General features: G+C 36.0%; 2 protein-coding genes across 2 annotated transcripts; both read right to left on the reverse strand.

Annotated features, from left to right (window-relative positions):
* Positions 1–4189: 4189 nt before the first annotated feature.
* On the reverse strand, positions 4190–16320 carry LOC129266953 (uncharacterized). Its single transcript, XM_064103202.1, has 5 exons — positions 16081–16320; positions 14841–14969; positions 10173–10368; positions 8722–8770; positions 4190–6770 (listed from the first exon to the last, which is right to left on the reverse strand). The coding sequence occupies exons 1-5, from the start codon at positions 16177–16179 to the stop codon at positions 6506–6508; spliced, it is 738 nt and encodes a 245-aa protein (XP_063959272.1). The 5' UTR covers positions 16180–16320; the 3' UTR covers positions 4190–6505.
* Positions 16321–32199: 15879 nt separating this feature from the next.
* LOC135155319 (uncharacterized) lies at positions 32200–57112 on the reverse strand. The gene is made up of 16 exons (XM_064104275.1): positions 56988–57112; positions 56246–56303; positions 52319–52384; positions 50530–50586; positions 49759–49824; positions 47974–48030; positions 47209–47274; positions 45421–45477; positions 44650–44715; positions 42865–42921; positions 42099–42164; positions 38065–38121; positions 36058–36184; positions 34172–35341; positions 32533–32880; positions 32200–32234 (listed from the first exon to the last, which is right to left on the reverse strand). The coding sequence occupies exons 1-16, from the start codon at positions 57110–57112 to the stop codon at positions 32200–32202; spliced, it is 2478 nt and encodes an 825-aa protein (XP_063960345.1).
* Between the last annotated feature and the right edge of the window lie 7957 nt (positions 57113–65069).

Below are 65069 nucleotides of genomic sequence, written 5' to 3' on the forward strand. Positions count from 1 at the left end.
AGAAAATGAAGTGCGCAGGCGCATGGACTTGGCGATAGTTCTATAGCTTCATCAATTTGTACATGAACGAATGGACGAGCACACTCTTGTACATTATGCGAGTCCATTCAGTCATGTTTCATAAAGAAACAGAGGGGGAGAGAGGGATTTCATGCAGGGGGGGGGGGGGGGGGAGCAAAAGGGAACATGGCTAGATAAAAAGGAACAAAAATTTAGATGGAGGGGGTGAAAGTTTTTTTTTACCTCAGGTACCAATTTACCGTGTTATAAATATGTTAAAAGTCAGCGCAATATAGTGAATGCCGTCAGCTTACCCAAGTTAATTGGCAGCAAAACTATTTAATACAGTCTTCACTCGGAAATGTAACCATAACAGAACAGTGGCAAGGTCAAGAAATGTCACTATAAAAGCGTCTTACCAGACTTAAATCTCATCGATTCAATTTAATGTTTCACTTCGCCATCAAAATGGCGCTCGGTAAAGTAGCGGCCGGTAACTTTTGGTGCATTTCTGGGTAATAGCCAGAACATAATTAGTGCAATCCGCAGCCACCGCCCCAATACGGGAATGATAATTTAGTATTGCACTCAGTGAGAAGGAAATATGAAAAGAAATGACAAGCACTGTTGCACTTATTGAAGAAGGGGAAAACTGAAAATATCATACAACATCGCACTGACACAGGGACCCTGGTCAGGTATTATCCAAGAAACTCAGCTCCAAGGTAAATATACATCTGTACAGTGAGTGAGAAACATTTTACAACAAAGACCGTACTGCAGTGAGTTGTGTTGGACACCAGTCAAAATATACACTGTAAAAACTGATGGGGTGTTAAAACTGACACCAGTTTGATGTACTATACAGCACGTCCCAGAAAAAAACGAAACCGAGATTTAGCGATGATTTATCATAACTTAATCATAAATAAAATAGACAAATTACCTACCAATGTAAAGCTTAGAATCTCCTCTTTCATCTGGTATTACTTAGATTATTCCTCATTCACGCATGAGTGAGCAAAAACAATTCGAAGAAAGGATGCCAAAAACTCATTTGGCGGGGGTTTCTGAATTTCAAATAGAAAATCACATGACTAAAAAGTATAATATCTGCTCATTTATTTGATACCTTAATCACAGAAAATGGTCAAGAAGTAAAAAAGTTATGATCCCTCGAAACAATGCTTGTTTTTCAATAATTTCATTAAATAAACGTGTTTTCACCGGTTTCCCACAGAAGCTATCGCACGGTAACAAAAGACTTTATAATGCATGGTTGATCGTCCAACAAAACGGAGTGTCGAGTGAATTTGGACGCTTGCCTTTAAAACCTCTTCATTTTATGAAATTATTGAAATTCAAGCCTTATTTCAAATAACCAGAACTTTGTTATTTCTTGACCATTTTCTGTAATTGAGGTATCAAATTAAAGAGCAGATATTGAACATTTTTTTAAATGTGGTTTTCTTTTGAAAACCCAGATACGGCCCGCCAAGTGACTTTTTGGTATCATCTTTTCAAATTGTTTTTGCTTACTCATGCGTGAATGGGAAATAAACTAAGTAATTTCAGATGAAAGAGGAGATTCTAAGCTTTAAAATGATAGGTCATTTGTCTATTGTATTTGTGATTAAGTTATGATAAATCATCGATAAATCTCGGTTTCGTTTTTTTCTGGGACGCACTGTATAGAGGTCATACCCTCTCTATCTCTCATCCTCCTTCTCTCACTCCCTCAAACCCTTGTTCTCTTGCCAGGAAAAAAGAAAAAATATATATATTTGTTTTTAAAAGAACTAAGCTTGTGAGGGATCAAATTCGCAGAAAAATGCTTATTTTCAAAATCTCTCACTCTTTTCTTTGTTTAAATCCCTCACTTTTTTGTCTTTTCCCCTGCCTGTCTCACCCTTATCTCTGTTGTTTTTTTCCCACACCTATCATCGCTATGAGCTCTTTCCCCCTCTCTCTGTCATATTTCTTCTTCCCTCTCCCTCCGTCCCACACTTATTTCTCTTTTGTCAAAAAACGAAAGAGAAAATATTTATTTAGACAAATGATGTTGTGAGGAAGTGACGTCGAAGAATTTTATTTTTATTTTTAATCCCTCTCTCTATTCTGTTTTTAGATCTCGTACTGTTTTCTTTGAAACCCCTCACTTCTTTCCTCCTCCCTGCCTGTCTCCACCTTGCATATATCTCCAGTTGTTTGTTTCAATAGGCCCACTACCCTTGGGAGCTCTCTTTCACTCGTCTTCTCCCGTTATATTCAGTTGGACTTTATTCATATTCATCATATCATTTATTCTTTTTTTTTTACATTCACAAAGCTTCAAGCACAACATATTTCAAGCAGCATTCATTCACCCTGTTTATTTCCATATTTGAAAGAAGGTTCAAAATACATTAGTAATAAACTTGAACATTCCTCAGTATAACAGTTGTAGAAATACGTTATACATCCTGATAGTATAAACATGATAAATCACAATTTAAACTCATATTAATATGAGTGTGTATAACCCAATCAACCCCACAACCAAGCTTTTGGCATTAATACCACATCAAAGATGCAATAAAAGTAGACGTATATGTAATTAATGAACATGTAGACAAATGTATGATACCAACATGGAACACATACAAATAAACCGTGCACATTATCAGTATAGGTACAAATAAACTGTGTACAATATCAATATAAGAGAGAAAAAAAATAGGCTACCATATATTTATCATTAACCATTCCCAATCCTTGTTTACCACTCACAAACACACCCTGACACACACACAAAAATAATCAAGTGTATTGCCTTGATGTGCCTTTCTTAAGCCATCGCCAGTAATTATCCTAAAGTAATGACTTCGTGATTTTCCTTGTCGTTTCACAGGTTATATTGCGGGCAAGGCAATACAAATGTCATAACGTGTGCGATCTCAACCAATCAAACTTTCAAAAGGGGTTTATTTCATTAACTTCTTAAGTGACCCTATTTATGTTCAATGATTACAAAAGGAAGACTTTAAAGCCTGGTGAAATGACATTGTGACCCTTCAGCTCAACTGCGATGAAACAAATAACCTGTGCACTCATTCAATTGAAATCTATTTGTTAATTCATTTACATTGTATTAGACAATTATTTGCGCAAACAGCTATAATCTTGATTAATACTAATCAATAAATTGAAAACGAAATAGATAAAATGATTTTGAAAATCAATGTGAAAATATATCCATATTAAATCATTGTATGAACTGCTCGTAAATTCACAGAAAGTATAAATATTTACAGGAAGTATAATATACAAAAAGTGATTGTAACAAAGGGAATTATGATGATGTAGTACCATCATGTAAATCATTGAGTCTAATTAGGATTAAAGTCTCTCTAAACCTCTAACGCAAAAATTAAATACAATTACTTACATCGTAGTATCATCTGATATTCCCATCTTGAAAAGGTGCCATGGAGATTAAAATCAACATTAACCCGTTTTAATTTATTTATTCTTGAATAAAATTGAATATATAGCGCATCCACTTTATTTCTGTTTTAAAATCCGCTCTAAACCGTTATGTTACAAAATTAGTGATTTCATAATCATGTAAAGAAATAAACAAAGAGTACCCCCTCAAAGGACAAGTCCATCCCAACAAAAGGTTAATTTGAATAAAAAGAGAAAATCCGAAAAGCACAATACTGAAAATTTCATCAAATTCGAATGTAAAATGAGAAAGTTATAACATTTTTAAAGTTTCGCTGAATTAAAAATTAGTTAAATGCACATCCCAGTCGGTATGCAAATGAGGGAAGTGATGACATCTCTCACTCACTATTTCTTTTGTATTTTATCATATGAAATATGAAATATTCTAATTTTCTCCTCATTGTCCTGTGAAACAAAGTTTATTTTGCCCTGAACGTTTGGAACTACTATTGTTTAACATTTTATGGTTCAGTCAAGTTGGTCCTTATTGTCAAATCTGTAAAAATTAAAATATTGTATAATTCCAACAATAAAAAACAAAGGAAATAGTGAGTGAGGGACATCATCGATTCTCTCATTTGCATGTGACTAAATTGAGCATATAACTTTTTTTGTGAAAAATTAGCAAAACTTTAAAATGTCATAACTTTTTTATTTTTCATCTGATTTTGTTGAAATTTTCAACATTATGCTTCTCCGATTTTCCCTTATTTGTTCAAATCAATATTTTTCTGAGGTTGACTTGACCTTTAAATTATCAGTCAATTGCATGCTTTAAAATGGATTTTCCCTCAAAGGAAATAAAAATGTTTCGAAATATAAGCATCATAAATTTCCTTTCATATCACCGTTTCCATAACGGGGACGTTCACATTCATACATTGTAGTAATATACATGAAAATTAACCACCGTTCGCGGCGGGTACAACCACAAACTAACATGATTAAGAAATACCAGTACCAGTATTCGTTATATCTAAAACAAATGGTCGCGAATTATTATACTTCACATGTGATTACCATAATAGCCAATACAAATTATCATAAATGAATATCGGTATGATATCATACTTTGACTACAAGGTAGCAAGTTAAATATTGATCTTCACTGATTTCTAGATGTGTATACTTTCACAAATTTAATTTTTTAAGTCCAAATTTCTTTATATACATGTAGACCGTAGCCTACTGAGGTATTTATGGTTGACTATCATGATTGTTGGTGTCTATATAAATGACAAATACATCTTCTTATTTTAAATGGAATTATCGTGTTCTTTACTTGATGCCTTTTGTCAAAGTAGGGAAGTATAATTGTCATAAATTTCTACATATGATATGTACATCCTATTATGCCAATAAAATATTAGATGAAATTAATACATACATGTCCAGTGACATCAACACCAATTTCAATCGATATTGTTATATTAAGATGATATGAATTGCTATTATGATACAGCTACTGCTCATGTTAAATTATCTCTTTAAGCATATTAAATATCTTAGTTTCATACACTACCTATTATACATACAACTACTGTTCATGTTAAATTATCTCTTTAAGCATATTAAATATCTTCGTTTCATGCATTACCTATTACACATGGTGGGCGAAAGGGCCTCTGCAACCCAGAATTCTTACTTTCAAATAGATTTTTTTTGCCGGGTACAACTCATTAACCTAATCCAATGAGTGATAGAGATAACGTTTTAAAAATATTGTTTTTAACTTGCTGAACCCAACCCTCTACAAAATCAGCTCGAGAATTTCCTTCTTGGAGTGATATAATAGTCAATTGTTACCATGGTTACTAAGCTAAAACAAGGTAAAGTGAAGCTATGCCAGAGCTGACAGCCAGTTAATATTATTCAACATTAATGATGCAATGTCAATCATACTGGAGTATCACCAGTAAAGAATGGACATGATCAATAGGGTCATGTAACAATTATGATACATATATAGGTGTACAGGAAAGGAATATTGCAACTTATTCCACAAATCTCTCTTCTAGTCTGTAAAATCGAGTTCATGTTTGATGTAATCAGAAAACAAGAGAAATAATATCATCGTCGATTTAAAGGAATAAAAAAGATTATGAATTCTTTGAAGTTTTCATTATTCAAAACCATATGCAAGCAGTCATAATTCATATAGTGCAAATCTATAAGTTGCCATTTATTTGATAGTGAGTTAACATTGAAATTGATATGTTTATAATGTTTTGATGGATATCCGTCTGAAAAAATCATCTCACTTTCCGAGTTGACGTCATGATAACGCCAGGATTGAAAACTCGCATGTAAAGTCGGATGCTTGATTTCCCTCTAGATGCAATTATATTCGTATTCAGTTGACACTATCTATGATATTTGCATGCCCTTAAAGGACAAGTCCTTCCCACCAAAAAGTTGATTTGAATAAAAGGAGAACATCGAGAAGGCAAAACACTGACAATTTTGTCTAAATCGGATGTAAAACAAGAATGTCATGATATTTAAAAGTTTCGCTTAACTTGAAAAAAACAGTTATATACACATCCTCCTTGTCGGTATGGAAATTGGCAGACTGATGACGTCACCCACTCACTATTTCTTTTGTATTTCATCATATGAAATATGAAAAAAAAAATCAAATTTTCTCCTCATTGTCATGTGAAACAAAATGTTATTACTCCCTGAACATGTGGGAATTACCATTATTTTAACAGTTTATGGTTAAGTGAAGTCGGTCCTTTTTGTCAAATCTTTAAAAAAAATATGAAATATTGTATAATTCAAAAAAAAAAAAAGAAATAGTGATTGAAGGATATCATCGACTCTGTCATTTGCATATCGCTGAGTTGGGTATTTAACTGTTTTGTAAAAAAAAAAATTAGCGAAATTAAAAAATGCCATAACCTTCTTATTTTAAATCAGATTTCGATGAAATTTGCAGCGTTAATTTTGTGTGATTTTTGTTTCTATTCATTCAAATCAACAATTTTCTGGGGTGGACTTGACCTATAAAATTTCATTTCTTATATTCACATATGAGTCCTCCAAGGTCTGAGTTCTTTAGAGCTGTATCAAGATTCACCATTAATCCACCTCTATTTTTCCATTCCTGCAATACTTCTTTGAAAGCAGCAGTCGAGTCCTGCAAATGTTTGGTCTTTATCTTTTGTGTGTAGTTATAATCAAAGCCCAACTCTTCGCAAAACTCGCTGGATTCTCCATCAGGTAGAAGCCTAGATAACTTTGTGATCTCTCCATTCGTAACTACTCTTCCGGTTGTTCTACAAATGTAAGATATAATATCAAATGTTATGTTCAGGTTTGATTTAAAAAAAACGATCAAAAAACATAAATTTGTGATTTCGTTTTGTCCTTAGATGAAAGGGAGAGAGATCAGTGTATTTCATTTAATCATTATTATGATATTTGTTCAACTTGTCTACCTCACTTTAAAATGTTTAACGCATCGAGTAATTATGGACTTTCAATAAAACATAAGCTACGAGCTCTGCATTGTACAGAGCATTCTTGCCCGCAAGTGATGTCATGACTAATGAGAAAGGATAGCAATACGTTAATTTGCTTTAAGGCAAAACCAAAACAAGAGGGGCCATACAAATAATTGCTTAACGATAAAGAAATAAACGTAACTTGGTTTATTGTTTGCATAATTTTATTTATTTATTTATTTATTTTTTTTTTTTTGGGGGGGAGTGAAATAGTTATGAAGTTTTTTGGGGGAGGGGGCAGAAAAGCGTCTGTGGGATGTTATCATGTGTATGTGTGGAGGGAATGACAAAGGAACAGATATGAGCAGTGGTGATAATTGACCGTGAGTGGGATAAGACGGTGTATGGGGTAACATGATTGAGAGTGATTGAGTGTGATGAAGTATGTATGGTGCGTGGGAGTGATGCTTATTGAGTGAGTCTGGGGTGTAATGCTGATTGAGCATGTGTGAGCGTGATGGTGGAATGATGAATTGAGCGCGTTTGCGGGTACGATGATGATTGAGTGTGTATGAGTGTGATGCTGATATAGCCTGTGTAGAGCCGAGTGCGGGGTGTGATGATGCTCGCCAATATGTGTGTGTGATGATGATTCAGCATGTGCGGTGTGATGATGATGATGATGATTGGGCGCGTGTGGGTGTGATGACGATTGAGAGTGTGTGGGGTGTGATGATTATTGAGCATGTGAGGGTGCGATGATGATTGAGCATGTGTGGGTGTGATGATGATTGAGCGTGTGTGGATGTGATGATGATCGAGCATGTGTGGGTGTGATGATGATTGGCCATGTGTGGGTGTGATGATGATTGAGCATGTGTGGGTGTGATGATGATTGAGCATGTTAGGGTGTGATGATAATTGAGCGTGTGAGGGTGTGATGATGATTGAGCGTGTGAGGGTGTGATGATGATTGAGCGTGTGAGGGTGTGGTGATGATTGAGCGTGTGAGGGTGTGATGATGATTGAGCGTGTGTGGGTGTGATGATGATTGAGCATGTGAGGGTGTGATGATGATTGAGCATGTGTGGGTGTGATGATGATTGAGCATGTGTGGGTGTGGTGATGATTGAGCATGTCAGGGTGTGATGATGATTGAGCGTGTGAGGGTGTGATGATGATTGAGCATGTGTGGGTTTGATGATTGGGCGTGTGAGGGTGTGATGATGATTGGCCATGTGTGGGTGTGATGATGATTGAGCGTGTGTGGGTGTGATGATGATTGAGCGTGTGATGGTGTGATGGTGATTGAGCGTGTGTGGGTGTGATGGTGATTGAGTGTGTGAGGGTGTGATGATGATTGATCATGTGTGGGTGTGATGATGATTTAGCATGTGTGGGTGTGATGGTGATTGAGCGTGTGTGGGTGTGATGATGATTGAGCATGTGAGGGTGTGATGATGATTGAGCGTGTGAGGGTGTGATGATGATTGATCATGTGTGGGTGTGATGATGATTGAGCATGTGAGGGTGTGATGATGATTGAGCATGTGTGGGTGTAATGGTGATTGAGCATGTATGGAGTGTGATGACCTGTTCTGTTAAATTGAAGAAAAAATCCTGTTTTATGAATTTAGAGAATGATTCTGTAATTGCTTTCTGCAAAATCTTTCCTTTTCCCCTGTAAAATCAGGGTGTTTTTTTTTTACAATGTAGCGTGTCTTTGTCTTATAAAGGTGGTACGATGGCATAATAATAGCAAAAATGAAAGATCAAAACTTACTCTGGAATTTCTTGATGTGTTGTTTGATCAACAGCACCTTCTAGCTGTTCTACAAAAACAAGTCGAGAGAGAAGCAGCCATGAAGGAGTATTGTTTAACTGTATTTAAATGGAATTCTACAGGGCTTATGAAAACAAAAAGGTTTACACTTTGAAAAAGCCATGGGAATTAAAAAAATATACATGTGGGTAATTTTTGTCACATATATTCTTGTGTCTGGGTCTCATCTATCCAATGAAAGCAAAGGTTATGATAGAATGCTACACTTGAGTGAGCACTGTCCATTTTTTGTAAAGCTCGTAGAAATCTGTTTGTGCTGAAATGGTCGTTTTCACGCAGTGTCAAGGGGAAAGGGCGAAATCAAACTTACACTGCGAAACATATCTCATACATTTCCCTTGCACTTTTAGTCAATTGAAATAAAATCGGATACATTCAAGCATTTTGTAACAATTTTGCCACACAAAATGAAATTTCAACACTTAGTAAGCACAATCTTTACCCTTTTTGTGCCAGCTGGATCTGAGGACATAACTCAATCTGAACAAATGTTTATTTCAGACATCGGCATTTTTTTGCTAAGTTTTTATCATTTAACGTGGGTTTACATTTTTTCATTTAATATTTGTTTCTCCACACTTTTCCCAAGCTTGACAATGATTAACAAAATAAAAATCAAGCCTAACCCATTTCATGTAAATCACAGCTCAGTGTAAAACAAATATAGTCACGATGGCCTCGGTGTGTGGGGGAGTGGGGTGGGGCGCAATGCACTCTTCGAAGTGTTTTGGGCAAGAAAACAAGTTAAAAAGGTAACAGGTATCTTCAAATCAATTTCACTAGCTAAATTACACATGTTCTTCATGATTAAGGCCTACTTTTATTCGCATAACTATTTCAAAGTTCTGCGCAAATCAATTTTCACTAACTTTTCAAAAGTAAGTGGTGCTCACTCAAGCGGACATATTTTTTTCGACAGTTATATCGTCATTTGCTTAAATGGATCTGTACCAATGTTAAAATGTTGAAAATCGTCAGGATATTACAAATGTATTAATTTTAAAGGATTTTTTTCTAAGTGTAAACTTTTTTTGATACGCACTGTAGTTATAATTTCCTGTAAATATTGAAAGATACCAAAGCCGGGCCAACGAAGCTCGTTCTATATACAAGTCATCCCTTCCCAACCCTCCCCTTTACCCCTCCCCCCTCTCTCACACACTCTCTTTCCGTGTATCTATTAAAAAATTGACACTTTTTACAATATACATCTTTGTACCTGCTACAGTGAGTTGATAACCATGGTAATTCACCCGTTAGTTGTGGAGCTCTGCGATGAGAATACCTTCCACACTGATACTAAGTTAAACGTACTGTCATTGGTGGCCATTTATCAAGTCTAGAACATAGATGGAACATAAATATTAGCTATCTTTCAAAGCAATTGATACCTAGGTCATGAGGTATTATAGGGCGAGGCAATCTGCATTGATATGTAAACTTTAATAAACAAAGTAGTTCTTCCAGATGTTGTCCTTCCTGGCCGACTTGTAGGTTCAGTACCACTCTATCAGGTTGATTGGTTAGGTCCAAATTAAAGGACCTCATCCTGTCTTTGCCTCTCCATAAATCATCATACTTGACAATCTATAAGAGACAGAAACACAATTCATTTTTTACCTATCTTTCATTCGCCAATGATAAGGCCATTCTATACCAGCTAACGCAAAAACATAAACAAAATATAATAAAAAAAATGTTTGGTCAAACATCATGAAAATGATGTTGGAAAATGTTAAAATCATATAAAAATGTATGGTTTTCTCATTGCTATAAATCAGTTTCCTAACGTTTTCCTGCAACATCAAAACATTTTAAACATTTACCTAATGTATTTTAATAATATTAATAAATTATTACAATGATATCTTTCTGATGTTTCAAGTAAATGTTCTGAATCTTTTTTAATCATTTCTGAAACCATACATTTTGATATGTTTAAGCGGTTTTTTTAACATTCTAGTGCCGTTTACGTTTAAAGTTCTAAAATAATGTTATTTTAATAATGTTAAGGAAATGTCGCAAATATGGTTTCTTATTGATTTTTCAAGTGAATGTTTTCAAAATATTATTTGATTTCAAGGTTAAGTTCATCTTTACAACTCTATCCCACAACCCATATTATCTTATCCTATCCTATTCTTATCGTACTCTTAAACCTGCCATTCTATATCCTACACCTATCCACTAGAATCTTGCCATTGATTCCTATTTATGTGAAGACTTTTCAATACTTGGCATAATACGGTTGATATTAATTTTCTATATTCAACCTTAAAATTTCACCTATGAATTATTTATTTTTATGAAAATGATATGGTCATCATGCTATATACTTTTGTGAAACTTTTGATGGTGAAAAAAAGTATGTAAACAAAATCACTTTAATTGTTATATCTACAGTGCGTCCAAGAAAAAAACGAAACTGAGATTTATCATCGATCATTTATCATAACTTAATCACAAATACAATAGACACGTGACCTACCATTGTAAGGCTTAGAATCTCCTCTTCCATCTGAAATTACTTAAATTATTTTTCATCCACTCATGAGCGAGCAAAAACAATTTGAAGAAAGGAAATCAAAAACTCATTTGGCGGGGGTATCTGAATTTCAAAAAGAAAATCACATGCCCAAAAGGCCCAATATCTGCTTTTTAATTTGATACCTTACTCACAGAAAATGGTCGAAAAGTAAAAGAGTTTTGTTCCCTTGAAACAATGCTTGTATTTCCATAATTTCATTAAATAAACGTGTTTTCACCGGTTTACCACAGGAGCTATCGCACGGTTAACAAAAGACTTAATGCATGGCTGATCGTCAACAAAACGGAATGTCGAGTGAGTTTGAACGCTAGCCTGTAAAACCTCTTCATTTATTAAATCATTGAAATTCAAACCTTATTTCAAGTAACCAGAACTTTGTTATTTCTTTACAATTTTCTGTAATTGAGGTATCAAATAAAAGAGCAGATATTGAACTTTTTAAAAAATGTGGTTTTCTTTTCGAAACCCAGATACAGCCCGCCAAGTGACTTTTTGGTATCCCCTTTTGAATTTTTTTTTTTGCTCATTCATACGTGAATGAAAAAAAATTTAAATAGTTTCAAATGAAAAAGTAGATTATAAGCCTTATAATGGTAGGTCACTTTTCTATTGTATTTGTGATTAAGTTATGATAAATCATCGATAAATCTCGGTTTCGTTTTTTTTCTGGGACGCACTGTATATAAGTTGAGGTTTTGGTTATTCACTGTTTTCATGAATATTTATGACTTCTAAATCATGTCCAGATGACCAAACGTTTTCCCAATTTTGGCATAATGTTTTCCCAACATTGGCGTAATGTTTTCCCCAAGTTGGCATAATGTTTTCCCAACGTTGGCATAACGTATTTTTTTTCTTCAAACAACCCAGGAACAAACTAGATTCCAAAGCTGTATCATCGTCACAATTACTAGTTTTATTATTCGCGTGAAACTATATTTCTGCAGGTTGGGTCATGTACAAATAAAAAGGATGACAATTATTAAGGACGTTATCATAAGAACGTTATCATGATGTCATAAAAACATTAAAGATGGTTTTCCTCGACATAATAATTTACAACATTTTCTTTCCATCAAAAGCAATTAAACCTCACAATAAATTCTATTAACATTTTTGAAAAAGCTAAACAAATTTCAAAATAAAAAGCTTAATTGAAATTTTCTAAAATTATTGTGTGATGAATTTTCTAGAACGTTTGTTGTTAACGCCATTACATTTTGATAACATTGAAAGCAATTTTTTAAACATTGAAAATGTGTTGTTAAGATGTTTCTTTGATTTCTGTAAAACAAATCATAGAAATGTGAAAATAGTTTTGTTTAACATGAACTCTTGTCTACATTAAATAGGGGTTTGAAAAACATTTAAAAAATAAAATGGTGTTGAATATAATATCTTTAGAATAAACAAGTGTTTGGTACTGCAAAATCGTAAAACAGCCCTAAAAACGGACATACTGAAGCTTTTCGACATGCACTCATCGGAGTAAAATCGCATGAATGACTAAAACGCTAAAGCAAAAAATATATAATAGAACCGTAACCGTGCCGCCAGAAGGAGTTTGTAAGAACCTTTGCGTCATTTTAGTTGCTTCGGTTCAATAAACAGCTGGTACCAAGCCTAACTTGTTTGCTTGACAGCCAATCACGGCTCGCCATTTAGCGTCCATTGTCTGGTTACGGTTCTATTATATATTGTTTTGCTCTCGCGTTTTAGTCATTCATGCGATTTTACTCCGATGAGTGCATGTCGAAAAGCTTCAGTATGTCCGTTTTGAGGCTATTCTACGATTTTAAATACTTTCTCGTGACCTCTTAATGTTATTCATGTAATATTCTGATAGCATTTTAAAAATGTTTTGTTTCTTAAAAATCGTTATTATCAAAACGTTTTGAAGAATGTGTTTAGAAATATTTGTCATTAACCTGTTTGGAAAACAAAAATAAATAAATACTATTTAGCATAAATATTTTGATAACACATTTTCGTAACTTCTACAACCTTTAATGCTATTATTATCATTAGGTTTTACTGTTTTTATATGGTATTTTTTTATATCTAATGTTATCTATCGTAATAATAACAACATAATTTGTTTCTGATGTATGATATCATAAAAAAACTTCAAATAAGGATGTTTGTTGTACATTTCATTAGCACCTTTGGAAAATATTACAAAACTATTTTTTCAATTTTTTTGTTATTTTCATTTTAAAATCCAGTTTTTGCATCCAAGATATAACGTTATAATGATGACAGTAAAATGCTATTGTGTTTCTCTTAAAATGTTAAAATGACATCACAAAAACGTAAAAATTATTATGTTTCTAATACATTCTCGAAACATTTTTTGGGAACATCAGAAAAACGTTTTACAACAATGTTTTGTTGAAATATTTCGACAACATAATTTTCATGACTTTTTATAACATTAGATTTTATTGTCATAACATCTTAAGAATGTTTTTAAAATGTTATTTTGCATTAATTATGTAACATTATAAAAATATAATGTTTTCCTAAGAATGTTTCTTTCATGTCATTTTAACATCAAGATTGGACATTTTGATAAGATGTTTTAATAACATTTTTGAAAAATGTCTTTTAAATGTTTTCATGTCAGGTCATCAAAACATTATATGCTTCATATCATAATAACGTTTATTTAATGTTTAACATAGGGGAATAATGTTTCATTGATATTTTGCAAATGTTCTTAAGTTCGCTTGATCTTCGAGGGATTCGAATTAATAATGGAGAAACAAGTGATGAATGTGTCAAATTTACTCTGTAAATGCAAAGGAGCCAATCTGGTCCCTAATTACGCTCCTCTAAGATTGAGACGAGGGACCAGTCGTGATGGAGTGAGATTTCGGTCTTTTAAGAGTAAATGTTCACCTTTTAGGAGTGAAAGTTTCCATCTGTTTTTCACTTTCACTCCAAAAGAGGTAAAAATTCACTCTTGAAAGACGGACATCTCACTAAATCAGGACTGGTTCCTTATCTCACTCTGAGAGGAGCGTGATTAGGGAGCAGATTAGATCCTTTGCATTTACAGAGCGTGATAAGGAACCAGATTAGCTCCTTTGCCTTTACAGAGCGTGATAAGGGAGCAGATTAGCTCCTTTGCATTTACAGAGCGTGATAAGGGACCAGATTAGCTCCTTTGCATTTACAGAGCGTGATAAGGGACCAGATTAGCTCCTTTGCATTTAAAGAGCGTGATAAGGAACAAGATTAGCTCCTTTGCATTTACAGAGAGTGATTAGGGACCAGATTAGCTCATTTGCACTTACAGAGCGTGATTAGGGACCAGATTAGCTCCTTTGCATTTACAGAGTAGGGATGTGATTAGAATATCAAAATTATTATGCGGAAAATATTATACTCTTCGTGTTCATCCATATATTAATTTTGTTAATATGACAAATGAAGAATGGATTAAATTAATCAATTTGGATATTGGATTCGAATGAAATATTCATCCAAAACCAATTTTCAAACTTACTGCCTCTCCAACACGATCATCGTCGATGACACAAGTCATTGTGACGTCCTCTTCTGTCACATTGATTGGAACTTCTGTAGAAGGGTGAATATGGGCAAATCCTAATGCATGCTCTTCATGAATTACCATCTTTCAAAAGAAATAAATATGAATAGATTAGGGAACCATGACTGTAACTTATGAATGTTCCCATGGCGAAGAAAAAAAGAGTGTTTCAGGGTACATCATGTTTTCTTTTTGTGGGCATGTGTTGGTCCTCAAAATGACCCCCCCCCCCCCCCCCCACTCGACGTTTTGACAAGTGTGTTCTTGTCGTATTCAGGAGAATGAGTAAATTTTGTAAAAGCAGAATATTCATATGTAATAATGATAGAATAATAATATACGTATATTTGCCCAGTCTAGCCACTTCAGTTTCGAAAACGGTTCTACCTGCGGGCCCTGCTATTATAATTACACCGGCTTTAGCTGAGCTGCCTAGGCGCTCAAGCATTCAAGGAATTTCTTCCTATCGGGTACCCATCACCTCACCTGGATTGAGTGGGCATATAAAGCTTGGCAGAGCATGATAAAGCCTTTTACACCTTTTGCTCATTCTCCTTAAGACGACTTGAACACACTTGTCCAAATGTCGACTTACGGTGGTCCTTTGGAAGACCAATACATGCCAACAAAATAATGCACGGCGTAACGTGAAACCCTTACACGATTATGTCGGTTAATAATAATTCACTCTGAAATCTCTTAATCTATGACATAAACAAATGGACCAACATATGGAAAATTCAAAGAAGTTAATTCAGTGACATTTAGAGAACACTGATTATAACATGCACTGGCTATTATCTGAAAGCGATCTACTTACAGTTCATTAGGTTATTCTTGTAACACATTTATTACATTTTCTCTTCAAACAGTTGTAGTAGGCGCTGGTCAATTTTATCAAGAACTTGTAGGATCTATCATACAGTTATAAGCGTCTCTGGGTGGCTCTTAACCTTCTACAGTGTTATTCATAGAACATAATCAAATACCCCATATTGCTATGGAAGTACTATTATTACACGTATATTTTTTATATCTTAAATCGGAATGTGATTGCACTCAATTTATACTGGAAAATAAAAATATGAGACGCATTCCAGTTGTCAAAATTGTTTTTTTTTCAATATGATTATCAAACATGCAACAAAATCATTATTGAGCTATTGGAAATGTTGACGTTCTTGAAAATTGATACCTCTTTTCGCCCAGTAATGTCGTCAAAGAGATGTACACGCACAATGATAGGCATTCTCTCTTCTGGTAGTGGCTTTTCTGCAAATGGCAAGCAGCACATTTGTTTCCCTCTGAAGAACAAATTCTTGATGAATTTGATGTAAATCCAGGAGAAGTGATCTATCTGCAATCTTATAACACCCCTCTTGATGATACAGTTTGGAAGTCCTGTATTTCTTAATAGGATTCTCTCCTTGACTTCTGCATCTGCAATGTTAAAGTGACAAAGGGATACGTTACACAGGCGCGGATCCATGGGGGGGCCGAGGGGGCCTTGCCCCCCCCCCCCCCACCCTTCGGCAAAAAAAAAAGAGGAAAGAAAGAGGAAAAAGAGGGGAAGAGGGGAGAGAAAAGAAGAAAAAGAAGAAAGGAAGAGGGGGAAGAAGGGAAGAAAAAAGAGAGAGGAAAAGGGGGAGAGAAAAGAGGAAAGGAGAGAGGGGAGAGGAGGAAAGAAAAAGGAGGGAAAAAAGAGGAAGGAGGAAAGAAGAGAAGAGAGAGAAAGGGGAAAAGAAGAGGGGAAAAGAGAGGCAAAGGAAGAAGGAAGAAGAGGAGAAAAAAGAGAGAGGAAAAGGGGAAAGAAAAGAAGAAAAAGGGAAGAGGGGAAGGAAGGGAAGGAAAAGGGAGAAGAAAGGGGGAAAGAAAGAGAAGGGAAAAGAGAGGGAAAGGAGAAAAAAAAAGAGAGAGAGGAAAAAGAGGAAAGAAAAGGAGAAAATAGAGGAAGAGAAGAAAAGGGAGGGGAGGGAGAGGGGGAAGAAAAAGATGAAGAGGGGAAAAGAAAAGGAGGGAGGAAAGAAGAGAAGAAAAAAGAGAGGGGAAAGAAAAGAAGAAAAAAGAAGAGGGGAAAGAACAAAGGAGAAGAAGAGGGGAAAGAAAGAGAAAAAAGAGGAAGAGGGGGAAGGAAGAGAAGATAAAGGGAGGGGGAGGGGGGAAAGAAGAGGGGGGAGGAAGAAGGGAAAAGGAAAAGGAGAGAGAGGAAGAGGGAAGAAAGAAGAGGAAAAAAAGAGAGAAGGGGGAGAAAAGAAAAGGGGAAAGGAAGAGAAGAAAAGGGAGGGGAGAAAAAAGAGGAAGAGGGGAAAGAAAAGGAGAGAGAGGAAGGGGAGGAAAGAAGAGAAAAAAAAGAGAGGGGAAAGAAAAGAAAAAAAAAGAGGGGAAAGAAAAGAAGAAAAAAGGAGAAGAAGAGGGGAAAAAAGAGAAAAAAGAGGAAGAGGGGGAAGGAAGAGAAGAAAAGGGCAGGGGGAGGGGGAGAAAAAAGAGGAAGAGGGGAAAGAAGAGGGGGGAAGAGAGAGAAAGAGGGAAGAAAGAAGAGAAGAAAAAAGAGAGAGAAAGGGGAAAGAAAAGAAGAAAAGGGGAGAGGAAGAGGGGGAAGGACGAGAAGAAAAAAAAGAGGAAGAGGAGGAAAGAAAATGATGTTCGAACCAAAAGGGCGCCGAAATGATGTTCGAAGGAATGTCAAAATGATGTTCGAACTGGGGGCCGAATTGATGTTTGAACGGGGGGGGGGGATTGATGTTCGACGTAGGGGCGCCAAATTGATGTTCGAACTAGGGGGCGCCAATTGATACTCGAGCTAGGAGGGGGGGGGGCGAAATGATATTCGAACTAGGGGCGCCAAATTGATGTTGGACCTACATGTAGGGGCGCCGAATTGATATTCGAACTAGGAGGGCGCCGAAATGATGTTTGAAGAGATGTTAAAATGATGTTCGAACTGGGGGCGCCAGATTGATACTCGAACTAGGGGGGGGGGGTCAGGATTGATGTTTGAACTAGGGGGCGCCAAATTGATACTCGAACTATGGGGCGCCAAATTGATGTTGGACCTACATGTAGGGGCGCCAATTGATACTCGAGCTAGGAGGGGGGGGGGGCGAAATGATATTCGAACTAGGGGCGCCAAATTGATGTTGGACCTACATGTAGGGGCGCCGAATTGATATTCGAACTAGGAGGGCGCCGAAATGATGTTCGAAGAGATGTTAAAATGATGTTCGAACTGGGGCGCCAAATTTATACTCGAACTGGGGGGGGGGGTGGGGGGGGGACCGAATCGATGTTAGAGCTAGGGGGGGCGCCAAATCGATACTCAAACTAGGGGGCGCCGAATTGATGTTCGAACTAGGGGGCGCCAATTTGATACTCGAGCTAGGGGGGGGGCAAATGATATTCGAACTAGGGAAGGCACATTGAGTTCGAAGGGATGCCAAAATGATGTTCGAACTAGGGGCCGAATTGATGAACGACCTACATGTAGGGGCGCCGAATTGATATTCGAACTAGGGGCGCCAAATTGATGTTGGACCTACATGCATGGGCGCCGAATTGATATTCGAACTAGGAGGGCGCCGAAATGATGTTCGAAGGGATGTTAAAATGATGTTCGAACTGTTGGGCGCCAAATTGATACTCGAACTGAAGGGGGGCGAATCGATGTTCTAGCTAGGGGGCGCCAAATTGATACTCAAACTAGGGGGGCGCCGACTTGATGTTCGAACTAGGGGGGGGGGCGCTAAATTGATACTCGAGCTAGGGGGGGGGCGAAATGATATTCAAACAAGGGAAGGCAAATTGAGTTCGAAGGGATGCCAAAATGATGTTCGAACTGGGGGCCGAATTGATGTTCGAATGGGGGGGGGCGAATTGATGATCGACCTACATGTAGGGGCGCCTAATTGATATTCGAACTATGGGCGCCAAATTGATGTTGGACCTACATGTAGGGGCGCCGAATTGATACTCGAACTGGGGGGGGGGGGCGCCGAATTGATGTTCGAACTAGGGGCGCCAAATTGATGTTGGACCTACATGTAAGGGCGCCGAATTGATACTCGAACTAGGGGGGGGGGCGCCGAATTGATGTTCGAACTAGGGGCACCACATTGATGTTTGAACTAGGGGGCGCCATGGGCGGAAATCACAGGGGGACAGGGGGGACGTGTCCCCCCTACCAAAAATAGTAGGGGAGACACAATATCAAATCTCCCCCCTACTATTTTGGTCTTTTATGATGGAGAAAAATACATCATTCACATTCGAAATAATACATGTATTTAGAACTATTAAAATGACCTTACATTTTAAATGGGTGAAAACCTTCTTTTTTTTTTACTTGTCAAATTTTCAAGCCCCTGGTCCCATAGGCCGATCCAGGAGGGCCCGAGGGGCCCTCCTGGATGGGCATTACACATTATCACATTTCACCATTTCACATTACACATTTCACCTCGTAAATCGAACTTTCGTTATTTTGTTTGATTTAAAAACTGATTTTTAAAGAGTGCTTTCTAAAAATGACAGCTTTATGGCCTGAATATTAACATTTTCTGCTCGCGCTACGCGCTCGCAAATTTCGATTTATCAAGTACCTATTATTTTCGTGTATTCCATTTTGTTTTGAAAATATCCCATTTCAAGTCTTGATTGTCAAAACGTATCAGATTTGATTGGCGAGTTATGTATGTCTCAACATTGATTTTCAGCTTATCAAGATTTTGGCTCGCGATTTCCGCTCGCATTAATGGTTAAAAAATATTTTAACTGATGCATCCTATTCATAATTACAATAGTGCTTGAAATGTCCAGTTTTCAGGCCAAAATATCATCAGATTTTCTCGCCCTCATTAGGCATTAATAAATAAGATATTAATTTAATGATTAAATTGTCCCTTTTGTTTAATCTCGCACTTAGCAAGAAGAATATGAAGATAGTCATAATTTTCATATGATGACATGTCCTAAGGATGTCCCGCTCCTATGTAAAAACTCAAATAATAGTGAAAAATATCAGCTCCTTATGAAGTGCGATCCATATCCACCTCACTATTTTCCTACAAAGTGCTTGAAATATAGAGCTGAAATTGACTTTTTTTTCAGATCGGAATATCAAATAGTTTAAGCTCGCACTTCGCGCTCGCTTTGATTTTTCATGATAAAAGATGTGTAGAATGCCTAGATTCTAGGTCTAAATCTGAAACACGTGCGCGCATGTTTGTTCAGATATTCAACTTGTTCTCTATTTAAATCATCCAGTTTTAGATCACAATATCAAAAAATTCTGCTCGCGCTTTGTGCTCGCTTCATTAATGTAGAAAGACCCCATATTACTCATCCTTTTCATGATTTACAAAACATGAATAGAATGTCTCGTTCTTATGTTTAAATCTCAACATTTTTCATTTTCCATCAATTGTTTAGTTATATACCTATTCTGTTTAAGTTGCAAAAAGTGCTTAGAATTTCCATTCTTGAGGTAAGAATTTCCAAAAATTTCAGCTCGCGCTTTGCGCTCGTATTATTTGATTGTTGAAATATGTAACGTCTTCATGGCTAACTGCAAGCAGTCTTTAACATGTACCTTTTCCATCAGTTCATTTCTGCTCGCACTTCGCGTTCAAAGTAATTATTTAGTTGCATACACATCTTTTTCAGGATAACAAACATTGCCCAGATTGTTCAGATTTTAGGAAAAAATACATAAAATTTCCCCAAAATTTTTTAGCTCGCGCTTCGCGCTCGCATTATATAAATAAGGATTATGATATTATATATTTATGTTGATTTATAAGAATAAAGCTTAGAAGTGACCATGAGGACTACCCCTTCAATGAAACAAACAAAAATCATCTTCTAGCGGCCGATCGGGATTAATTTTTTTTTGCCCCACCCCCCCCCCCCCCCCCCCATTGGCGAAGGCTGGATCCGCCCCTGTGGTCCCCCCTACCTTTGGGGACAGATTTCCGCGTATGGGTGAGACTGAATGGACTGGCAATGATGTTGCTACATAGAGACCTTGAAGTCGACAATGACAAAGTTGTCAAGGATTTCGCCACTTCCCATCCTCGAAAGATGAGGCTTTCCTGTGTCATTGATGATCCTAACGATGTATAACAAGTGAAACGCGTAACGTATAACAAGCGGATATTTGATTGCTTTTATGTCTAAATTTCATGAATTACTAGTAGATCCATAACCTAATTTATGTCGACATTTCAAAAAATTAATTTTGGTAAGATTTCGATGTTGATTCTCCCAACATTTTCTAAGTTCATTGACCCAGGCGGCCAGGCCTGCATTGACCCTAAATTACCTTTGACCTTGGTCATGTTACCTTAAACAAACGTAGTCAGGATATTCCGCTATACTTTATTACGCTTGTTTCCAAGTTTCATGGACTATAACATTTCTTAAATTTGGTTAAGATTTCAGTGTTGACGCCGTCCCCATCGTCAAAAAGAGGCGCCAATTATTGTCTCGCTCTGCTATGTAGGCGAGACAAAAATTATGTTCTGTCCTAGCGACTTTTGTAACATGTTTTAGTAGGGGGCACGTATACAATTCGTCAATATTTTCATGAGTAATTCGTGAGCTTCACGAGCTGAGCACTCCATAACTCTATTCCTAACAAAAGTCGCTCTTGTTTATTAAAGGCTAAGAAACAAAATATGAAAAAGAGTTGTGAATTCTTCTTGCATGAAGGGAAGCACTCTACACTTTGACAAATGTATGAGAAGCGTGTGATTTTAACTGTTGTTTTTATATTGCTTGCAACACTTAAGCCACTAATCCCAAACGGATTGGAAAATATAATGTAAACAAGTGGAATATAATATTATATATATGTCCTATGTTTCAATTGGACGGTGAATGGAGTACACGGCCAACAATTATATAACTTTAGCAGTAGTGAGAGTATTATTCTTAATAATAATAATTGTAATGAAAGCTGCTTTGAAGATAATTTTGTATATTTAATTTTTCTGAAAAGCCATCAAATGATTTAATGTGTTAAAACTGAAGAATTTCATTGGGTCTGAGGGTCAGACTACTTGAGTGAGCACACACACATTTTCCTATGTATTTACACTGTGCATGTATAGTATATGTGCTATATATGCCTTGTCTGAGGTTCTTTATTAATTGCGCCATCTCTTGGTGAACTGAGGTAATGTGATATTGGAATCAGTTCTGGAGATTCTGTTTGAGAATTTGAATCAACATAAATCTAAAGCATCCTACATGGGATTGCCCTATATAAGAAGATTTTTGGAGGCAAAGAGGTCAGTAGAAACATTGATTTATGTATTTAAGAAATATGAATATTATAATGCAAGAAAAGTTGATTCTAATTTGGTTTGATTGACATGACAGGCTTAATGCATTAATGTACATGTATGTGAAGAAAGATAATACAGAAAGTATGTTTGTCAAATGCATATCTCTTGGAAAGCACACTTTATTCAAACACCTGATAATGCTATAGTTTATTAATTCCAATTGATGATATCTAAGAGACAATTTTATGTTAGTATTAAGTACATGAATTTCACAGGTGTAATTTAATGTTGATTGCTGAAGTTGTTTGGTTGTATACAATTTAGTGAGAAGCTTTTCAGTGCTAAATATATCAATGTATCTTGAAACTGGATTGTGATTTACATTCAGGTCAAATGATTGATTTATCATAATGGTCAAAGTCATAAATGATGTAAAGGGTTATTGCTCTTGTACTTATGACTTTCCTATCATTTTGTTTCTACCAACAGTTTTCACGGAATTTGCTTCATGTCAATACAGAGAAAATATACAGAAGGAAATAAATGAAGAATTAAAAGGATGACATGAAACTTTATATTCCTGTTGAGACCTTTGTTTTTATTTTTGAACTCTCAAGCAAGTCTTCAGTTACAATAATAATAATAATAATAATAATAATAATAATAATAATAATAATAATAATGATAATAATGATAATAATAATAATAATAATGATCGTCAGAGACAACAACGTAGTAAATATCATTGAGGTCTCTGTTCCCCATGATATCAACATTGCTGTAAAGGAAAGAGACAAACGGCTCAAGTATCAAGACCTAAGGATTGAGATCGAGAGGATGTGGAACGTGAAAGCAGAGGTCACACCAGTCATCATTGGTCACTCAGGAATGGTGAAGAAGGGAATGGAAGCCTGCATAACCAAGATCTCTCCTCACCTTCGGATGTACGACATTCAGAAGGCAGCTATCTTGGGTACAACCAGATTGATAAGAAAGACTCTCGGACATTAGTAGTGTAAAGTTCCTAGTTGCACTTGAAATTACTTGGTGCTTTTTGTTAGAGCAAAGTTATTCAAGAAAAAAATACGGACTTGATCCTGTTTAGAGGAATAATAATAATAATAATAATAATAATAATAATAATAATAATAATAATAATAACGTTTTATTACCCAGGGTAGCCACTTCAGTTACCAGCGGGCCCTGCATAACATTATATGTTATTCTTTAATCTGAGCAGATTGAATAGGCCTAACCGATTTTCTTTGACATTTCTGTTAATTTCAAGTTACATTTTATACTGACACTGTTTACATTTTGTACTGATACTCTTGATATTTATCAGAACAAATGAGGATTTCTATTCTTAGGTGAATGTTTTCTTGTTATTTCTCTATTGGAAAGTCGTTTGAGTAAAAATCGGTCTAGTATATAGTCACTAGTTACTAGTAAACGTTTTGCATGTTCTAGGTGGGTAGACATTCATACCACAACGCATATCATATTCTGAAATAGGATGTGCAGTATACCACCATGTGAACTTAATTGTGTATAGATATATTGATATATATTATTTACAGAAATGTTGAAGTTTACTTGCAATATGTAAAGGAATAAATGAAACTTTCAATGTAATGGTGAAAGTTTCGGATGCGTTTTTTTTTTTTTTTGACGAATCGTCAAATACTCAAATAACTGAAATAACTCTATGGTTTACATGTTTATATCGTTCCTATATTTTTGTTTCATGTAGTAATAAAAAGAAAGCTAGATACAGTTGATGATACGACACCTTTTCGTTACCAACTTACAGTGGGAAATCATGTATTTTTTTAAAACGAATTCCACTGAAACTATTACGTTTATTTATTTAGGCCTAAACTGTATTGCTATCATTTACATTTATTGTTACATCTTGAAATAGTTGATGTCAGTGGCGTAACTACGGGGGGCATGGGGGGCACATGCCCCCCCCCCCCCCAATCGGCTGGCCCAAAAAAAAAAAAACGGGGAAAAGGAGAAAAAGAGGGAAAAAGGAAGAGAAACGTAGTGGGGAAAAAAGAAATTATTGAAATACATAATGAGAAAAACATAAGAAGCATTTTTTCATAACTTTATGAAACATTATTTGCTTCATTGTGTCTTCATTGTTCCTGGGGAGCGTTTCATCAACATGTCTGTCCGAAAAGTTGTCAGATCTGACATCTTTCCTTGATTTTGATTGGCTGAGAGGCAGTGTTACTATGGTAACTGTCGGATTAAACAGGACTTGTCGGGTAAAACGTCCGACAAGTCCTTTCATGAAACGCTCCCCTGGTGCTCGCATAGACTGTTTAACGAGATATATAATAATGTTTTACTAAAAACAAATATATTTCCTCGCAATTCGAGTTATTATTGTTTTATGTAGTGACATATACTTCTTTTTCATGACTACTTAAAGTGATTGCCCTATTATAAGGTCTTAATATAAAACATTTCCTGCCCGTGCTAACGTTTGCATTAGTGGATTGGTGGGATTTCTGCTCTTCATGAACCCCTAAAATCGGTCCCTAAAATGTTAATTTTTCACATCTGAATATCAAAAATTTTCAGCTCGCGCTTCGCGCTCGCAGCATTTGATTAGTGAGATGCGTATGATAATCATGATTACAATGACTTCAAAAATTGCTTCACGTGTTTAGATGTAATTCTAACAAAATCAGCAAGCGCTTGGCACTCGCATTAGATGACTATGGTGAGATATGTATACTCTTAATGGATTCCTAAAAAACATAGTCCTTAAAATATCCATGTTTGGGGTCAATATATACAAAAAATTTAAACTCGCGTTTCGCGCCCGCATCATTTGGTTAGTGAAATACGTACGGTCTTAGGGAATTCCTACAAACAAGCCTTAGAATGCCCCTCTTCAGGTCTGAATTTCCTAAATTTTCAGCTCGCGCTTCGCGCTCGCAGCATTTGATTAGTGAGATGCGTATGACAATCATGATTACAATAGCTACAAAAGGTGCTTCATGACTGTGCTTAGATGTAATTCTAACAAAATCAGCAAAGGATGGCACTAGCATTAGATGACTATGGTGAGATATTTATACTCTTAATGGATTCTAAAATATAGTCCTTAAAATTTCCCAGTTTAGGGTCAATATATACCAAAATTTTAGCTCGCGCTTCGCACTCGCATTGTTGTTTAGCGAGACAGTTACGTATCATGATTACAAAAAAAATGCTTATAATGTCCCATTTTAGCTCTGAATATCAAAAATTTTCAGCTGGCGCTTCGCGCTCGCATTATCTAATCAGTGAAGTACATATCTGTTTAATGGCACTGCATGTCCTTAAAATATCTCTATTAGGTCAGTATACCTGACAACTGAGCGCGCTTCGCGCGCTCCCTAAGTGACTCAAAATTTTTGCTGATGCCCCCCCCCCCAATGCCGTGGCCCACGGTACGCCACTGGTTGATGTATACAAGATACATGGGACCTTGGAATTCATGTTTCACTTGTATTGTATGAAAGAGAGAGATAAGAACTTATCGTCCAAAATGATGCGAACGTAAGAGCATTGTTTTCATATTTATATAGACATTGCCAATAAAGTATATTTTTACAGCATATTTATCTTTAGTATCTTATATTTGTTTTATTTACACCGTTTACACGCATTCTGTTTCTTTTTAAAAATCTATTTGGAGTATATACAATTTGAGCAAGATTATAAGATACATAACCTTTTGATACTTGATATGACTGTTACAAGAGCGGAAGAGCCAATGTTTGTTTAATAGGATTGACGAGACAACTCACTGTTTTGAATAAATTTCAAGCGAATAACAAAAAAATTAAATAATATATCCAAACACTTACAGATCTAAGTAGGCAGTGCACTCCCAATTAGTAAATGCTGAGTGCTGATTACTGAGTCTACCTCAACTCTATAATAAAAAGCATGTATATATTTTCAAGAATATATTACCCAAAATAAAACATTAATTTTCTTTCATGCAGAATATGCAATTTAGTTATTGCACAACCAGTGTTCATACGCGGCGATATAGGGGCGTCATCCCCGTAAGATTTTTCAAGCCCTGAAACAAAAAGTAGAAAAGAACAAAATGGGAGTACCCAGAAGAACGGAGTATGCCTATTCAATGCAAGAGATGTTTCTGTGTAAAGTAACTAGACATTACCTATTCGGTAATGGGAGTCAATATTTTGGCACGATTATTACTTAAATTGAAATTAGGGCCCCCTAAGAAATCCTGGGTCCGCGCCTGGCTCCCGCTCACATAATTCTAGCAGGGCCTACTCTGATGAGAAGTTAAACGAGATTGAAAGCATCAAAAGATTAAAATAGAAATCGCTCGCGCTTCGCGCTCGCATTGATTCTTTTTTTTTAAAAGTGATATTACATTTATTCATGAACACATCATTATAAAACCATTATTCAATTGCCTCTTCTTCATGTGCCTATGAAATAAGATAATTTAACATGCATTTAAGGCACGTATGATTGCCTGGGGAGGGAGGGGCCGCCATTTTTTTTCAGAAAAGTACACAGGGGCGCCAAAATCAGGTCGAATTTGGGCCCCCCCCCCCCCTCCCTACGAAATCCTGGATCCGCGCCTGACGTTACATACATGTAGTGTGTGTATAGAGCATGCAGCTTAAGTTCTACTAATCCTATACAGATCTTATATATCTATTAATGTATACAATAATAGTTCGCGATAGCTCAGTCGGTGGAACCGCGATTTCGGATTCCGGAGACCCGGGTTCGAATCCCACTCGGTGCACTAGTAGCTTGCTATGCAGACTCTGAATGGCTCGTGAGATAGGATTTCAGCAAAGCAAACCAGCCCAAAAGGGTGAGCGAAGCGAGCCATATTATCATCTTCAAATTTTTACGTGTGTTTTTAATTTATATAGAGGGTACTACCACAATCTGATGCCACAGTAAACCTAGTCCGCTATGCAGACTCCTTGAAAAAGCTGTGATACACACACTGCAAATGTGGATCTACATTAAAAAAGACTGGTGCACTAGTGTCTTTTGGTAACGCATTAACAGGGGCGGACCCAGCCTTCGCCAATAGGGGGGGGGGGTTCAGCCATATTTTCGCTCATCGGCCGCTCGAAGATGATTTTTGTTTGTTTCTTTGAAGGGGGTTGCCCTAATAGTCACTTCTTAGCTTTATTCTTATAAATCAACATAAATATATGATATCATAATCCTTATTTACAGTGCGTCCCCCAAAAAACTATACACTTTTGAAATGGCTGCCAAATGAATGATATATCACTATGGGGGAAAAGACATATATATGGAAAGCCAATAAAATCAAATTTCAAATGACACCAAAAACTTCGAAAACTATTCATGCTTGAGCGAGTACTGCCCACTGAAACAAAGGGTATGAAAATTAGGCTGGGCCGGAATTAGCCTTCCAATTTCTTTCAGGTGTTTTTTTTAAACTTGCACAGTTGAGGGTTTGGTGATGAATTAATGATCAATTGTGATCAGTTTGTTGTTTGAGAAAATTCACGAGTTATTAAATTGAAATTTAATGCATGAGCAATCGTGAATTGCAATTTTAGTGCATTATTTTGACTTTATCATGTGGATCTCAGCAATGTGTTCATGACAGTCCGGAGAATAAGGGGTAAGATGGGACTTAAGTAGGTGAAGTACGTTGATGGGATAAAGGTCAACAGAATATTTAGCAACCCCTCCCTCCATCTCTAGCCCCCCCCCCCCCCCCCCACTTCTCCCCTCCTGCGTGACTAAGCTTGGCTAGGCTGGGCAGGAATTAGCCTTGCATTTTTTTGAGAGGTTATTCCTTTGGAACTTGCAAAGCTAAGGGTGTTATGCTAAATTAATGAGTGAGATAAGTTATGGTTTCTTAGGAAAATTTCATGAGTTACTAAATTGAAATGTAATGCATGAGTGAACATGAATTATAATTTTAGTGTAGCATATTCATCTTGTGGACCTCAGCAGTGTGTTACAAGCAAGAAGGCTAGATATTGTAAGACTTGGTTAAAAGGACATTCCTCTCCTTTGTGTCCTTTTACAAATTAAAAGTCATATGAACCCCCCCTCCACCTCCATTTCCCCGCCCGCCCCCTCCCCTTTCTCTCTCTCTCTTTCACTTCCTGCATTGTAGCCTACCGGTATTAAAACCTTAACTGTCAAGTGACCGGTGGCTGATGGTCAGTTTTATTTTTTATTGAATGATTACCAAGAAATTGATTGATTATGATGATTTATGAAATAATTTATTGAAAAAACCGAATGTTTGATTGATCACATTCCACATTGAATGAGTTTATTTATTGATAAAGGGAAGGGGGGGGGCTTAATGTTATGTTGACCCTTATTCCATCAACCTACTTCTCCCACTTAAGTCCTATCTCAACCCCTATTCTCCCGACTCCCATGAATACATTGCTGAGATCCTCATGATAAAATTGAAATGCTGCCCAAAAAAGTGTAATTTGTGATCACTCATGCATTAAAGTTCAATTTAATAATTTATGAAATTTGCTTAAACAAACAAAAATGGTCACGGTTGATCATTAATTTTTCACACCACCCTTAACTTTGCAATTTTCCAAACGATTTGCCTCTCAGAAACTGACAGGAATAGGAAGGCTAATTCCGGCCAAGCCTAATTTTCATACCCGTTGTTTCAATGGGCAGTGCTCGCTCAAGCATGAATAGTTTTCCAAGTTTTTGGTGTCATTTGAAATTTGAATATTATTGGCTTCCTTACTTGTAAGTGTTTTTTCCCAAAATTATATAATTTTTATTTGGCAGCCATTTCAAAAGTGTATATTTTTTGGGGGGACGCACTGTATATAATGCGAGCGCGAAGTTTTTATGAAATTGTATGATTTTTTCCCTAAAAATTTAAACATTCTGGGCAAACTTGTTAACCTGAAAAAGATGTGTATGCAACTAAAGTAATCACAAAAGGTTTAGTAAATGCCGCGGAAATAAGATCGTAGATTTTAAAAGGAGCATAGCTCACAAAAATGAAAGGTAAAGTCACACTCTTCGTCAGGGCCCATATATCTATATATATATATATATATATATATATATATATATATATATATATATATATATATATAGTATCTATATATATAGAGAGAGATAGATAGATAGATAGATACATTTATCCGCCAGCTTTACAGGTAGAAGTCTTTTTGCATGAGTGTATGAGTTCTTGTATAAGCTACCCTCTGAGTGAATGTTACACACGTGTTTTATGCCATGCTCCAGGGCCTGTGAGCACAGCGAGATAGCAAAATTGTCACTTTTAAAATCACAAGCCCAATGTCATGAATTTGATTCCAGAATATTAATGAAAGTAACCCTCATTTCACTTTTGTGATTTTTTTTTTGTTTCCCTCTCATAGACATTGTGTACACTCTGTGTGCTACTGTGCATATGTTAAAGAATAAGGTTTTGTAATGTCTTTAGCAATATCATTTGGCAGTAATGTTTATCAACCTATGGGCTGAATTCTGTACAAACTCTATTTGATCTGTTTTTTATGAATAAGTGAGCACGCATCAAGAGGGGGGGGGGTGGGGTGGCATGTTTAAAGTCAAAGACTCATTTTGAGTGGTTATAACAAGAACAAGTGGAACGCCTCTGGCAGTGTCGCCTGCATTATGCAATTCGATATAGCAGCAGTGCTTCCTTTGAAAAACAGCTAATCAATAATTATTCACAGAAGAAAACACTAATATGATAATAGGATATTATGTCCATTAACCCAAAATGACTTTTGACCATGATCATGTGACCTAAGACATGTGCAAAACAATCATTCATACTCGATTACCCTTATGTCGATGTTTCATGAGCAAGTATCATAAACTTATGCAAATTCAACACATACTCCCAACACGGCCAGAGTTCATTGACCTTTAAATGACCTTTGATCTTGGCCATGTTTCTGAAACACACTCATGGGTATTCAGGGATACATTGCTGCTCTTATGTCCAAGTTCATGAACTAAATCCACAGACTTTTAAAGTTATGTTGATAATTCCACAAATACTCCCAACATTACCAAAGTTTGTTGACCCTAAATGACCTCTGACCTTGGTCATGTGACCTGAAACTAACACAGGATGTTCAAGGATACTTCATTGCTCTTATGTCCAAGTTTTATGAACTAGATCCATATAATTTCAAAGTTATGATGGCAATTCGTCAAGTAACCCCAATATGGCCAAAGTTCGTTGACCCCAAGTGACCTTTAACCTTGGTCATGTAACATGAAACTCTCGCTTAATATTCAGGGATACATGTTTGCTCTTATGTTCAAGTCTCATGAACTATATCCATAAACTTTTAAAGTTGTGATGACAATTCCTCAAATAATCACAACATGGCTAAAGTGTGTTGACCCTTAGTAACCTTTGACCTTAATCATATGACGTGAAACTCAAGCAGGATTTTTAAGGATACACTATTATCCTTATGTCTAAGTTCTATGAACTAGGTCCGTATTTTTTGAAGTAATGACATTTCAAAAACTTAACCTTGGTTAAGATTTCGATATTGATTCCCCCAACATGGTCTAAGTTCATTGACCCTAAATGACCTTTGACCTTGGTCAAGTGACCACAACTTAAACCAGGATGTTTGGCAATACTTTATTACCCTTATGTCCAAGTTTCATGAACTAGGTCTATATACTTTGTAAGTTATGATGACATTTCAATACCTTAACCTTGGTTAAGATATCAATATTGACGACGCCGTCGCCGCCGTCGTCGGAAAAAGCGGCGCCTATAGTCTCGCTCTGCTATGCAGGCGAGACAAAAATGGGGGCAAATTCTGTCTCAAATATGAGTCAATTTCTGTTGTTTTTATCATCCATCATTTTATCGCCACACAAACTGTCCGAACTTTAGACTTTCATGGTAAAGCGAGTACACTTCAGAATGAATACTCTTTATATTGCATAAACACATTTTTTTCTTAACAATTTCTCAGGATAAGTTGAAATTATGGACTAATCAGTGGTGGATTCAGAATGTGAAAATAGGGAGAGGACCAAGAAATTGGGGAGAGGGGAGCCACTATCATTTTAAAGTTTTAACACATGTCTTTAATTTATATAGAGGGTACTACCATAAATCCCTATGATGATACGTCACAAAATAATTGTGCTCACTCAACTATGAACATACCTTATCAAAATTTTGTGTGTTGTGGCTAATTGATGGATAGTTAACACCATTAGCAGTATAAAATTCACAAGAAACAACCTTCGCCCAACTTTGTATATACACAATCTGAAAAACTATTCTTATTATTTTCAAAGGTGGTCATTTTTAATTAAATCTTTGATTACCCATGCATGACTCAGCCGATTAATCTCATTTTGAAAACCACCTACCAAAGTTTATATCTCGGAATCATTGCTTTCAAAAGTAACATTTTGATTTAAAGTGATTGGTTAACATTGGTTTGACTTTTAAAAAATCTGAGCTAGAAGGTCACACTTGTCATCTGTGTCTGTGATATGTTACAAAACTGAAGCCCAGAAAAAATTGCGTTCGAAAATAATTATTTAGTGCTTCAAAAATTGAAATATAAAGTGACCGGAAACACCATCTTCATTTCATTCCATATACTTATGTGTACTGTTTAGGCGTCTACAAGACGCCTATTTACAGAATCGGGGTTTGCCTTGTAGTTTTAGCTTTTCATTCTCAATAATGGTTGTTTTCAGGGTTTATTAGTTCTAATACATGCACTTGTACACATGTTTCATCTTGGTTTGAGAATTTTTTAAATCGGCTGCACACAAAGTTAAACAATACCTTTAAGGGGCGCTTACTTTCTTGTGCATACATTTATAGGAGAATCTCTCCAGCGCTCGGACAGTGCAGATCACTATATTTTTTAAATATTTTTTTAAATTCCTTAAATATGGATAATCATTTATTTAATGTTGAATGTTTATATTAATTTTTTATTCCATTTCTGGATTTTTTAATTGTATATTTCACTGGTCTCTGTCACAAGTACTTTGTTAGAAATATGGTAAATCGTTTTTAACATTAATTTTATTTCGTCCCCACCACATTTTGTAATACGTTTATGTGATTACGTCCATTTCTCTAGGTAGGTATTTCTTCGATTTGCCATTTGTTCATTTGTTGGTTTTATTGAAATGTCTAAAATAAACTTTGAACGTTGAACTTTACATCATATATCTTATAAAATCTACGCGAACGAACATAGATCTTGCTTTATTTACCAAACCTTACATATATTCTCGCATGTCTTGAAGAAAGGCGGTTATGTAATATTTTGCCCACCTACCCGGTGTATATTCTCCCTCTCCTGTGTAAAGGACTGCCTCTAAGCTTGAGTACCGTGTTGCAACAGCGCAATGAGGTATTGTGTAAGTCACCGGTGACCTCAGGACTAAGTCATCAGGAGCTAAGCACTGTACGCCGAAGCAGACTGACATCTCTTCTTTGGTGTCACCAAGATTAGGAGTATCGGTCAGAACACGAAGAGAGATTTCCTGTGGCTCTTTGCTGTCGATTGCACCAGGAGGTATCTCAAGTTCAATCCCAAAGGACTCTAGCTCCAATCTGCCACCATCAGTTCCAACTCTCTTGCAGCACTCCTTCTTGGTTGTTTCGACATCTCCTTCATCAGGTACTGACAATTATTAAAAATAATTATATTGCACTTCTTTATTGCAATAAATCATTGTCGCTTAACACTGCCATGACTGGGGGACATTCTGAAATATCCATTGCAAATGATAAGATGAATATAGTACTTGAACAATAATTTTTTCTAATTATGGCAATTTTTTTAACATCTATTTCCACATTGGTGCAATGTATTTTTTTTAATCAAATAGTAAAAAAAAACCGCTTTCGTAGAGTAACATGCTAATATTAAAAGGAAAAAATCCAGTTATCTACTATCTTTTCTCTTTATCTTTCGTGCTGTAAACATTACACAATTATGTACGTCCAGAAATCCTCAATGACATGCAATTTAGTAAACATGTTTTAATACCAAGCAAATACTTGTTGTGTACTACAAGAAAACTTTTCCTGATTACTCTACTCCTATACAACCTGATTCATGGGGCACGCTTCCTTGGTTGACGTCAGATTCCTCTTCATTTTCTTCCCATGGGGTTTCTTCTTCTTCGCCTTCAGAGTTCCGTGAGCCTGTATCTTCATGGAATTCAACCTTAGTTTAGATGAGCACTAATTTCCTTACAACTAGTCACATATTGATTATGAGTTTCTTTTATTTTCGTTATTCGTTGAGTACACGTGATACATATTAAATCACTATATCTTCATGTCTTTCAACGGTGAATCATCTATTCACACATGGGAAGATAGTAAAGAAACATCGGAATCAAGATACTTATGAGGATATATCAGAAAGTGCACGGGAGAGTTTAACTTATCTCATTAAATATGCATAATTTGCATGAGGAAATTTTTCCAAAAATGTCCATGTCTGCAGAGGAAAATTCTTAATAACCCCATTATGCCTTTTGTAAGATTTAACTTGGAGCGTCGTGGCCCAGTGGATTAGTCTCCGGACTTTGAAACAGAGGGCCGTGGGTTCAAATCCCAGTCGTGGCGTAGTTTCCTTCAGCAAGAAATTCATCCACAGTGTGCTGCACTCGACCCAGGTGAGGTAAATGGGTACCGGTAGGAAGTAATTCCTCAATGTGCTATGTGCACCTTAATAGGTAGCCTAGCTTAGCCGGGATAATGAAAATAGCAGGGCCCGCTTGGAATCAGAAATTAAGTGGTTACCCTGGGTAGATAACCGTTATTATCATTATTATGATTATGAACTCTTTTCTTTACATAATATAAAGCCCTGTAAATATAATTATTCTAAATAAAGGTAAGTTTGAATAAATCACTATTGATCTGGTAATCATGATTAAAAACAATCTCTATCAACTCACCTATTGGAGAGGTTTTGAGTGGTTGAGAGGAGACCTTATCCAACTTGGAAGGTATCCCTGCACCCTCCTGAGATTCTTCAGATGATTCCTGACTCTCCTGTTTTTCAGTCACTTTGACATTAGGATACAACTCCGAAAGTTTGTTCCTGTCAGATTCGGAAAGTGGGTTTTCTGAACCAACGAACCTGATTTCCCGCAGTGTACCAAGTTCCTTCGGGCTTTGCGGGGACTTACTTTCAGACTGACCGAAATCAATCTTGCAACTGACAAGTGTAAGGACAGTAACCTCTTTAAATTCACTAGTTGCAATATCGACTAACTCGATTATGGGTACAGCCGCTGACTTTCGCAATGCGTATCTTGGCCATTCAAAAGGCAACTCTTCTGGGAGTAGTAGCTCTTCAGCTGACGCACCTTGAATCTGCAACCCGCAATCCGATGATGTTCGGGACCATTCAGCACTCTTCATAACTACATCTCCTAGCTCTACACTTTTTACTTTGACAAATTTCAAACTAGGACTCATCATACGACCTAAGTGTAGTAAGTCTGTTATAATTTGGAGTGCATAGTGCTCGTCAGACCAACGAGATTCAAGATGGATATCAGTCAGATTAGGTAATTTACATTCTGTAGTGGCTGTCCTTGACTTCTCCCATTTGAGAGGATCATCGCTTGTGACAGTGAGGGACTCAATGTTTTGACAGGAAGAAGAAAGCATGAGAAAGAGGTCAAGAGTATTGTAGCAATGTACGATACGAAATTCTAATCTTCTCAGTGAAGACAGCTGGATGCCAGAGTGGTGTCTGGAAGTGAATTCAAATAAACATTCTAATCCACAATCTAGCACAAGACTCTTTGCATTTGGAAAACACCTACTGACGATCTGTAATGACTCATGGGGTGATGCAGGAAATACGTAAAGGTAAACGGAGAGGACAGATCTCATTGGAATGAAAGGTTGTGATCCACGCGTATGAATACCCCGATGCTTGCCAAAGACAGTGGTAATATGTTCTACTTTTTGACACAATGGAACCGATGCATAGATCATTTCTATTAGATCTAGTGGTAATTCATCTTCAAATACTATCCAAGCTCCATCGTCATCGATATTCCAAGATATAGGCTGATGATATTCGTTTCCATATTCAATATCAGAGACCTTGGCTGAAAAGAAATTCATGAAATAGGATTATCTCATCAGGAGTATCTCATTTGAACTAGGACGAAATGATTTAAGTGAAATTAAAAAATATGCTAATGCGTTAGTTTCTGGCATTGGTATCATCACACAGACGGGTAAACAGGGTACTATAAATAGACTGAAACATATTTCAATAGAATATAAAAGCTCTGCTCAACAACTAACTTTCACTTCCTTCCGGTAGCAGAATGTTTCATTAAGGAGTTCGTAAGTTGTTTAATTTTTTTCTTATGTGCTAAGTCAGCTGCAAAGGGTGACATAATTCAACAAACGATCCAAATTTCATTTATCCTGAAAGTGCCTCTTAATATGTTGTTTGTACTATATTTTCGATCCGCATGATGGAAATACAAAGTCACTTTCGAGTGTTTCACTAAATAGTGGAATGGTATTTCATTTTCCACCGGATTCAATTTCCAGGGCTTGACTAAAAATCGCAACCCATGGGAGGATTTTCATAATGAAGCTAATGCTTACTTATTACCATATGACCTTGTGTGCTGATCCGTACACAAGATAATAAATTCCATTAGAGAACAACGTCAAAATACATAATTATTTTCCGTATAGAATGATTAATTTGCACAACATACATGGTTGGGCTGTATAATTATGATACTTTATAATTACTTTTTTGTGTGTTTTTACTTTAAATCCAGTCCGATGTTAATCCACTTACTAGTAAAACGTTTAAGCTTTTGGTAACGATCGATGTTTCCATGTTGTTTATAATACCTAGACCATCCATAACGATCAAAAACATGTAGTCTTCGTATGTCGGAAAGGGCGTCATTCAACTCGCTTGGCTGTTGAAATAGATAATAGAAAGTTTAAATCACACACACAAAATCTTACTCTCTGAATAAGATCCTACCCAAACTTTATGAAATATAGGCCCTACAGGATTACTAAACAAAAAACAGAATCCTCACTCCATGTTTCTGTCTAAAACAAAAAGGCAATATTAAACAGAACGCCCTTGATAGGCAAAGCTCACAGACAACCAGCCCATACACCAAGTTATCTGACTTCGGAAATTTAATAAGGACATTAGGTTTTACATTGGTAGCCACCTAATTGACAAAACTGTTTTACCATTGAACTTAAAATTCTGAGCGCCAAGCTTAAAAAAGTCAAGGTATCATTCCCTTTGGTAATCATTCAGTTAAAGATTAAATCCACTGCCTCGTGTTCTTGCTTCATCGATGAAATAGGCGCTCTAGCATTGTATTGTGCCCTCATGCCGATGGTGTCCGGTTCGCGCGTTTCCGTTTTACACCCTGGCGAAGGCAATTTTCGCAAAAATAGCTATAAAGCGACTAGTGAAGAGTCTATATATACACATCACCTTCGCATGCAATACAGCCACTGAACGCCAGTACAGAGTTCAGTGGCTACACGGCCACGGCACTTAATGTACATGCTTTTGCAGTGGGATATGTGTATACAAGGAGATGAAAACCTAGAATTCGGGCAATAGCAAAAGTTAATGTAGTAAACGACAAGACAAGAATAATAAAAAAAAAGAACAAAACGTAGGAGAATCCGATACAGCTTCAGAAGTCCAGTTGTTTCATAATGATTCTAAACGATGAATGATAATACACTAGTTCTACTACTCCTACCGATATAACTAGTATGTTTTAATTCATTGTTTAGAATCATTATGAAAACATTATATAAGTGGAAACAACTCAGTCTTCATGCTGTAGATTCTCGGAGATTCTCTTTCGTTTTGTACTGTTATCATTATTGTCTTATCATTATATGATAAGACAAGAATAATAACACTAAACTAATTTTGGCTATTTCCCCAATTGTAGGTTTTCACCTCTTTGTATATATACAAACGCCACTGCAATGTACGGATTTAATTCATGACAGTGCCGTGGCCGTAGACTACAGCCAGAGTGGTGGTGTGGGGAGAACCCAGTGACGTGTGTAGACTCTTCACTAGTCGCTTTGTGGCTATTTTTGCGGAGATTGCCTTCGCCAGGGTGTAAAACGGAAACGCGCCGGACGCGCGTCCGGTTCAGGCCACGTACAAACTACTAACTAATCCCCATTGACTATTCCCCATTGACTTGCGTGTTAAAACGAGATTTTGAAAAAAAATACCAAAATAATGAAACCATCCGAACCTTTATCATTTGGTACCTCACCCAATATGCTTCAAATAATGTGACATGATGTTTTTCTGCATTTTTTCGCGCTACAAGGGCTGAAACTCAGACTACCGGCAAACTTGGTTACATTGCATTTACAGTGCTCACTGGGTTTCCTGTGCCACTAATAAAGTTCGCATAAAATCCACCAGGGACAAATTACTGGTCTCCCGTGGGAATGGACAGATCCAGCAGTGATGTTTTCATGCAGATATGCATTGTGATTTTATATGGATATTTTGCAAATAGTAAGCATTTTGTTTTGTCGGTGAAGTGGGCGCTCCAGCAACGTGTCCTGATGCCCACTGTGCCCTGTTCAGGTAACAAACTACTTCCCCCATAGTTTTGTATGTTAAATATGAGATTTATAAATCGCTGTCAACAATGATACAATCTACACATTTATCATTTGATAACTCACCCAATATCCTTTAGATATTTTTACCCCCGATGGCGTTAATTGTATTTTCATGGTTTGAAAAAAGAGAAATGTAACTAAGTTTCACTAATATATAACGTACCAATTTGACTTGTAAAGGTGACTGTCCTCTTAGGTTTCCTTCTGTTAGCTCTTTGACCTGAAAATTAAATTTCAAATATGTTCTAAGTGTAAATTATTTGGAATTCCTGATCAAGTACATAATAATAAAAATAAATATATTCAATTCAGGTTTATTAACAAAAACATAACTGACAGTCATAGACTGAATTGTACAAGTTTACACAATGCTAATATATAAATAAATTTATAATAAAGATTAACAATAAATATCTAATTAGAATGTGCAATTAGAAATAGTTAAAATGGATTTAAAAAATGATAAATAGCACAATATCGCACAATTATCACACAAAATGCAGACTTATTTACCATGGTATTTGTTCAATAACCTTGTCAGACTTGGAAGAACGCTGTTCTGATTTTTTTTTGGGGGGGGGGTTAAATGGAATAATCTTATATTTATGTATATGTCGTAAATTAAAAGCGTTTCTTTTCAGTGGAGGTAACAATTTTTTTGTACAATTTATTGATTTTTAATTTTATAGCGAAATCTGTGGTAAGTTATTCTCTTCGACTTAAAGTGATGTCAAATTTAAGGTATTTAGAGTCATGTCATATGAAACATACTTGGTTCCTAATATTTTATTGCATGCCCTTTTCTGGACAGTTTCAATAACGTATATCTGTTTCAAAGTTAGAGAAGCAGCGAAAAGAGGTACACAAACCTCTCGGACTGGTCTTACATACTGTTTACACACTATTAACAACTCACATTCTGGTAGACTGCAAGCTTTCAATCTTTTTAGTATATATGATTTTCTGTTTCTTTTTTCATAATTTTAGTTACATGAGCATTCCACTTTAAATCAGTTTGAATTGTAATTCTTAGGATTTTCACCGTGGTTACACATTGTAATGGGGTGTTTTTTTTATATAGATCAATTGTGGTTGAAGAGGTAATGGTGTTATGGGATAATGATGAATGACGTAAGAATAAACCAAACAAGGAATAAACATTATACCTTAGATAACGGGGAAGATAGTTTTATGGTGTGTCACAGAGAATATACTGATTATGAGCACATGAAGTACCGTGATTTTTTTTTTCAAATGCGTCGACTTGTTAATTTTATTCAATTTCTAGTTCAAATACATTTCATTCTTTCCATAGTAGTAAAATTAACGTGAATGCGTGTGATTTGTGAAAAAAAAAACAATCACTTATTCCTTTAATGACAAAGTTCGGAAAATGGAATGATAATCGTTGCTGTTTGAAAGCATTAGTAATTTGGTCAGCAACCATGATTGCATATTAGGCATGGAAAATTCATAAAAAAATGAGACTGGTTAATTAAGAAAGAATGTTATTCATCATGATTATGGATAAAACAAACAAAACAGTGTGAATGTTGTTAGAATCTTAGACATGAAATCACAACACATTGTTGATTACATGTGTCAACTTTCCTTTAAATAGATTCATTAATATTATTACATTTTATATATTGCCAGGGGATTCAACATTTACATAGTATGGCATCTGACAGAAAGTAGGGGAAGGTGGGGTAAGTTGTGACACTTTTTTGCATTTAGCATGTTAAAATTGATATAATTAATGATCTTGAAAAAATAAGTACCTTTCCTTAAAATTTAATTCTTCTGAAATATTTTCACCTATATACATGTATAACTTTCTACCCCCACACTGAAAGTCACTGTCACTTTTGAAAAAAAAAATGATGTCAAATGGCTCAACTTGCCTCATCTGTGGGGCAAGTTGTTCCACCTTTGGGGCAAGTTGAGCCACAAAAAATATGTACAAAATGTAAGCGGGAAGACCCAGCATGTCAATTTCTTATTTCAAGTCTTTTCACTTGCTAATTCTCTATTAATACTAACATCCTCTAAAAGTAAAAGAACTGTCATGTGAATTTGCACCTTTCTGCCTGCATATCAATGGCTTTTTAAGGTTTGTTTCTTTTTTTATTATACAGTGTGTATAAAAAAACGGGACAGTTTTGAATAGTCTATACAAAAAATTGTTTCAAATTAGTATATCTATATTTTGATGTTAATAGATGCTCTGAGATGTTATCTTTGAAATGCCATTTAAAAAAAAATTGTTCATGCTTGAGCGAACATGGAACGTTTTTGTTGGGGGTTCAAAAAGATGCTTGCGCCAAAATAGCAGAAATGAGAAATTTGATGATTAGACTTTTGGCTAATCAGCAGAATTCCTCTTAATATTTTCTTTGCCTTTGCCATAATTTTCGATTTATGCTGTCAAATTTCATTTACAAATTTATTTATTTACCTGAATTATTTTGTTTTTCATTTAAACTTCTTTGACCTTTGAATTTTCCTTCATAAGTAAGAAAAGAAGACTTTTTGTCAACCCAAGTAAGAAGATTTGCATTATTAACTGGGATAATTTGTAATTATTCAAATCCTTTTATTATGTGAAACAAATTATGTTATGGTACCTATAAAAGACATGAATCCTATTTTCAAGGGATTATGAAATCCTTCACCAAGTTTATGTGCTTGACAGGACAAACAGGAAAGGATCCATGTCTTTCAACGGCAATGGTGTATTGAGTCAATTTTGATGGAGCAAGATAGGGCAGATGGGGTAAAATGTATTAAAATGTTGTGAAGCCATCAAGCAAAAATTTCCACTTTTTTATTAAAATATAAAATTTTGTGATTTTGACATAATATTCAGAAAATGATATCATATTTTGCTTTCTATGTTTTCTGTTATTTTCCTTTTCACTTTTTTTTCTTGGTCATGATTTTTTGAAAATTTATTTTTCGGGGGGGCACCCCAAGCCCCCACCCATCAGTTCAATGGAACCATAACCTTTCTAGCCTACAATCAAAGGATTTTTTAAAAAAACACGCTCTCCCATACTTCGGCTTAAAAAAAAATGTTCTTGCCTAAAGAAGGAATATTCAAAGATAAAAGAGAACATAGTAAAAAGGAACAACAGAACAATTCAAGCAAATAAGTATATTTGGAAATGAATTTTGTCCGCATAATTCGAAAATTAAGGCAAAGATAATGAAAAAGTTAAGAGGAAGTCTGCTGATTAGCAAGAAGTCCAACAGTCATATTATCATTTTATGCCATTTCGGCGCAAGCCTCCTTTTTAATCCCAGACAAAAACATTCCGTGTTCGCTCAAGCATGAACAAAACTAAATTATCTTAATGGCATTTGAAGGATAAGACTTCCTATCACCTATTGACACCAAAATATAGACATCATAATTTGAAACAAAAATTGTATAAACTTTTCAAATCTGTCCCTTTTTTTATACGCACTGTACATTACCATACAAATTACCATGGCTCAACTTGCCCCATGTTGGCTGGCTCAAAGTACCCCAGTCCGAACTTAATACGGTATTTTCACATTCACACATTTCTTATGCATCCATCATGTAAAAGACTATGACAAGAATGAAGATCCATACCCGGACTAACAATATTGTTCTTATTTCTTTATTATATTAAAAGACGTGTGTGGGTAATAATAACTATCTATTTTACACCCTTTTTTACTTTTTTGGCTGAAATTTGTATTTTTCCCTCTAAAAAAGCACTTTTAGTTTGAAAGTCGAAAACAATGTGGTGGGGTAAAGGGTTATGTAATGGGTCATCAATACATGACACCACCACAATGTCTAACTCATTCATTATTGGCCTGGGGGTGGTGGCTCAACTTACCCCGCCATCCCCTACTGTTTACCTCATTGCGAAGATTTCATTCTGTTTCTGGTATAACGTGTATGGTTTCTTTATATTTAGTATTTCAATATCAATTAATCAAATAATGTACTTATTCTGTGATCATATTCTCCTTATTTAAATGTATAGTCTGGTTTACAGCTCCTGCATGAATGGTGCTGGTGATCCAACCACATGTATAAGTTCTAACCCAACCCGTATAAGTGTATGTCATATCATCATAGGTCTATATTGATGTCAAAGAATATACACTTAATATATCTATGATTAAAATTATATGAAATATTTAACAAACACAAACCTGGGATGAACCAGACATCTCTTTCTGTGGATGGAGTGATGTCTTAAGTCCCATCCGCTCTTTAACCTGAAAATAAAATATTTTACATATCATTGATGTGAATGGTGCACTTACAATACGTTGGCCCCTTGCATAAAAAGTTACTACAGTACTTCCATCCAATAACTTCAATTTGATGCTCGATTTTGATTGGATAATGTATACTGTTAGTTGCCATGGTAGTAACCGTGGGATGGAACCCTACAAGAGTTCCTATGTAATTGATTTGGTGTCTATGCGTGGTCTACATGTATGTGTCACTGCCATTAATCAGTGTGAACATATGCAGATAGTATTGTCTCCTATCTCGCTTATTAGAAATATGATTAAATATTTCAAAATCTTTAGTTGCTATGGCCATGATGACACTAAATTGGTATTCAAAAACCATATTGTCATGTAATATTTTAATTCAAGCACGATAATTGATAAATGATTGTTGCCATAATAGACTACAGATACAAATAAATAGTATGAATAACATAATGGGTTAATATATCTCATTTTGGGTTCTTAATCATGCACTCTTTGCCTATCAAAATATACCTGCATTAGCATTATTGAGATTCCATCAACAAACTGGAAAACACACTTTCCATAGTTTCGCCCATGGAGCTTTGCATGTGCTTTATAGCTCCATGAATGGTCATGATGATTTCGCCCTATCGACATCAATTTTTATCCTGGATTGCAAAGAATGTATGGTTGACATAATATTAACACATACCTTTGATATACGGGTCATTGCCGTCGATGGCTCGTCGTATATATTTATATCTTCCAACTGAAAATAGATATAAGAAATTAAGACATATCTTTTCCACATCACACTCCAACATTGCACCAAGGACGGACAAAATAAAATATGCAGTGGCCAGTGGCGTAGCTAGGATCTTTTTCCTGGGGGGGCACTGGGGGTCCTTGCTTTTTTCAGGGGGGCAACTTTTTTTCTGTGTGTGCGAGCGATTTTATTTTAAACTTTCATGTATTTTGTCCTGAAAATGTAATATTCTGGGCAATGTAATTTGTGATCCTGAACAAGATGGGTATGTAACTAGATAATTACTGCGAACGCCAAAGGCGAGCAGAAATCTTTAATAACTGTTCTAGCGTGATCGTATAGGTACCTTTTAAGGACTGTTTACAGTTACCCACAAAGACGGTATATCTTTCAATAATGGGAGCGCGAAGCGCGAGCTAGCATTTTTTGACGACCTACAAAAATTGTCATTCTAAGCACGTTTTGTAATCACAAATGGGATATAGGTATGTAACTTAACAATTGATGCGAAGGAAGAAAATTGAGATTTTAGACCTAAAGGCGGGACACTATTCATATTTTGTTAACAAATTATAATTTCCTCCTTTAAAAGCCTCTTAATTCACTATCTTTTGTCCACGGCGGACGGTATTTTAATATTAATGAGTCAGAAAGAAGAGGGTCGAGGGTATTTGAATTCCAGTTCATCGTGGCTTAGCCGTGAACCAGAATAGCCTGGTGGTTGAGTCGCTGCCCGGAAAGCAGTAGATGGCAGGTTCGAATCCCACTGGTTCCAATCTTTTCTGACTTATGATCATATGATTTTCATTACAGATCGAGCATACTGATCTTATGATTTTCATTTACAGATCGAGCATATAATACTGATCTTAAACAAATAGGAGTAATGCCGAAAAATTTGTTAACAAATTATAATTTCCTCCTCTAAAAGCCTCTTAATTTACTATTCATATTTTGTAAATCATGAATAGCATTGGCCTATGGTTAATTGGGTATCACTAATAATGCGATCGTGAAGCGTGAGCAGACAGTTATTGATATTCTGATCTGAAAGTGGACAATTTAAGCACATTTTAAATAAAGAACATGCAGGCTATCGCGCATGTTTAAGATTGAGACCTAGAATCTGGGCATTCTGAATACATTTGTATAATCATGAAGATCAATAATGCAAGCACGGGCTGAAAACATTTGATATTCCGATAAAAAAAATCAACTTAAACACTATTTAAGCACTGTGTAGGAAAATTGTGAAGTGGATGTGGATCACACTTAATGAATGATGCCAGCGCGAAGCGCGAGTTTTTTTTTTGTTTTTTTTACTAAGGACCGGTACATTCTAAGGACATTTTGTCATCATATGAAATGATGACAATCTTCCTATTATTCCTAAGCTTGTCGATATTCCATTCTGAAGAGACCCAATTTAGTCATTAGGAATTCAGGACAATTTTATTTTCTTATTTGTTGATCTAATATGCGCAATGACAGCGTGAAGTTTTTTTTTTAGGCTTGAAAACTTGAAATTATAAGCATTTTGTAATCGTAAATATGCAGGAGCTGGTTTACAGCTCCTGCATGAATGGTGCTGGTGATCCAACCACATGTATAAGTTCTAACCCAATCCGTATAAGTGTATGTCATGTCATCATATGTCTATATTGATATCAAAGAATACACACATAATATATCTATGAATAAAATGATATCAACAATTTAACAAACACAAACCTGGGTTAAACCATACATCTCTTTCTGTGGATGGAGTGATGTCTTAAGTCCCATCGGCTCTTTAACCTGAAAATAAAATATTTTACATATCATTGATGTTAATGAAGCACTAACAATAACTTGGCCCCTTGCATAAAAAGTTACTACAGTACTTCCATCCAATAACGTCAATTTGATGCTCGATTTGAATTGGATAATGTATACTGTTAGTTGCCTTTGTAGTTACCATGGGATGGAACCCTACAATAGTTCCTATGTAATTGATTTGGTGTCTATACGTGTTCTACATGTATGTGTAACTGCCATTAATCAGTGTGAACATATACAGATAGTATTGTCTCCTATCTCGCTTATAAAAATCTGATTAAATGTTTCAAAATCTTTATTTGTTATGGCCATGATGACACTAAATTGGTATTCAAAAACCATATTGTCATGTAATATTTTAATTCAAGCACGATAATTGATAAATGATTGTTGCCATAATAGACTACAGATACAAATAAATAGTATGAATAACATAATGGGTTAATATATCTCATTTTGGGTTCTTAATCATGCACTCTTTGCCTATCAAAATATACCTGCATTAGCATTATTGAGATTCCATCAACAAACTGGAAAACACACTTTCCATAGTTTCGCCCATGGAGCTTTGCATGTGCTTTATATTTATAGCTCCATGAATAGTCATGATGATTTCGCCCTATCCACATCCATTTTTATCCTGGATTGCAAATAATGTATGGTTGACATAATATTAACACATACCTTTGATATACTGGTCATTGCCGTCGATGGCTCCTCGTCTATATGTATATCTTCCAACTGAAAATAGATATAAGAAATTAAGACATATCTTTTCCACATCACACTCCAACATTGCACCAAGGACGGACAAAATAAAATATGCAGTGGCCAGTGGCGTAGCTAGGATCTTTTTTTCCTGGGAGGCACTTGGGGTCCTTGCTTTTTTCAGGGGGGGCCAATTTTTTTTCTGTGTGAGTGCGCGAATTTATTTTAAACTTTCATGTATTTTGTCCTGAAAATGTAATATTCTGGGCAATGTAATTTGTGATCCTGAACAAGATGGGTATGTAACTAGATAATTACTGCGAACGCCAAAGGCGAGCAGAAATCTTTAATAACTGTTCTAGCGTGATCGTATAGGTACCTTTTAAGGACTGTTTACAGTTACCCACAAAGACGGTATATCTTTCAATAATGGGAGCGCGAAGCGCGAGCTAGCATTTTTTGACGACCTACAAAAATTGTCATTCTAAGCACGTTTTGTAATCACAAATGGGATATAGGTATGTAACTTAACAATTGATGCGAAGGAAGAAAATTGAGATTTTAGACCTAAAGGCGGGACACTATTCATATTTTGTTAACAAATTATAATTTCCTCCTTTAAAAGCCTCTTAATTCACTATCTTTTGTCCACGGCGGACGGTATTTTAATATTAATGAGTCAGAAAGAAGAGGGTCGAGGGTATTTGAATTCCAGTTCATCGTGGCTTAGCCGTGAACCAGAATAGCCTGGTGGTTGAGTCGCTGCCCGGAAAGCAGTAGATGGCAGGTTCGAATCCCACTGGTTCCAATCTTTTCTGACTTATGATCATATGATTTTCATTACAGATCGAGCATACTGATCTTATGATTTTCATTTACAGATCGAGCATATAATACTGATCTTAAACAAATAGGAGTAATGCCGAAAAATTTGTTAACAAATTATAATTTCCTCCTCTAAAAGCCTCTTAATTTACTATTCATATTTTGTAAATCATGAATAGCATTGGCCTATGGTTAATTGGGTATCACTAATAATGCGATCGTGAAGCGTGAGCAGACAGTTATTGATATTCTGATCTGAAAGTGGACAATTTAAGCACATTTTAAATAAAGAACATGCAGGCTATCGCGCATGTTTAAGATTGAGACCTAGAATCTGGGCATTCTGAATACATTTGTATAATCATGAAGATCAATAATGCAAGCACGGGCTGAAAACATTTGATATTCCGATAAAAAAAATCAACTTAAACACTATTTAAGCACTGTGTAGGAAAATTGTGAAGTGGATGTGGATCACACTTAATGAATGATGCCAGCGCGAAGCGCGAGTTTTTTTTTTGTTTTTTTTACTAAGGACCGGTACATTCTAAGGACATTTTGTCATCATATGAAATGATGACAATCTTCCTATTATTCCTAAGCTTGTCGATATTCCATTCTGAAGAGACCCAATTTAGTCATTAGGAATTCAGGACAATTTTATTTTCTTATTTGTTGATCTAATATGCGCAATGACAGCGTGAAGTTTTTTTTTTAGGCTTGAAAACTTGAAATTATAAGCATTTTGTAATCGTAAATATGCAGGAGCTGGTTTACAGCTCCTGCATGAATGGTGCTGGTGATCCAACCACATGTATAAGTTCTAACCCAATCCGTATAAGTGTATGTCATGTCATCATATGTCTATATTGATATCAAAGAATACACACATAATATATCTATGAATAAAATGATATCAACAATTTAACAAACACAAACCTGGGTTAAACCATACATCTCTTTCTGTGGATGGAGTGATGTCTTAAGTCCCATCGGCTCTTTAACCTGAAAATAAAATATTTTACATATCATTGATGTTAATGAAGCACTAACAATAACTTGGCCCCTTGCATAAAAAGTTACTACAGTACTTCCATCCAATAACGTCAATTTGATGCTCGATTTGAATTGGATAATGTATACTGTTAGTTGCCTTTGTAGTTACCATGGGATGGAACCCTACAATAGTTCCTATGTAATTGATTTGGTGTCTATACGTGTTCTACATGTATGTGTAACTGCCATTAATCAGTGTGAACATATACAGATAGTATTGTCTCCTATCTCGCTTATAAAAATCTGATTAAATGTTTCAAAATCTTTATTTGTTATGGCCATGATGACACTAAATTGGTATTCAAAAACCATATTGTCATGTAATATTTTAATTCAAGCACGATAATTGATAAATGATTGTTGCCATAATAGACTACAGATACAAATAAATAGTATGAATAACATAATGGGTTAATATATCTCATTTTGGGTTCTTAATCATGCACTCTTTGCCTATCAAAATATACCTGCATTAGCATTATTGAGATTCCATCAACAAACTGGAAAACACACTTTCCATAGTTTCGCCCATGGAGCTTTGCATGTGCTTTATAGCTCCATGAATGGTCATGATGATTTCGCCCTATCGACATCAATTTTTATCCTGGATTGCAAAGAATGTATGGTTGACATAATATTAACACATACCTTTGATATACGGGTCATTGCCGTCGATGGCTCGTCGTATATATTTATATCTTCCAACTGAAAATAGATATAAGAAATTAAGACATATCTTTTCCACATCACACTCCAACATTGCACCAAGGACGGACAAAATAAAATATGCAGTGGCCAGTGGCGTAGCTAGGATCTTTTTCCTGGGGGGGCACTGGGGGTCCTTGCTTTTTTCAGGGGGGCAACTTTTTTTCTGTGTGTGCGAGCGATTTTATTTTAAACTTTCATGTATTTTGTCCTGAAAATGTAATATTCTGGGCAATGTAATTTGTGATCCTGAACAAGATGGGTATGTAACTAGATAATTACTGCGAACGCCAAAGGCGAGCAGAAATCTTTAATAACTGTTCTAGCGTGATCGTATAGGTACCTTTTAAGGACTGTTTACAGTTACCCACAAAGACGGTATATCTTTCAATAATGGGAGCGCGAAGCGCGAGCTAGCATTTTTTGACGACCTACAAAAATTGTCATTCTAAGCACGTTTTGTAATCACAAATGGGATATAGGTATGTAACTTAACAATTGATGCGAAGGAAGAAAATTGAGATTTTAGACCTAAAGGCGGGACACTATTCATATTTTGTTAACAAATTATAATTTCCTCCTTTAAAAGCCTCTTAATTCACTATCTTTTGTCCACGGCGGACGGTATTTTAATATTAATGAGTCAGAAAGAAGAGGGTCGAGGGTATTTGAATTCCAGTTCATCGTGGCTTAGCCGTGAACCAGAATAGCCTGGTGGTTGAGTCGCTGCCCGGAAAGCAGTAGATGGCAGGTTCGAATCCCACTGGTTCCAATCTTTTCTGACTTATGATCATATGATTTTCATTACAGATCGAGCATACTGATCTTATGATTTTCATTTACAGATCGAGCATATAATACTGATCTTAAACAAATAGGAGTAATGCCGAAAAATTTGTTAACAAATTATAATTTCCTCCTCTAAAAGCCTCTTAATTTACTATTCATATTTTGTAAATCATGAATAGCATTGGCCTATGGTTAATTGGGTATCACTAATAATGCGATCGTGAAGCGTGAGCAGACAGTTATTGATATTCTGATCTGAAAGTGGACAATTTAAGCACATTTTAAATAAAGAACATGCAGGCTATCGCGCATGTTTAAGATTGAGACCTAGAATCTGGGCATTCTGAATACATTTGTATAATCATGAAGATCAATAATGCAAGCACGGGCTGAAAACATTTGATATTCCGATAAAAAAAATCAACTTAAACACTATTTAAGCACTGTGTGGGAAAATTGTGAAGTGGATGTGGATCACACTTAATGAATGATGCCAGCGCGAAGCGCGAGTTTTTTTTTTGTTTTTTTTACTAAGGACCGGTACATTCTAAGGACATTTTGTCATCATATGAAATGATGACAATCTTCCTATTATTCCTAAGCTTGTCGATATTCCATTCTGAAGAGACCCAATTTAGTCATTAGGAATTCAGGACAATTTTATTTTCTTATTTGTTGATCTAATATGCGCAATGACAGCGTGAAGTTTTTTTTTTAGGCTTGAAAACTTGAAATTATAAGCATTTTGTAATCGTAAATATGCAGGAGCTGGTTTACAGCTCCTGCATGAATGGTGCTGGTGATCCAACCACATGTATAAGTTCTAACCCAATCCGTATAAGTGTATGTCATGTCATCATATGTCTATATTGATATCAAAGAATACACACATAATATATCTATGAATAAAATGATATCAACAATTTAACAAACACAAACCTGGGTTAAACCATACATCTCTTTCTGTGGATGGAGTGATGTCTTAAGTCCCATCGGCTCTTTAACCTGAAAATAAAATATTTTACATATCATTGATGTTAATGAAGCACTAACAATAACTTGGCCCCTTGCATAAAAAGTTACTACAGTACTTCCATCCAATAACGTCAATTTGATGCTCGATTTGAATTGGATAATGTATACTGTTAGTTGCCTTTGTAGTTACCATGGGATGGAACCCTACAATAGTTCCTATGTAATTGATTTGGTGTCTATACGTGTTCTACATGTATGTGTAACTGCCATTAATCAGTGTGAACATATACAGATAGTATTGTCTCCTATCTCGCTTATAAAAATCTGATTAAATGTTTCAAAATCTTTATTTGTTATGGCCATGATGACACTAAATTGGTATTCAAAAACCATATTGTCATGTAATATTTTAATTCAAGCACGATAATTGATAAATGATTGTTGCCATAATAGACTACAGATACAAATAAATAGTATGAATAACATAATGGGTTAATATATCTCATTTTGGGTTCTTAATCATGCACTCTTTGCCTATCAAAATATACCTGCATTAGCATTATTGAGATTCCATCAACAAACTGGAAAACACACTTTCCATAGTTTCGCCCATGGAGCTTTGCATGTGCTTTATATTTATAGCTCCATGAATAGTCATGATGATTTCGCCCTATCCACATCCATTTTTATCCTGGATTGCAAATAATGTATGGTTGACATAATATTAACACATACCTTTGATATACTGGTCATTGCCGTCGATGGCTCCTCGTCTATATGTATATCTTCCAACTGAAAATAGATATAAGAAATTAAGACATATCTTTTCCACATCACACTCCAACATTGCACCAAGGACGGACAAAATAAAATATGCAGTGGCCAGTGGCGTAGCTAGGATCTTTTTTTCCTGGGAGGCACTTGGGGTCCTTGCTTTTTTCAGGGGGGGCCAATTTTTTTTCTGTGTGAGTGCGCGAATTTATTTTAAACTTTCATGTATTTTGTCCTGAAAATGTAATATTCTGGGCAATGTAATTTGTGATCCTGAACAAGATGGGTATGTAACTAGATAATTACTGCGAACGCCAAAGGCGAGCAGAAATCTTTAATAACTGTTCTAGCGTGATCGTATAGGTACCTTTTAAGGACTGTTTACAGTTACCCACAAAGACGGTATATCTTTCAATAATGGGAGCGCGAAGCGCGAGCTAGCATTTTTTGACGACCTACAAAAATTGTCATTCTAAGCACGTTTTGTAATCACAAATGGGATATAGGTATGTAACTTAACAATTGATGCGAAGGAAGAAAATTGAGATTTTAGACCTAAAGGCGGGACACTATTCATATTTTGTTAACAAATTATAATTTCCTCCTATAAAAGCCTCTTAATTTACTATCTATTGTCCACGGCGGACGGTATTTGAATATTAATGAGTCAGAAAGAAGAGGATCGAGGGTATTTGAATTCCAGTTCATCGTGGCTTAGCCGTGAACCAGAATAGCCTGGTGGTTGAGTCGCTGCCCGGAAAGCAGTAGATGGCAGGTTCGAATCCCACTGGTTCCAATCTTTTCTGACTTATGATCATATGATTTTCATTACAGATCGAGCATACTGATCTTATGATTTTCATTTACAGATCGAGCATATAATACTGATCTTAAACAAATAGGAGTAATGCCGAAAAATTTGTTAACAAATTATAATTTCCTCTTCTAAAAGCCTCTTAATTTACTATTCATATTTTGTAAATCATGAATAGCATAGGCCTATGGTTAATTGGGTATCACTAATAATGCGATCTTGAAGCGTGAGCAGACAGTTATTGATATTCTGATCTGAAAGTGGACAATTTAAGCACATTTTAAATAAAGAACATGCAGGCTATCGCGCATGTTTAAGATTGAGACCTAGAATCTGGGCATTCTGAATACATTTGTATAATCATGAAGATCAATAATGCAAGCACGGGCTGAAAACATTTGATATTCCGATAAAAAAATCAACTTAAACACTATTTAAGCACTGTGTAGGAAAATTGTGAAGTGGATGTGGATCACACTTAATGAATGATGCCAACGCGAAGCGCGAGTTTTTTTTTTGTTGTTTTTTTTACTAAGGACCGGTACATTCTAAGGACATTTTGTCATCATATGAAATGATGACAATCTTCCTATTATTCCTAAGCTTGTCGATATTCCATTCTGAAGAGACCCAATTTAGTCATTAGGAATTCAGGACAATTTTATTTTCTTATTTGTTGATCTAATATGCGCAATGACAGCGTGAAGTTTTTTTTTAGGCTTGAAAACTTGAAATTATAAGCATTTTGTAATCGTAAATATGCAGAAGCTGGTTTACAGCTCCTGCATGAATGGTGCTGGTGATCCAACCACATGTATAAGTTCTAACCCAATCCGTATAAGTGTATGTCATGTCATCATATGTCTATATTGATATCAAAGAATACACACATAATATATCTATGAATAAAATGATATCAACAATTTAACAAACACAAACCTGGGTTAAACCATACACCTCTTTCTGTGGATGGAGTGATGTCTTAAGTCCCATCGGCTCTTTAACCTGAAAATAAAATATTTTACATATCATTGATATTAATGAAGCATTAACAATAACTTGGCCCCTTGCATAAAAAGTTACTACAGTACTTCCATCCAATAACGTCAATTTGATGCTCGATTTGAATTGGATAATGTATACTGTTAGTTGCCATTGTAGTTACCATGGGATGGAACCCTACAATAGTTCCTATGTAATTGATTTGGTGTCTATGCGTGGTCTACATGTATGTGTAACTGCCATTAATCAGTGTGAACATATGCAGATAGTATTGTCTCCTATCTCGCTTATAAAAAATCTGATTAAATGTTCCAAAATCTTTAGTTGCTATAGCCATGATGAAACTAAATTGGTATTTACAAAAAACATATTATCATGTAATCTTTTAATTCAAGCACGATAAATGATAAATGATTGTTGCCATAATAGACTACAGATGCAAATGAAGAGTATGAATAACATAATGGGTTAATATATCTCATTTTGGGTTCTTAATCATGCACTCTTTGCCTATCAAAATATACCTGCATTAGCATAATTGAGATTCCATCAACAAACTGGAAAGCAAACTTTCCATGGTTTCGCCCATGGAGCTTTGCATGTGCTTTATAGCTCCATGAATGGTCATGATGGTTTCGCCCCATCCACATCCATTTTTATCCTGTATTGCAAAGAATGCATGGTTGACATTATATTAACACATACCTTTGATGAACCGGCCATTACCGTCGATGGCTCACAAATGGGATATAGGTATGTAACTTGACAAATGATGCGAAGGAAGAAAAGTTAGATTTTAGACATAAAAGCGGGACACTCTATTCATATTTCGTAAATCATGAATAGGATATGGTTAATTGGGTATTACTAATTATACGATCGTGAAGCGTGAGCAGACAATTATTGATAATCTGATCTGAAAGTGGACAATTTAAGCACATTTTAAATAAAGAACATGCAGGCTATCGCGCATATTTAAGATTTAGACCTAGAATCTGGGCATTCTGAATACATTTGTATAAGCATGAAAAAAAGTAAATTTAAACACTATTTTAAGCACTGTGTAGGAAAATTGTGAAGTGGATGTGGATCACACTTAAAGAGAAATTCCAGTATTTGCAGTAAACACTGATTTCATGAGAAAATATGTAAAACAAGGCTTAATTGTGATATATAATCGAGGATCTAGATCTGGTACAGTTACATAAACCGAACTTTGTGAAATCTTGAAATCTACGCTGAAAAATATTCACGCTGAAGATCACCAACACAGATAAGCGCACGTGGGGCAGTGCATTATTATTGCTTTGAGCGTCGGGCACGACGCCCTACCCGAATCCTGTGCTTATTTGCTGATTTCTCAGCAATTACACAATTTCTTGCAGAATCCTTTGGCACATATGTTTTATTTATACAAACAGACACTTTGGTGGTCATTTTATTGGATTCTGTACGAACTCATTTTGATATCGTTACCAAAACTGGCATTTACCTTTAATGAATGATGCGAGCGCGAAGCGCGATTTTTTTTTAAACAAAGGACCGGTACATTCTAAGGACATTTTGTCATCACATGAAAATGATGCCAATCTTCCTATTATTCCTTAGGCTTGTCGATATTCCATTCTGAAAAGACCAAATTTAGTCATTAGGAATTCATGAAAATGTTATTTTCTTATCTGTTGATCTAATATACGCAATGACAGCGTGGAAGTTATTTTAGGCTTGAAAACTTGAAATTATAAGCATTTTGTAATTATGAATACGCATTACAATAGTTAATGCATTTTTAACAATAAATGCGAGCGCAAATCTCGAGCTGAATTTTAAAAATAAAATGTAATGAAAAGGGGAGCTTGTTTTGTTAAAGAATTTATATAGAGTAATTGACTCATAAAATCAAAATGCGAGCGCGCAGCGCTAACTTATAGGCCTACGTTTGACAATTACATCTGATAATTGATATTTTGAAGACACGAAGACAGACTTCGCAAATCAAACAATTCGATCACACGGCATGAAAATGTATATGTAGACCATAAAACGGACATTCTACACTCTTAGAAATAGGCATACCTAGTCAATTGACAAAAAAATTGTCAAAACATGGTCTTCTTTGACGAACTTTGAATTTGTCAAATAAATTTGTCATGCAAGCAGATTTCCTTGACAAATTGAATTCGTCAAGTATTTATGGGAAAAGATTTGTCATTAGACAAATTTTAATTCGTAATGAAAAGTGGTCTTATTTGACGAATTTTCATTTTGATTCGTCATGCTATATATAAAGAAATCAGTTTGTCATGCATGGAAATTAATTCGTAATGTATGACAGATATTTTATCATGCATGAAAATTAATTTGTCATGTAGCACTGCACGGAAACCCACTGCATGAAAACAAATTTGTCATGTCATGCACAACTTTATAATTGTCACACAAATATTGACAGTTACACTAGAGCTGTATTGACCTAAATGTTGTACATGTACGTTAGAACTCTAGATCTAGATTTTAGATAACTTAATAATGTGTGTTATCTGAATTGCAAGACTAGATTCTAACTTATCTAGATCTAACTTAGAATTCTAGACTCTATCAAAAAAAGGATAGACCCTAGATCTAGAGGTCGAGGCCTACACTCCACGCAGACTAGGACATAGCATAACTGTTATGTCTAGTTAAGAATACGAGTGAGTAATGAAGTGGGAATTTAAGTACGTTAGATTCTAAGTTAGATCTAAGTTAGATCTAGGTCTAACGTTAAATCTAGTAGATCTATATTACTAAATTATATTCTATAGATTATGTAGACTAGTCTAACGTTAGACCCAGATCTAGATCTACTGTATAAATCTAACGTTAGATAGGGGTCTAACGTTAGATCTTGAGATAGAAAAAGATGAAGCTAGACTAGGCCTAACTTTTAGTCCGACGGCATCTGACCACGCTAGAACGGGGTCAGACTCAGAACACCAAACTTCTTTGCATAGATCTAACGTTAAATCTAGAGGCTACCGGTAGGCCTATTGCGGCCTATGTACACAGACTGTAAGCGGTCAGACGATAGAGTTCGAACTTACAGCCTAGTACAGTACATAATGGCGTGATTAATTTTTACTGCCAGCTTGTCAAATTTTTGCCCCGCTTGATTAATAAGAACTAAGAGTGCAGAAAAAAAAAGTTGATTTGAATAAATAGAGAAAAATCAAATAAGAATAATGCTGAAAACTTCATTAAAATCGGACGTCAAATAAGAAAGTTATTACATTTTGAAGTTTCGCTTATTTTTCACAAAACAGCTAGTGCACAATTATGTGATATGCAAGGAGAAAGTCGGATTAGACAAAAAGGACCCTCTTGTTGCAACCACAAAATGTTCAAAATGTTAAAACAATGGAATTCCACATGTTCAGGGAGGAATAAAACTTTGTTCAGCATGACAATGATGAGTAAATTAAAATATTTCATATTTCATATGACAAAATACAAAAGAAATAGTGAGTGAGTAATGTCATCAGTCCCCTCATGTGCATGCCGACCAGGATGTGCATATACTAAAACCTGTTTTGTGAAATTAAGCGAAACTTTAAAATGTCATAACTTCTTAAAATTTTAGATCCGATTTGGATGAAATTTCCAGTGTTATGATTGCTCGATTTTTCTCTTTCTATTCAAATCAGCTATTTGTTGGGGTGGATTTGTCCTTGAAGCCAAATCTAAACCCCCATTTTCGATTACTCCATATGGTTCATAATTAATATTATTTTGAGGCTTTGTATCCTTAACTGAAAATTTGCTTTCTTTGAACTAAAGCAAATGAGTGATTACATGTCATTGTTTTATTGACATTATATTTTATACCTTTTTCCGCAATGAAGGATCCACTGTTACATCATCAGCCATCTCTGCAATTGGTGATCTGCATAAAAGATGGAAATAGAATTGCAGCTTTTTAATCGCCTTAATTTCATATATATCCTGGACCAGGGGCAAAGGCGGGGCACATTTTCCCGAGGAAAAATTTGACAAGCCAAAACAGATATAAAACAAGGATTTTAGAGGATCACGAAAGTGATGATTATAGACAAATTATTTATGAATGGAAAGGTCTTGTCTTTTTTATACACAAATATGTCACTAAAAAGTAGTAGTTATAGATGAGACCTCATACCTATTTGACCTTTGACCCGGTCAGCCATGACCTTTGACCCGGTCATGACCTCTGACCGGTCATGACCTTTTACCCATGCCCTTTGACCACATGACCTTTGACCCATGCCCTTTGACCACACGACTTTGACCCATGCCCTTTGACCACACGACCTTTGACCCATGCCCTTTGACCACATGACCTTTAGCCGGTCAGCCTTTGACCTTTAGTCCGGTCATCCACGCCCTTTGACCACATGATCTTTAGCCCGGTCAGCCTTTGACCACATGACCTTTAGTCCGGTCATCCACGCCCTTTGACCGCATGACCTTTACCCCGTTCAGCCTTTGACCACACGACCCGATGGGTTAATTGACCCAGACTTCCGGCCAGCCATGAAATGGTAATACGGCGCAGTTATGCAACCACCGTGATGTCATCCCAGGGAATTACCCTTGTCGCACCCTACGGTATTGCACCACCGTTGCGTCATCGCCAAGTATGGATAAGTTTCGGTCGACCTTATCACACGATGCAGGACGTTGCACGGGCATATGATACGATGCACAAAAAGACATCAGTTTCTTATTTAGAAAGCGATCATTCTCCGCCTACCGGCGGATATGTCAAGCGTCTCGCACGACGTCACCAGCTACACAAGCACCGTGATGTCATATCCCAGGGAATTACCCTTTACCCGGTATTGCACCACCGTGGCGCAATCGCCACGTATACAGCGGCGTAACAGGGGTCGGTGGCCAGGGGGGGCAAGAGCCAAAAATTTCCCGGTCATATCATGGTATGAACAGGTGTAATTGTGTAATGAGGCAACTATTTTGAGAAGATATCGGGTATCGAGCAAAATTTATCTTTAAAAAAAAAAGTTGCGAGCGAGCGAAGCGAGCGAGCAAAAATTTTGACCTTTTTAATACAAAAATCCAATTTTGTGATAGATTTTGACATGATATCCAGATAATGATATATTGCACTCGTCTCTCTTTAGATTCCTTTTTTGTAGTCTGTACGCCACTGTCAACAGGATTCTTTACGGCAGTATAGCGTAAAGAGTAAAGAAACGAGGGGTGCAGAATAGCACATGTGCTAAAAAGCTGCTTTACATAAGTCCTGAGCGAGCGAGAAAAAATCACATTTTCATGAGAATCTAAGTTTGATCTATTTTTTGACATTATATTCAGTAAATAAAATCCTATCGTACATTTTTTTCTTTTCGGAGCCATGGCCAAACCCTTCCATACGCAGTGCTGTGCGGTTGGGGTCCGGGGCGGAGACCCCGGAACTTCTTGATATCAAAGCCATTTAAACCTCGCAGATTGCCGCTATTCTAATCAAATCGCGGGCATATAAAGAATATAGCTTTTACACAACTTATTTAACCCAGTTGCGTAATGAACCAAATATTTTGAGGGGGCAAAGCATAGCAATGTGGGAAAATTTGTAAAAACCGGACAGCATGCAAAGCGAGCTGAAAAAAATGCCTATTGAAATTAAATTCTAATTATGTGATAGATTTTTCCATTATATTCAGCAAATAACACATTTCATTGTTTCCATTCATTTCATTATACGTTGTTCCTTTAATTTATTTAATTTCCTCTTGGGTGTGGAACCAAGACCCCCCCCCCCCCCCCGCCTGTATGCCATTGATTGAACGTGATTGAATGGGGGTGTTATAGAGCCATTTGAAGGTTATAAATGAAGAGCCCTACTGCGTGGGGTCTGGGGCCAAGCCCCGGTAGCTTATTTGCATAAAATCTAGCAAGCGTATAGCACAATGTTGTATGCAGTCCATCTTTCTTCCCGCTCTTTAATTTTAATCATCGGCAGCCCGGTCGTATTTTTTTTCTTGTCCCTTTTCTTTGTTTTCCAATTTAGCTTTTTATTAATTACATTCTAACTTCGTTTCCCGCTATTGTTTGCCCTTTTGTCACCTTTTAATTTATTTCCCACCGTGCTATTGCATTACATAGGCCTATTTTGGAAAGATTTGTTCTTTCTCAAATGTTCTTTCGTACATTTTCCCGCTTTCCTTGCTTTTCCATTAAAAACAAGTTTTTTCTTGTTTTTTTTTTCACTTTTCCCTTTCCTTTTCTTCCTTTCCTTCTCCCTTTCCTTTTCCTCCTTTCCTTCTCCCCTTTCATTCCCCTTTCCCTTTCTTCCTCCCTCCTTTTTTTCTTTTTCCCGTTTTTCTTTTTTTTCCCGGTGAAATCCGCCAGGGGGGCAGCTTGCCCCCCCTGCCCCCCCCCCCCCCCGCCTGTTACGCCACTGCACGTATAGGATACGATGCACAAAATAGACGTATGATTTCTATACAGTTAAAAAGTGAAAAGTTATCTTTCTCCGCCTACCAGCAGATATGTCAAGTGCCTCGCGGTTCACGAATCGATCACCCCATGCACGGCCAACGCGTCATTGAACTTGGGATATCCTATTCAAGGTGAAAGCCGACTCTCTCTCTGCCTCTTATTACAACAATTATTGGTAATCCAAAATGTGATTATAATCATGATAATAGTGACATCTCAGGCTCTACTCATTCCAGACTTTTCCTCATCAAAACTCTCTGACTTTTTCATACTGTTTTGTTCATATTTCCATACTTTTCATTTTAACTCACATGACCTGCCCGGCTCTCTGACTCGCAAAAAGTGTACTATATTGAAACCAGTAGATGACTCCTTTAAATCTACTTCATTCATCCGCATTACAGATGGTGATAACATGAAACACTATACAATCAAGGATGATTCTTTATTCTTATCATTTATTCTATTCCATTTCAATGTAGATAGGTTCAGATATTGTATAAACAGCAGATGTTGATACAAAGGTAAAATAATGTAAGTTATTTTCTCAAATTATGTTGTTATAACAAACTAATTGTTCACTGTTAATATTAAAGTGAAGTTCTCGTTTTTCTATTTTTTCGCTTAACTTAATGGATCGTAACACATGTCTATGGATGGCATTCAGAAAATATGAACACAATGAAGTTCAAACTGTCATTTATGTTGACGGCGTTTTCTTAGATTATTATTATTCGACAAACTGATGTTTGTGCCTTTAGTTGTAGACTCCATCTTCACCCTCCGTTTCTTCTCCACCATCATCATCGCCATCGTCACCTTGATACTGGAATAAACCATCGAATTGTGAACCATGCCTTGCTAACACTCTCTGTACGGCTTTCCGGAATTCCATGCCATTCTCTAATCTTTCCGAGAGATCGGACACGATTTCATGATTGATGTCAGCGTCTTCGAGGTACACGTTCTGCTGCAAGAACTGAGAGTAAAGATCGAAAAAGATGCATTTGACTGACCACATTAGTTTCACGTGAGCCTTTGCTTTAGCGTCTTCTTCTTCCATCCCTTCGGAGATGTATTTCTGATATTTTTCGTCTCTCAAGTCCTTACTGGCCGTCATGGCCATGTGTTACGATCCATTAAGTTAAGCGAAGAAATAGAAAAACGAGAACTTCACTTTAATATTAACAGTGAACAATTAGTTTGTTATAACAACATAATTTGAGAAAATAACTTACATTATTTTACCTTTGATGACGCAACGGTGGTGCAATACCGTAGGGTGCGACAAGGGTAATTCCCTGGGATGACATCACGGTGGTTGCATAACTGCGTCGTAATACCATTTCATGGCTGGCCGGAAGTCTGGGACAATTAACCCATCGGGACGTGTGGTCAAAGGCTGAACGGGGTAAAGATCATGTGGTCAAAGGGCGTGGATGACCGGACTAAAGGTCAAAGGCTGACCGGGCTAAAGGTCATGTGGTCAAAGGGCATGGGTCAAAGGTCGTGTGGTCAAAGGGCATGGGTCAAAGGTCATGACCGGGTCAGAGGTCATGACCGGGTCAAAGGTCATGGCTGACCGGGTCAAAGGTCAAATAGGTATGAGGTCTCATCTATAACTACTAAAAGTCTTATAGATGTCGTGGAAATGCAAGAAATGAAATTATTAGAGACCCTCTTCAGCCGCCCCCAGACCGACAATCGCGCAGTAGAAAACAGTCGAGAATAATCACGTCACACAATCAACGAGCTCATCATCCCTCTGTGCATCACCTTTATACTGACCTGTTCAATATCTTTCGAATTTACCGTTTTCTTCATGTAATGTGGTATCCGATTTCCGTTTTCGACAACTTCAGACCAAAAGTGAACAAGACCTGTTACTTTGCCAGTTTTTAATGAATTTGGGAACTGTAAAGACCGATTTCGTCCTCTGGACAGGCGTCGTTGTGTTGCACCAGTCAGTGACTGAGTGAGTCAGTGAGTCAGTGTTTATTGAAAAACTCCAAGCTGTAGCGGGCCATTCACGACTTGCCACTGGGGAACTGCAGGGTAGTCGATGCTGCACGTTCTGCTGTTTGATCCATCCACAAAAGGCGTCATACCTTAAAGTCAATGTAAGCATGTTTGTAAATTGTACTTGTTCTGGCGTCTGACTGACGATGCATTCAGGTCAGATGACAGATACAGATCTAATATAATTTTAGAATCATGCATTATTTCATGCTGTACTACCATCCATGAGGCATGACTACGTAAAGTCTTTTTTAAAAAGGATTTTGCGGTAGATTTTTTCTTCAGTCAGATTTCAAAAATAAACTGGACAGGGAATGGCTTGGCTTGGTTAGACTGAAAACTCTGCCGTTTGAGACGAATGTTTAATTAGGCTATTTTTATTCTTCTTGGAATTAGGATGTCATGAAGCCAGACAAAAATTCAGCACTGCAGTGGTTACCCTGATTCCTGACCGAAATGAGAGTCTGGTGTTTCTTTCAACAATGAAGATAAATGCACTCTTTGTAATGACCCAGAGAGCACAGCTCAAGTGATGTTCGTGTATGCTCCACTCCGCTTCACTACGCTACACCTATACCCGGGTAGCGTACGTGTAGTGTAGTGGTAGTGAAGTGGAGTGGAGCTTACACGAACATCACTTGAGGTAGAGCACTGGTGCTCTGAGTGGAACTTTTCACAGTCTAAACCCACTATTATTTATCGTCGACCGGGAATTACATGCCACTGCACCGACTTATTCCTGTATAAGATGATGATAATCTGTGCACCAAAACTAGAATATAAACTGATTAAAGTCAAACTAAAAATGTCTGGTAGGCTTCCTACTAGTGTACATACTTCTTACCGTAGCCTGTAGTACATTTTTTAACCAATTTGTTCAGAAATATTGTGGCTGTTGCAGACAGTATTTCTTGTAGTCCTTCTTAATCATCAACATAATAAAATTCATACTTTGATTTGATTATTTAGACTATTTCTCTTTTTTCTCTGTTTCTCTCATCTACATGCAGATCTGCACACTTACTGACTCTGGTCTCTGCTTACTACTTCAATCTGGGAGATTCTGATATGGACATGTGGCAATTTTTTCTTCACTCTGCTTTCCTGGAGCTACGGTTTGCAAGTATTGGACTGATAATGATACAACAGGAAATTTATTAATCTTGGAAACATCAATTTAGAGCAGTTTTGGAGAGGACTATCATATTGAATTGGACAGGAATACAGCTTGTGAAAAATAAGAACACCCATTTTAAAACGAAAGAATAATTTTAATGTAACTAGGGCATTTTGTGAGAAATTTTATACTCAATCACACGTCTCAAATCAAGGGTAAGTCCTTTGATTAAACACAAACATTTAGTTGAATTGAACGTGCAACTCGACCTTATTTCGCTTGAATTTGAATTTGAGACCTAGGCTTTGAACATAAGTTTCTTGCAATGCCCCATAGTTATATTTTGTTAGCAACTCTGTATCAGTTCTATAACATGCTGATTGCTGAAAGTTAAGTGTCGTGTATATATCGTCACAATTTTTTCTCGAAAGGTATAATATATGTGTCCTTTTAAACGATATTTGAATATGGGTACGCCTTTTATTTGTGTTCCATGATATTCATTGCATGTATGAACAAAAGTGAAATATTTATTGTGAAGCACTGTGAATGTTGTTTGCAGTTGTGTTATGGTTCATCATGTTTGTTATAAGACGGTAAGCCTATTGGATGTGAGGAAGTGGCCTGGATGAAAGGAAAGTGAACATGTGTCCAATTACTGGTTTGCATATTTGAAGACAATTTTGTTTCTGGATAAATATTGCTATGCATTCCATGTGAAGAGTAAATGAGAAATCCACCCAACCAAAAATTCATTTGAATTTCAAGAAAAATAATAAAATATTGCTGAAAATTTCATAAAAACTCTGATTCAAATTTAAATAATAAAATGCCAAAAAATTTGAAATGAATGTAATGTGACATAATCAACTCTAATTTGCATATTATTGTCTTGTGTATATAACTGTTTTGAGTAAAAAAAAAACACAAAAAACAAGGGAAACAAAAAACAAGGAAATTACTCTATTCAAATAATTTGTAGTTGATGTGGACTTGACTTTTAACCCATCCTCTATCCCTCCCATCCCTGCCCAAATAAGTGTAGAATCTAATCAAGAACTTGAAAATCAAAAGCAGCAATTAACAAGTAAGATTTAATAAATGCAGGTCTGAATAGAATCTCACATGAAAATAAAAAGAGAAAAAAGAGCTAGGTAGGAATATAATAATAAATAAAAATCCCCGAATCCGAGGTTCGAACCGGGGTCCCCGCAAATGGCTTTACAGATTTGGCCGCAGACCGTTTGCCTCTCGTTTCCGGGTTTTTAATGATATACCAAACAAAGTCCGTTCGCCGCTGTTGCCTCATAATGCTTCGGCAATTCAGTTGCAATTCCATTCATTTCGTGATGGATATTGCCGTGTTTTTTTTTTGTGGTTCCTTGACTTTGCTACGTAATAAAATTTCATAATTTTTGTTCAGTCGTGAAGAAGAATGTCTATGCTTTTTATTGATTATAATATCAATGTGACGCAAGTGTGATTTCTAAGTGAAAATATGCTTTGTTTATTCACATATATTTCTTGAATTTTTTTTAATTTGTTTCTAGGCTAAATATCGGTTACCAAAATATGTTAAATGCGCATTTCATTTTACTGTTCAGAAAATTCAAACTTTTATCTTTATAATAAGACCAATCTTGTGAGGAATAAATAATTCTAAGAGCAAAAAATGCTGATTGGTAATATCGTCTTCAATGGGCTGCAGTCAGCTCAGCTGCTCACTGCTCTTGGTGTGACGTCACTCAGCTGGAGCTCGGTGGAGGACCGTTGAAGGCAGAAATATGCCATGAAAATAAGTCATTTTTGAGAGCTGATTTCTGCAAACTCTAATCAATATTTTAAAAAAGTGAAGTGATATACCTGATTAGTAATACTTCCCTTTACAATGATGACCACAAAAAGTCATTATAAATTACTTTTGATTCTTTGGGTGTGTACTTTAACCAAAAATAAAGGGGATTTCGTCCACGAAAAAAATTGACAAGCAAAAAAAAAAAAACCACAAAAACACAACAAAAAGGGGGCACACTTCTGATTTTAAGGCATTTTTACATTACAAAGTTTAATTGTGCCTCTCAAAAGGGGGGACGGGCCGGCTGTACCCCCCCCCCTCCTGGATCCGAACTGTATGAATGTGAATTTGAAATAAGTAATAAAAATCATTCACTTGACATGAATATTTTGTTTTATGATACATACAATGAAAACATCAAATAATACACTTTTTAAAAAGGCTTACCCGGTATTGGGTAAAATGGGAACATGTAGTTTCTTGGGTAAATTTTTTTTTTTGTAAAGTTTACGCAATGTTGCGTTAAAATAGCACAATGTGGGGTAGCAAAATATCCATCAAACATGCATGTTCCCTTTTAACCTAATATTGGGTAATTTTTCCCAGGGTTTTTAGAGTGTATAACAATGCATCATATATATATATATATATATATATATATATATATTGGCGAAGAAGCTCAAAAAGCATTGAAGCTAGAGACGTAGCCTGGATTTCTTCAACTTTTATTAGTACAAGCTTTCGGCCATTTAGTTCGGCCTTCTTCAGGTATCTGAAGATGTAAAAGACATAATGGCTTTACATGTACCATGCATATATTTGGATCAATTTACTAAATATAGGTATATCTTAAAAAAATGTTTTACATCGGTAATGTTCAATTGGGATTATCCAATAGTTATTAAAATCAATTAAGTTTACGCAGATTTTTATTACAAACATTTTTTGAAAGTATGTGGACATATAATACATATATCTCAAAATGTATAATAATACATATATCTCAAAATGTATATATAATAATACATATATCTCAAAATAATACATTTATGTCAAAACAATATATATCTCAAAAGAAGTTGTATTGTATTGGTAATGCTTAATTAAGATTATCCAAAAGCTGAAATAGATTAAGTTTGCACATATTTTTATTACGAATATTTTATAAGAGTGTATAGACATATTGTGGTGTGTGTACTGTATAATTGATTTATATACATTCGCGTCTAAGCACGTGAACTTATGTATGTAAGTTATCACACTCGCAGTCACATACACTT

The sequence above is a fragment of the Lytechinus pictus genome, chromosome 8 (assembly GCF_037042905.1).
Source record: "Lytechinus pictus isolate F3 Inbred chromosome 8, Lp3.0, whole genome shotgun sequence".
Lineage (NCBI taxonomy): Eukaryota > Metazoa > Echinodermata > Echinoidea > Temnopleuroida > Toxopneustidae > Lytechinus > Lytechinus pictus.

Bases quoted from the DNA above. Each gene is read 5' to 3' on its own strand.
- LOC129266953 (XM_064103202.1), bottom strand. From the start codon at position 16,179: ATGTGCTGCTTGCCATTTGCAGAAAAGCCACTACCAGAAGAGAGAATG. The intron at 14,970-16,080 runs GTATCAATTTTC...TTCTTTTGAAAG, and splicing joins ACATTACTGGGCGAAAAGAG to ATGGTAATTCATGAAGAGCA. The intron at 8,771-10,172 runs GTATCAATTGCT...TTGTTTTTGTAG, and splicing joins TATAATACCTCATGACCTAG to AACAGCTAGAAGGTGCTGTT.
- LOC135155319 (XM_064104275.1), bottom strand. From the start codon at position 57,112: ATGTCTTTTTGTGCATCGTATCATATGCCCGTGCAACGTCCTGCATCG. The intron at 47,275-47,973 runs GTATGTGTTAAT...TTTTATTTTCAG, and splicing joins CAATGACCCGTATATCAAAG to GTTAAAGAGCCGATGGGACT. The intron at 38,122-42,098 runs GTTTGTGTTTGT...TTTAATTTTCAG, and splicing joins AGATGTCTGGTTCATCCCAG to GTCAAAGAGCTAACAGAAGG.